At 35.8% G+C, this 72,089-nt stretch overlaps 2 pseudogenes; both read right to left on the minus strand.

Moving 5' to 3' along the window:
- Positions 1–18,554: 18,554 nt before the first annotated feature.
- Positions 18,555–19,358, minus strand: LOC132298712 (uncharacterized; annotated as a pseudogene).
- A 13,752-nt stretch (positions 19,359–33,110) lies between these two features.
- LOC132301330 (transcription factor bHLH113-like) lies at positions 33,111–37,515 on the minus strand (annotated as a pseudogene).
- Positions 37,516–72,089: the final 34,574 nt, after the last annotated feature.

Here is a 72,089-nt window from a genome sequence, read left to right on the forward strand (position 1 = left end):
TATTTCTTCTTCCCTCCCTTATTTTCAGTAACCCAAATCCGCCATTTTTTTCTCTCCCAAAATATTGATTTTGATTTCTTTCCAAAATCCCATCATTTCAACAACCCAGATTTTGATTTCTTTCCGAAATATTTCAGTAACCCAGATTTTGCAGTTTGCGTGGAGATTTGGAACGCGAGAAGGACCATTGATGATATTTCAATCAACCCAAATCCCACCTTGCTTAGATTTGCCCAAAGGTTTTAGAGAGGTTTCAGAAAGAGAAAGTTAGAGAGAAAAAGTGATCGTTTTTTTACTTATTTTCTTCTTCTTCTTTCAAATATTGATAATTCTCTTTGATTTATTTCCAAAACGAATCACAAACAAAGCACACATCTATTTCTCAATTCATTTGTTTCCATAAATTTCTCAGATCTATTTCTTCATTCATTTGTTTCCATAAATTTTTACTTCCCTTTCTGTGCATACTATGTCATTTTATTCCAAATTAACATAACAATATTAAAACAGAGTAACATCTGGATTGACATGATTTTTTTGTTTAATTATTTGTGTACTGCATAACATCCCAAAAAGTTTGTAATTTAAGTCAATATAAGTTGCACGCAACATCCCAACATAATATATCCTAATAGATTATTTGTACATAACATCCCAACAGTTTGTAATTTAAGTCAGTATAAGTTGTATGTAACATCCCAACATAATCCTACTTAACATCCCAAGCAATCCAACAGTTTATAATTTAAGTCAGTATAAGTTGTGCGTAACATCCCAACATAATCCTACTTAACATCCCAAGCAATACGTATTTTGTATCCCAATCAGTGCTAACTATATTTCATGCTTATTTTATACGTAAAATCCCAACAAAATTCTACTAAAAAGAGTGTGACCAATGATGTTTGTGCTCTTTAATCAGATAAGAAAAAATAGACCAAAAATTAAGATTTACATGAATAAAACTTAGATCTATGGATGATACTCTGGAGTTTCTGCATAATACTCCAGTAAAATTACATGGGTTTTTAGAGTGTGTGCTCCGGTGAAATTACATAGGTTTTTGGACTGTGTTTGGGTTTTGAAGTGAAACTTTGAAGTTCAAAAGTTACTGTGAGTCCTTAGAAAGTCCATTAATGGAAGCTGATGAAGCTTTTGGAGAGAGAAATAAAGAATACGATATATTTTGGAAGAAGACAGGCGTATTTTGGAAACAATATTTAAATGTGTTTATATATATGAAATACAATATTTAAAGCTTTTATATATAAAATACAAGGATGGTGAAAATTTAGTTACCCAAAATTTTTAATTGATGTGGCCAATTCTCCTCCACTTATTCTAAAATGATGGAAATGGCCTACTATTTCACTACAGGTGATTTTCACCCCATAAGAAAAATGTCAAATTGACACAAATTGCAGAGGTATTATAGGCTTCAGATTGCATTGGGTAGTGTGATTTGGAAAAGCCTAAAAACACCTACAGATTCAAACTATGCCAATTAAGCCAAACAACCCCCAAAAGGCAAAAAATACTTACTACATACAAGTATCACATCCTTCCAAATAGAAGAAAAAGTTCTAAGACACTTTTCACCGTCTTTTACTCTTATCCCCTCTATTTACACCCAAAAAAAATAAAATAAAATAAAATAAAAAATAGAGAAAAAGGCAAAAACACCCCTTGTATGTCAATGCACATTTCCATCTTTTAGTACATTAATGGATGGCCATGCACTGTATTATAACATATGCATCAGCCATTCATTCATGTACAGTGCATGGCCATTGATTTTTGTTACAAAAAGATGGAAATGATTCAGTGCTTCTGCAGAGGCTTATCCAAGGCAGGAGCCCAGAAATCAGCCCCATTGTCGTTTGCCAAGTGTGCAGCTTGATCCACCGGGACCAAACACAAGCCTTTGCTCCTCATATCCTTTAACTTTGACAATGCAACCATAAAAGTTTCTTGGCTTAGACCAACTCATATATATTGTTATGAAAATAAGGATCGAATAGAAGTTTATGAGAACAAGAGAAAAAATAAATGACGAGAAAATAAAATAGCGCACACACAAACGAGACAATGATTTACGGGATTCGACTGTGCCTACGTCCACAGGGAGAAGAGAGAACAATATTTCACTATAGAAATAAAAAGATACAAGGCTAAGTGGCTCACATCCAAAACCCAATTACACCCAAAACTCTCACACACTTTGCTTTGCTTGATATTAAGTAAACACTCAAATTTTTGGATGATTAAAACACCATGAAAGCAAGGCTATTTATAGCCAAAATGTCATAACTCTTTATGAACTTGGAGACCAAGCATAGGCTAGCTTGCTGATCATAATTCTTGGAGGCCAAGTTAATGATGAAATGGGTGATGCACTTGCTGATGTCATGGGTGATGATTGAGCCACAATATTCAACAAATCTCTACCTTGGCGAAAATTCAAATGAGCCACTATATCTCTGCTAAACCAAACTGTCTTCTCCACTAAACCCCTAAGGGCAATTTCAACATTTGAGAATACCAACTAAGTCCAAGCAATGCTTGAACTTGAGAGTTGGAATGGACTTTGTCATCATATCCGCCGGATTTTCAGCTGTGCCAATTTTCTTCAAAGTATTAATTCTTTCTGATATGACATCCCGAATAAAATGATATTTGATATCAACGTGTTTGGTTCTCTCATGATACATTTGATTTTTGGTCAAATATATCGCACTCTGACTGTCACAATAAATAACAATTGAGCTCTGCTGCAAACCCAAAACACTAACCAAACCTCTCAACCAAATGGCTTCCTTCACTGCTTCAGTGGCCGCCATATATTCTGCTTTTGTAGTAGAGAGAGCAACTGTAGATTGCAAAGTTGCTTTCCAACTAACTGCACAACCTGAGAGAGTAAAGACATATCATGTCAGAGATCTTCTTTTGTCTAGATCACTAGTGCAATCAGAGTCTACAAAACCAACAACACTACCAAAATTATCACTGCTCTTCTAATAAACTGAGCCAATATTTGCAGTACCTTTCAAATACCGAAGAATCCACTTCACGGCTAGCCAATGCTCTTTTCCTAGATTATCCATATATCTACTAACTACGTTGACTGCATGTGAAATATCAAGGCGGGTGCAAACCATTGCATACATCAAGTTACCAACTGCACTAGCATAAAGAACACATGACATGTGCTCCTTTTCCTCTTCGGATTGAGGTGATAAAGCTGTAGAAAGATGAAAATGAGCAACAAGTGGTGTGCTCACAGGCTTTGAATTCTGCATGTTGAACTGCTCAAGCACTTTCTCAATATAACTCTTTTGTAATAAACTCAACCTGCCAGCTTAGCGATCCCTCTGAATTTCCACACCCAAAATCTTCTTCGCTGCACCGAGATCTTTCATCTCAAATTCAATATTCAATTGAGATTTTAACTTATTGATTTCTGACATGTCTTTTGCAGCAATAAGCATATCGTCAACATATAACAACAAGTATACAAAAGAACCATCTAAGAGCTTCCGATAGTAGATATAACTGTCATAGCTACTTCTCAAATAGCCATGTCCAACCATAAAAGTGTCGAACCTTTTGTACCACTGCCTTGGAGATTGCTTCAATCCATATAAGGATTTCTTCAACAAACAAACGTGGTCTTCCTTTTCCTGAACAACAAACCCCTCTGGCTGATGCATATAAATTTCTTCTTCAAGCTCACCATGTAGAAAAGTTGTTTTGACATCAAGTTGCTCAAGTTCTAAGTCAAATAGAGCAACCATGGCAAACAACACTCGAATACAAGTGTGTTTCACAACTGATGAGAATACTTCATTAAAATCCACACATTCTCTTTGACTAAAACCCTTTGCTACCAAACGTGCTTTGTACCTTGCATCTTCAACACCTGGAGTTCCTTCAATTTTCTTGAAGACCCATTTCCAACCAACAATCTTCTAGCCTTTAGGAGGTTTCACTGACTCCTATGTCTGATTCTTATGAAGAGATTCAATCTCCTTAGTCATAGCAACAGTCCACTTGGCAAATTCATTTCCTGTAACAGCTTCTTGGTAGGTGGAAAACTCTTTATCTTCAATATTTTCTGCCACAGACAAAGCATAAACAACTAAATCTGCATAAGCATACCTCTTAGGAGGTTTAATCTGCCTTTCTTGTCTCCCTGTAGCAATACTGTACTGTTACTCATCTGGTACTTAACCATCCTGCACCTCTTCAACGTCGGGCTGAACTGGAATGTTGACTTGTTTCTCTGGAGCTTCAAAGTCATGCTCCACCTGCTGCTTAACACCCTGAGATTCACCTGTAACAAAAGACTCTTTTCTCGGGTAAAGTAAAGCAAACTCATCAAAAGTAACATCTCTGCTGGTTATTTAGGTGACTTAGGATCAAGACACCATATCCTGTATCCTTTCACCCCGGATACATGGCCAATAAAAATACATTTTTTGGCTCTAGGCTCAAGTTTTCCTTCATTAACATGAGCATAAGCAGGACATCCAAAAACTCTTAAATTAGAATAATCAGCAGGAGTACCAGACCATACCTCTTCAGGTGTTTTGCACTCAATAGCAGTCGACGGTGACCTGTTCACCAAATAGCAAGCTATATTAACTGTTTCAACCCAAAATCCATTAGACAACCTAGCATTGAAAAGCATACAACGAGCTCTTTCCAAAAGAGTTTTATTCATGCGTTTTGCTACACCATTCTGTTGTGGAGTCTTTCAAACTGTATGGTGTCTAACAATGCCTTTATTACTCCAGAATTCGTTAAACTCTCTTGAGCAAAATTCTAAACCATTATCTGTTCTGAGACGCTTGATCTTCTTTTCGGTCTGCTTTTCAATAATGGCCTTTCATTGTTTAAATTTAAGGAACACTTCATGTTTTTGCTTCAAGCTATATATCCAGACTTTCCTAGAGAAGTCATCAATGAAAGTCAACATATATCGAGAACCACCAAGAGAGGGAACTCTAGAAAGACCCCAAAGGTCTTGTAATCAATAGTGCCCTTGGTCCTGTGAATAGCTGTACTGAACTTGAGTCTTTTCTGCTTGCCAAAGATACAATGCTCGTAAAATTCCAACTTTCCCGTCTTCTGTTCACCTAGCAAACCTCGTTTGCTCAATTCTATTAAACCCCTCTCACTCATATGCCCTAAACGTATATGCCATAGATGGGTAGTTTCTGAATCTTGATCAACTAAAGAAGATACTGAAACAGCGCCTGTCACAGTACTGCCTTGCAAAAAATAGAGACCTTTTCTCTGTTTTCCCTTAAGCATAGTAAGAGCACCTTTAGAAACTCTCAAAACTCCACCTTCAGCTGAAAACTTGTAACCAATAGAGTCAAGAGTACCAAGAGAAATCAAATTCTTTTTCAAATCTGGAACATGCTGAACATCAGTTAAAGTTCTAACAATACCATCATGAATCTTAATTTGTATTGTGCCTATGCCAACAGTCTTACGGGGATTGTCGTTTCCCATTAAGACAGTACCACCATCAACAGAATGGTAAGTAAAAAACTGTGATACCCCTCGATTATAGAGCCACGGGTAATCAAGTCCGAACACAGATCCGAGGTATACCAAACAATTAATATTTAAATGAACACAGAATACAAAAGAATTTAATGAATAAATAATAAAGCTGAAAGAATTCTAAATAATAAATCCTCAAATTTAAATAATTATAATAATCCGACAATCTAAAACCTCCAAGATAACAACTCGGGAATCCATCTAGTGGACCCCTAAATAAGAATCCCAACTCGAACTAAATAACTGAAGATAAAATCCAAATCTAAAACATAAAGGGAAATCCTACATAAACGGAGGAATAAGTGACTGTCTCTGCTCAGCACGATCAAGCTTTAAGGCTGGAACTGTCGAACACCTGAAAAAAATAATAGTAGGTCAGGTCCACGAACAAATTCTATCCTAACTACAATCCAAACAGAGACCCGATACGCAGATACAACCTAGATAACTCAACAATATCTAATATAGTCCATACATATATATATCCATACTAAGGGACTCTCACTAGACTACAAAAGGGGTCTCAACATGAATAGAAGGTAACATGCAAAATGTAATACCCCTAATTTTAAAAGGATAGTCCTGGTATTTATTTTATTGTTTAAATTGCATTTTTAGTTGCTAAAGTGCTTCTGTGTTAATTTAATTGATTTAATGGTAGTTAGTTATTTAATTGTTTTCATTGTTTTTGATTTAATTGAATTTAATTATTTAATTGTTTTAATGTAATTGATTTAATTGTAGTTAGTTATTTAATTATTGTGTGCATTGAATTTAGTTAAGATTTTATTTACTGGAATTTAGTTAATTTAATTTAATTTGTTTTTAACGTGACAGTAGGGTTGGTGGCACATATTGTATACACAGTTCATAGCCGACATAGTTTTAACCTAGGTTGTTCTATGGGTCGAGTAAATCAAATTAGGGTTTAATTGAGCCTAGGATTAGTGTAATCTATAAATATTCACCTAAGGTGTCTGCTTAGGGTTTTAGAATCATATTATGGCATAGTAAGACAGAGAACAGTTTGGAGAAATCTGGGAAGCAATAAAGGGAAGAAACAGAGAGTTGGCCGGAGACCTTAGGACGACGTCGGTGTAAAGCAAGTTCTATTCCTAACTCTATCCCTAGGACTTGTGTTCTTTGCATCTCTAATACAATTCCAGGAGTAAATAAATGTTAAGATTAAACTGGTCCACATGTCTGAATTGTTCTAAGCAGTATGTCTGTATGAACTGTTAGTTTCTTGTGTTAATGTTTCTTGCATTCTTCTTGTTCTAATTGAAGTTAATTATTGAGGAATGGTTTTTAAGACTCTCTGGAACACTAGAACCTAATTTCAAATCAGTAGAAATCTTGACGATGGAGGACGGAAGTGATGGAAACCGCCGGAGATCAAACCGGTGAAGGAAGAAGAGAGAACTGGGCAAACTGGAGGTGGAGGCGGTTCCCCACAAGGGTGGAGCCGGCTCTAAGGGCTGTGGAGGCGGGTCCACATGGGTTGGAGCCAGCTCCACACAAGGGGGAGGCAGCTCCCTATGTGGGGGAGGCGGCTCCACCCTCTTTTGATGCTAGCTCGGTGTATTTTTGCTTCTGGGTTCCATTTTTGAACTTTCTGGAGTATTTAGGGACTGTACATGAGAGATTAAATGAGTTATGTGATCATATTAAGGATCCAGAGGGTGTGGGAATGGATAATAAACCACTTAGAGTTTATAGGTTGAACAGTACACAATTCTTAACAAAGTTGCAAACTGTTAGCGGAATGCGAATAATTTGAATTGCTTACGTTGTTCCAGCAATTTTCTGTAAATGATTATTAGATTCTAATAATATATTAGTGGTATAAAATAAGCATTGTTAAAATCTATATATTTTTGCTATGCTTGTTAAGGGATTATTGATGTTTAGACTTCGGCAGTTATCAAATCAAGTGTTGGACTGGAAATATAAGCGTGATAGTTGGCCAAGGTTTATTATGCTTGCTGTGGAGTTAATTGATATAGACTTTTAATCATGTTCTCTCAATTATATGGATTCTGGGGATAAGTTAATATCTGTATATACTGTTGTATTGTCAATTGTAGGATTGTTAGTTGGGTAGTGTAAAATCAGTATGTTAAAAGATGTTAATTTATTATGCTCACTTATGGAACAATTGATGTTTAAATTTAATGTTTTTATTCTCAATTGTTGGATTTATGGATTTGAATGATATTTACATGCTTGTTCTGTATTATCATTTGCTGGATGGACGGATTGTATGTACCAGTATGGGACGGTGACATACTAAGGGGATTGGCTCGAAAATCGCTAAGTCCTACCTACTCTAAAAATTAATGAATGGATTTAACTAAAAACAAATCCTATTGATTTGTAGTGTCAAGGAAACGCACAGTTGAGCGGCACTACTATGGATTCTGGATGGATTTTAAATATATTGTTATGATACCTCGATATGAGCTTGAGTCTCAGGATCGACGGTTAGGGTGTGTATATGCATTGGGATGCATAGCTGGCTACGACGGTTGGAAATGTACCCTGTTTAGGCTTAGGTACATATGCCCACCTCATGTGCGTTTTGCATGTTACCTCTATTCAGGTAGAAACCGGCCTGTAGTCCAGTGAGAGTCCTTTAGTGTGAATATATATATATATATATATATATATATATATATATATATATATTTACGAATTATATAGTTATTTTTGAGTTGGTTAGGATGTACATGCGTATCGAGTCTCTACTTGGATTGTAGTAGGATAGAACTTGTTCGTGGGCCTGACCCACTTCTATTTTTCAGGTACTCGTCAGTTCTAGACTTAGACCTGATCGTGCCGAGTAGAGATTACTACTCACTCTTACGACGACGTAGGACATCTCTCCATGGTTTACTTTGGATGTTCTTTTAGTAGTTTCATTTCAGTTTGGATTTTTATTAGGGGTCCACTAAAGATGGATTCCCGAGTTGTTTAATCTATTGGAGGTTTTGGATTTCTGGATTTTCTACGCATTAAAGTTTAAAGGATTTTATTTTTAGAATTCATTCAGCTTTTATTTATTTCTTATTTCGTTTTGTATTCCGTGTTCGTTTTAAAATATTAATTGTTTGATATTCCCTCGGGTTTGGGCCTAGGCCTGGGCCTGATCAACCCATGTCTCGGATCCGAGGGATATCACACGAAACGCACCAGAGATGGGCATGTGTACCTAGACCTAACAGGGTATACCTCTACCGTCATAGCAGTTATGTATCCCAATGCATATACGCTCCCTAACCATCGATCTTAAAACTCAAGCCCATATTGTGGCACCATAATCATATATATATAAATCTTATCCTATCCATCCATAAGAAATTCAGTTAGTCATTCAACTTGTTCGGCTGATCTGACTTAAACATAAGTAGCAAGTAATCCAATTAGTCATTCAGCTTGTGCATCTGATCTGACTTAAATGTAAGTAGGATTTAATTTTTTTATAATCCATTCCCTTACTCCAGAGTAGGTAGGACTTAGTATTTTAAACTAATCCGTCCCTAGTATGTCACCGTCCCATACCGGTGCATACAATCCATAACATCCACGTAATTGACAAAGCAAAATTTAATGGTTCATCAATTAAAACCCAAAATAAGCATAATAAAATCTAATAAGTAGATGACCCTATTATGCACCCAATACAGATTTAAAAATCATATTACAGTCCATTAAATTGCTAAAATAAAGTGAAACAATTTAAATCCTTTATATCCATTAACAGCATGTAAACTTGTTTAACCTCTTATACTGCTCAAACTATTAGCATAAAATTGAAAATCATGCATTCTATGGTTTTAATACACCATGAAAATAATATTTAGAACCCCCATTAATATTTCAAACCAGTTCGGGAAACCAAAATCATCCAAACAGTGCCCAAACCACCTCCAGTATATATCAAACAAAAGAGCCTGCTCTCAAAACTGGAGACCAGGCTCAACCCAACCATGGAGCCGGCTCCCTAGGCCTTGGGGCCAGCTCTAAACAAGGGGGAATTGGCTCCCCATCACCTGGAGCCGGCTCTTCAGTTGAGGGAGCTGGCTCCCACTTCCACGGAGCCAGCTCTCTCCCCTCTAAGAGTCCTGAACCCGTTTTACTCTTCTGCCTTGTCTCCGGCCACTTCCAACTCTTCTGTTCTTCATTAATATTGAACCTAAGAGTCTAAACTATATCCAGTAGAATCCCAATAATTTGTATAAATAGTTTGCATTAATAACAACGACGAGAACAATTAACGATTCTATATGCTTCAAGATCAGACAACTGTAATATAAATTCGCAAGAATTATTCCAGATCAAATTAAATACATATAGAAGATTAATTCAACATTTAAATAAACTCCTGGAGACTACCTAGGCATGCACAGAACACAAGTCAAAGAGAAGGAACAAGAAATAGAACTTGCCTTTGAGATTTCAGATTAAAAATCTCGGCGTCATCTTGCTAGTTTTTCCAGCAATCCTTCACTGCTCTAACTCCTCTGTTGCCCCTTGGTTCAACCCATGAGCAACACTCCTTCCTTCTCTCCTTGATTCAGCCTTAGTCTCAGTCAAACCCTAATTCTCCCTTTCTGTTTTCCTTTCAAACTTCTTTGTATAACTTGTCGCTTCCATTGTTACGTGATTAGGGTTCTAAAACCCTTGGTAGACTTATACCAGTATATTTATAGGCGTCTATAAAAACCTAAGTCCAATTATAATCAGAGATGGAAAACTAAACTAAATACTAGTCGGCCAACACGTGATTTCATAAAAGATTAAAAAACCCTAATTTAACATTATTAAAATTTAAAATTAAATTTAATCTTATAACCTAACTAAACAATTAATGGAAACAAATAATTGTATTAAATTATACATTAAAGAAAACATATAATTAAACTAAATTATTAAACAATTAGAACAAATAATTCAATTAAATAAAAATAATCAAAACAATTAGGTAAACAATCAAACAATCAAATAAATATGCAATAAAACAATTAATTAAAATGTCGAGACTATCCTTTTAAAATTAGGGGTATTACAAAAACCAGTCCCTATTGGGACACATATGATAGGAACAACCAGAATCAAGAACCCATTCACTACTAGAGTGACAATCACTGACAGAAACTGAAAGAACATTTTCGATATCCGAGGAACTTTCCTCAGCAATCCCAGCAATAACAGAAGAATTACTAGTGGATTTATCCTTAGACTCCTTTTTATTCTTTTTATCTTTCTTTTTATTTTTCAATTTTGGACAATTCCACTTAATATGCCCTTTTTGGTGACAATAATAACTTTTAGTATCTTTATGAGACCTAGATTTAGATCTCGATTTGCCCCTACTACCAGAACCCTTTTTCTCACTTTTTCTCCTCACAACCAGACCCTCTGCCTATTCATCTCCATTATTTCTAAACACTTTTTTCTTAACTCTTGAGAGTTCAGTGAGGATTTAACATCCTTTATACTAATGGTGTCTTTTCCATAGAGCAATATAGTAAAAAAAATGCTCATAGGAAAGAGGCAAAGAACATAACAAAATAAGGGCTTGATCTTCTTCATCAATTTTAATATCAGTATTTTTCAAATCAATAATAATAGAATTGAAATTATCAACATGTTCCTTACGAGGCATACCTTCCTTCATACGAAGGGTGTAGAGTCTCTGTTTCAGGTAAAGTCTATTGGTGAGAGACTTCGTCATGTACAGACTCTTCAATTTCAGCCACAACTTTGCCGCTGTGTCTTCATCAATAACTTCAGGCAACACCTCATCTGCTAGATTTAGGAGAATCGCACTGCGCGTCTTTTCATCGACCTCATCCTTGTCTTCATTGGACATAGTTTCTGACAACTTGTCCTTCCCAAATAGCACCTTCTTTAGACCTTACTGAGTCAGCAGGCCTGCATCTTGATGCGCCAAAGACTGAAACTAATCTTGCCATCAAATTTCTCAATCTCGTATCTGGTTAACATCTTAAAAACTCCCCAAAAAATTTCTCGGTGAATAATAACGTATTTGTGAACAGTTGCCGAATAGTATATGTGAACAGTACCGTATATGATAATAATATCTGTACACAATACACGAACCGAGCTCTGATACCAGTTTGTTATGAAAATAAGGATCGAATAGAAGTTTATGAGAATAAGGGAAAAAAATAAATGATAAGAAAATAAAATAACGCACATACAAACGAGACAAGGATTTACGTGGTTCGGCTGTGCCTACGTCCACGGGGAGAAGACAGAACAATATTTCACTATGGAAATAAAGAGATACAAGGCTAAGTGGCTCACACCCAAAACTCAATTACACCCAAAACTCTCACACACTTTACTTTTCTTGATACTAAATAAACGCTCAAAATTTTGGATGATTAAAACACCATGGGAGTAAGGCTATTTATAGCCAAAATTGTTGGAGTTATGTGTTTCAAATTTATTGTTATTAATTATTAAAACTCCAACTGATTCTTAAAGAAGTTTTAGTAAAGATTTTAAACTTTTCTACACTGGCGTATTAAAATAGTCTAGTTAATATGTTATTTATGAACATATTAAGTATAGGTCCATTAATGTTAGGTTAACTACATCCCTTCTTCTACTAGTATAAATAGGAGACCTATGAAGCCTACAAAAATACACACTCTCAATACAAGTAAGAGAGAAAAAGAGATTTGAAAAAAAAAAAAAAATGTTTTCAAACTGTTGAGTTTGAGTGTGTGAGTTCATATTTTCTGTTGATCGGACGGAGATAAATACACAGGTTCATGAAGAAGAAGTGCAACCTTCATGAACATACAGTTTTGATATCTGGGCTTAGTTGAATCCCGGAGATAGTGCTACCATTTGTCTTCCGTTACACGTGGGAGAGGCTTCAACTATCTTCAAGAAGCGATTACGCTCCTCTAAGCCTCGATATTCCCCGTTTTAATATATTGGTTCCAACAATTTGAAGATAGTTTTCTCTCCAATGGCTTCATCTTCGCTGTTGTCCAACGCTATTTCTTCAGTTTTTCAACCCAATATCAAGGCTTTTGATGGTAAAAATTACTTTCATTGGAAAGGAAAAATGGAATTTTTCCTTCGACAATTGAAAATTGCTTATGTCTTGACTGAGCCATGTCCAACTCCTCCAGGAGACAAGATGCCGTCTAATCAAGTTAGTTCGATCAACGAGAAGATCTCAAGGTGGAATGACGATGATTACTTTTGTCATAATCATATCCTTAGTGGTATGGTCAACACCTTTTATGATCAATACTCGAAGAAATGCAAAACCGCTAAAGAGTTGTGGGACATCCTCAAATTAGTCTACACAACTGAGGAGGCCTGCACCAAAAAGTTCTTGGCTTCTAATTATGTGGGCTTGAAGATTGAAGATGGAAGGTCAATCTTTGAGTAAGCACAAAAATTTCAACTCATAGCAAATGATATTATTGCTACTGGAATGTTTCTTGATGAGAACTTCCATGTAGGGGTTATTATTACAAAACTCCCTCTATCTTGGAAGGATTTTCAGAATAAGCTCATGCATAAAAAGGAAGATATTACTCTAGAGCAATTAATGCAACACATCTTCATTGAAGAAGAAACCAGAAATCGTGATGTCAAGCAAGATCCTAAAGAAACAATAGTAAAAGCTCATGTTGTTGAGGAAAGGTCTCATAACAAAACCGTCAAGAAGAATCATAAGAAGAATGATTTGAAAGCCAAATCTTCTGAAAGCTTCAAAACACGTTTTGGCTCCGGTGCAAATGCAAAAGACAAAGGGTGTTTCTATTGTCATAAGATCGGCCATTTTGCTAAAGATTGTCGAAAATGCAAGGCTGATCTCATGAACCAGAAAAAGCTTAAAAAATACACTAAGGAAGATCTAACTGCTGTAATCACTGAGGCTTTTGTCATTGGAACCTCAATGGAGTGGTGGATTGATACTGGAGCAACTCGCCATATTGCAATGAATCTTAACTCTTTCAAAACCTACGAAATAGTGGGGGATGGAATGTCAATGTTCATGGGAAATTCTTCCTCTTCCAAGGTTGTGGGTAAAGGAAGCGTGGGCTTAAAGTTTACTTCCGGAAAAGTGATTACTCTGAAAAAAGTGCTACATGTTCCAGATATTCGTAAGAATTTGGTGTCTGGTGCCCTCCTCTCCAAGCATGGATTCAAGATGGTTTTCGAATCTGATAATTTCATTCTGTCTAAGAATGGTGTGTTAGTCAGGAAAGGCTATGCTGCAAATGGTATGTTTAAACTTAATGTTGAAAATGAAATAATTTCTGCTTATATTGCTGAGTCAATTGATTTATAGCATGGTAGATTAGGCCACGTGAATTTTAAGTCCATTAATCAAATGGTTAATGAGGGGCTAATCACAGTTTGTGATAAAACATATATGGATCAATGTGTGACTTGTAGTAAATGCAAAATTACTAAGAAAACCTTCTATTCGATAGAGAGGATATTTATTGATGATAATTCTAGATATACCTATGTCTATACTTTACGATCTAAAGATGAAGCTTTAGACAAGTTTAAGGCATATAAAGCAGAAGTTGAAAAGCAGCTGAATTCAAGCATCAAAGTTATTCGATCAAATAGAGGAGGAGAATACATCAAGTCCGAGTTTCAACATCTATGTGAAGATGAAGGAATCAAAAAACAACTGAAAGCCTCTTATACTCCTCAACAAAATGGAGTAGTTGAAAGAAAGAACAGAACTTTGACAGAAATGGTGAACTCAATGCTTACCAGTTCGGGCTTACCTAAAAATATGTGGGTAGAAGCTTTGTTATCTGCTTGCCACATTCTCAACGGAGTCCCACATAAGAAAGTCAATATGACTCCATATGAAGTGTGGAGATGAAGAAAGCCGAATGTTAATTATTTCAGAGTCTGGGGTTGCTTAGCTCATGTTAGACTACCATATCAGCAGACATCAAAGATTGGTCATAGAGGCATTGATTGTGTATTTATTGGTTATTCAACAACCAGTAAAGCCTACAGATTCTTAAATTTGGAGTCTCCTTCGCCTCATACAATCATCGATTCAGTTCATGCAAATTTCTTCGAGAATATTTTTCCGTAGAGAAAAGGCAAAAATGAACATGATATTCCTTCAGATTCTAATACAAGGAAGAGAAAATCCTCTGATCCTTCAAAAGAAGTTAAACCAAGGATGCTAAGCTAAAGTCCTTTGGACCAGACTTCTATACTCTCATGATCGAGAATGAGCCTGTAACTTATTCTAAGGCGATGTCCTCACATGATGCTCCGTTCTGGCGAGAAGCAATCGATGATGAAATGCATTCAATTATGTCCAACAATACTTGGATGTTGGTGGATCTTCCTCCTGGTTGCAAGCCAATTGGTTGCAAGTGGTTCTTTAGGAAGAAATTAAAGTCAGATGGAACGCTGGATAAGTACAAGGCTAGATTGGTAGCAAAAGGTTTCAAGCAGAAAAAGGAGATTGACTATTTTGACACTTTTGCTCCTGTTGCAAGAATTTCTTCTATCAGGCTTTTGATTGCCTTAGCTGCTATCAATAATTTGATAATTCATCAGATGGATGTAAAGACTGTTTTCCTCAATGGCGATCTAGCAGAGAAATCTATATGGAGCAACCTGAGGGGTTTGAATTACCTGGACAAGAAAAAAAGGTGTGCAAATTAATCAAATTATTATACGGCTTGAAACAAGCTCCTAAGCAGTGGCATGAGAAATTTAAGAAGGTGATGATACCTGCTGGATTTAAGATTAAGGAGGAGATATATGCATCTTCAGTAGATTTCAAGGAAACTCTGGTGTCATAATCTGCCTATATGTTGATGATATGCTCATTTTTGGGACAGACATAGAAAGTGTCATAGAAACTAAGAAGTATTTGACTTCTAGTTTTGACATGAAAGATCTTGGCAAGGCTGATATGATTCTAGGAATCAAAATCGTGAGGTTCCAAAATGGTCTAGCACTTACACAGTCCAGCTATATCGAGATGATTCTGAAAAAGTTTAATCACTTTTCAGATTATGCAATCTCTACTCCAATTGATCCTAGTGTGAAGTTGGTACGTAATCAAGGTAAAACGATGGATCAACTCGAATATTCTCGGATTATCGGCAGTCTTATGTATGCAATGTACTGCATAAGGCCAGATATAGCCTTTGCAGTGGGTACTTTGAGTAAGTACACGAGCAATCCAGGAAAGGAGCATTGGAATGCTTTGCTGAGAATCATAAAGTACTTGAAAGGTACTATGGATTATGGATTGCACTATGGCAAATTTCCAACTGTAATCGAAGGGTACAACGATGCTACATGGAACTCTGACAGAGAAGACTCATTATCTGTGACTGCCTGGATCTTCACATTTGGTGGAACAGCTATTTCATGGAAATCAAAGAGGCAAACATATATAACTCATTCCTCTATGGAATCGGAGTTTATAGCACTTTCCTCTGCCGAAGAAGCTGAATGGTTAAAAAAAAGCATATTGGAAGATATCCCGATATGGAACAAGCCAATACCACCCTTGATAATATATTGTGACAATATGGCTGCAATGCTTCGAGCTAACAGCGAGTGTTACAATGGAAAATCTAGACAGATGCGATTGAAACACAATCATGTGAGAAGGATCCTAGCTGATGGAATTATTTCTACTTAGTATGTGAAGTCCAAATCAAATTTGGCAGATCCATTGTCAAAGGGCTTGGGTAAGGACTAAGTGTTCGAGACATCGAAAGGGATGGGATTAAAGCCTGTAATTGAATAAGTTGTGTTGTTATGGGAACCCAACCCAGTGATATTTCTCCTAGGTTCAATGGGAAAAACAAGTAACATAACAACTTGTGTGAGCACATCAATGTTCCTTTCCCTATGATGTAATGTGGTGCTCAATCCTGTAACCGAGGAGGTTGAGATTTAGATCTCTTAATGAATCTATAGATCGATTTTCGATTGGAGTGTACAGGATCACTCTTGATAGATTCACCGTATAATCAATGAGGAGGTTGAGACATGGGTCTCTTAATGAATTCTATAGATCAGATTTCCAATTGGGGTGTACACAATCACTCTTGATAGATTCACCGATTTATCTTGCAATGAAGAGGGTGATATTAAATTCTCTTAATGAGTCCATAATCGGTATTCAGTTGGAGTGTGCAAGGTCACTCTTGTTGGACACACCGATGGAAGTAGGCTAGGATCTAGATAGGCTTGATCCTTAACGACACTCAGAAGTATGGATTCCGGACATATGGCCGAAACGTGTCAAGCTTTAGTACTTTATCTCCGAACAAAAATGTGTGTGTAATATTTCTTATTCATCAACGTGGTTCTTGGTTCAAGACATCGTTTACCAAGTTCCTAGATGAAATCAAGGGTACTTACACTAGGTAATGATTCAAGTCCAAAAGATACCATTATTGATGCACATAACTGTACTGATCAACAAAATGAATTTAAAACAAGTGGGGGATTGTTGGAGTTATGTGTTTCAAATTTATTGTTATTAATTACTAAAACTCCAACTGATTCTTAAAGAAGTTTTAGCAAAGATTTTAAACTTTTCTACACTGGCGTATTAAAATAGTCTAGTTAATATGTTATTTATGAACATATTAAGTATAGGTCCATTAATGTTATGTTAACTACATCCCTACTTCTACTAGTATAAATAGGAGACCTACGAAGCCTACAAAAGTACACACTCTCAATACAAGTAAGAGAGAAAAAGAGATTTGAAAAAAAAAAAAATATTTTCAAACTGTTGAGTTTGAGTGTGTGAGTTTCATATTTTCTGTTGATCGGACGGAAATAAATACACAGGTTCATGAAGAAGAAGTGCAACCTTCATGAACATACAGTTTTGATATCTGGGCTTAGTTGAATCCCGGAGATAGTGCTGCCATTTGTCTTCCGTTGCACGTGGGAGAGGCTTCAACTATCTTCAAGAAGCGATTACGCGCCTCTAAGCCTTGATATTCCCCGTTTTAATATATTGGTTCCAACAAAAATGTCATCACTGTTTGTGAACTTGGGGACCAAGCATAGGCTGGCTTGCTGATCACAATTCTTGGAGGCCAAGTTGATGATGAAATGGGTGATGCACTTGCTGATGCCATGGGTGATGATGAGCCACAATATTCAACATATGTGAATGACCCTTGTATGATGAGAAAACACACTCAATCATTTCCATCTTTTAGTACATGAGTGGATGGCCATGCACTGTATTATAACATATGCATCGGCCATTCATTCGTGTACAGTTCATGGCCATTCATTCGTGTAACAAAAAGATGGAAATGATTCAGTACTTCGGCGGAGGCTTATCCAAGGCAGGAGCCCAGAAATCAGCCCCGTTGTTGTTCGCCAAGTGTGCAGCTTGTTCCACTGGGATCAAACACAAGCCTCTGCTCGTCATATCATTTGAACCCCATTTTCTGCTTTGTCACATTGTAATTCAACCGGACCAAGTAATAATTTCTTCCTTTTCAGATACATTCTTTACTTTTAATGGATATATATTGATTTACCGAGCGAGGGGGAAAAAACCAATAATGGTGTTGGATAAGAATTAAGCCATAAAGAAAATAAATTGCAACTAATTAACAAATATTTTTCAACAAGCTAGAGTCGTTTTATTTTGTCTGACTTGTGCTTAAATTTTGAATAGCATTACGCACTACACACAACTCACCTTATTCATTTATATGTAATTAAGCATTAACTATGAAGCTAACCCTAATTAATTGCATACGTTAGATTACAAGTTTAGCTGTCACCTAAATTTCTTGCATATTACATATTATTGTGTATGATTACACCTATCATATTAGGGATGGATTTCAATTATATAACTATAAAATTTTCACTTTGTCCCTTCTAAAATTATAAAAAATATACACTAACTTTATTTTTGTACCCCTCCCACAACTTCCTATATCATATTATCATTTATAAGTTACTTGTCCATCGGTCTTCTACTCACAACGTTATTGTATTATTCATATAATACAAACGCAATTCAATATATAATTTTTTTTTTTTTCATCAGCATACATAGCCTTGTACTCGCTCCACAGCTGATCAACTGTCTTCCCCAACAACTCAACAATGAAGCCATCAGCATAACCGTACCTCAACTTCTTGTTAAGTTCAGCCACAAACCCACTCCTAAGCCCCTCACAATAATCCAAAAATCGAGCCGTCACGTCGTAACCCTCGTCCCACCGGTCACCCTCCCCGTCCTTCTTCCAGTGCACCGGGAGCTAAGTCCGCCTTCAACCTCACAAAATCCGCAATCCCTTCAATCAAACCACCATTTCCGTTACCATTTCCATTCCACTGCCATAAATATCTCATTTCATGACAAACTATCCCACTGAACTCTCTCTTTATGTCACCAGAGAAGCCTTGGATATACTCAGCACTGACAATGATTTGTTGTCATAAGCTAGGGCTGTAGCAGCGGGAGGGAGCAGCTCGTCGATGAAGAGGCTCACGCGCTGCAAGCTCTTCCGGTCAGCCTCGGTGGTTCGCTGGAAGAGGTTCCATATGAAAGCTGTGGCGGATGGTAGTAGTGTCTGCCGAGTGTAGTCGAGGCCGATCTCATCCGTGAAGCGGACACCGCCGGGGGTGGTTGGTACGCCGTTGGTGACTTCGTATTCGACGGCATTAATGGCTCGCAGGGCTGCTAAGGTTAGCAGGGAACAGAGGAGGTGATAAAGGTGAGCCATAGTTCTTTGGGGTCCTTGGACAAGCGAGTTGTGGACTTGTGACTACATTTGTATATATAATTTGGGCGTGTAACGCACACCAAGACTTTGTTAATTGGTACATAAGTCAATTATTTTTACTGACCGACTAGGAAAATACAACATTTTTCAACATTTGACCTTTTCTCCTATGATCTATGTTTTTATCATATGTGATATAAACCTTCAAATAACTGGCTTTTGTTTTGTTTATATATATAAACCTTCAAATAACTGGCTTTTGTTTTGTTTATATATATATATATAAATAACTGGCTTTTGTTTTGTTTATATATATAAACCTTCAAATAACTGGCTTTTGTTTTGTTTATATATATATATATTATTTGAAGGTTTGTGACCATTGCATAAAAATTTTGTTATATCATATGTGATATTAATCCATATTGTAAAAAATCTTGACGAAAAAGCAGTTATATTTATGCATGGCCCAGGCTTTTGTTTTGTTTATATATATATATATATATAAACAAAACAAAAGCCAGTTATTTGAAGGTTTGTGACCATTGCATAAAAATTTTGTTATATCATATGTGATATTAATCCATATTGTAAAAAATCTTGACGAAAAAGCAGTTATATTTATGCATGGCCCAACTAATATCTATAATGACAGATTTAATAAAATTTTTAATTAGGTTTATTTCTTTATTTTTATTTTATATTTAGAGATTTTTTAGTTTTAGGTAATTTTTTTTATATATTTTTTAGTTTACTTAAACAATTAGTTTCTCTTTTGTTATTAGTTTTCCTTATAGTTTTAGGGTTTTATTTATTATAAATACAATGTATTGCGAGAGCAGAATATTCAATCAATTTTATTGCTTTGCAATTTTTATTTAATTTTGTGGATTTAAAGTTACCACCTATTGAATATACATAGTATTTATAATAAATAAAATCCTAAAACTATAAAGAAAATTAATAAAAAAAAGAGAAACTAATTGCTTAAGTAGACTAAAAAATATAAGAAAATTACCTAAAACTAAAAACGCTCTAAATACAAAAAAAATTAAAAAAAATAAACCTAATTAAAACTATTACTAAAATTTGTCCTACATCACTGATTGTCATGAAAATTCAGCGCAATCATAGAGAGGTTGTTAATTTTTCCCAACTGAGTGAGAGACTCCGTATGAATTGGCCATGCAGTCAAACCAAAGAAGGTTGAGGGAGTGTAAAATGGTTACCATAGAGCAAATCATTCCCAAAATTGTGCCCTCAAAATTGATTTGAGGAAGGCTTTTGATTCCATTCACTAGCAATTCATCCTGGACACTCTTCAACTGTTTGGTTTCCCAGTTCTTTTTATCAATTAGATTGCACAATGTATAACTACACCAGCTTTTTCAATCTCGTTGAATGGGGAGCTGTTTGGTTACTTCAAAGGAAGGAGGGGTATCAGGCAAAGGGATCCTCTTTCCCCCATGTTGTTTGTTATTGCAATGGAAGTCTTGACATTATGTATTAACAGACACATTGAAAACAATTCAAGATTCAGGTTTCACTGGAGATGCAAAAAGCTGTCAATCACCCACCTCTCTTTTGCAGATGACATTTTGATGTTCTCACATGCTAGCTTGGACTCAGTTCAGGTGTTAATGGAAGCTCTGTCTTTTTTCTGCAATATTTCTAGAATGCGCAACTGAATAGGGAGAAATCCAAGGTTTTCTTCTCAAGGGTTGACAATGGTTTGAAAGCAGCAATTTTATCACTACGTCAGTTTGAAGCAGGTTCACTTCATGTCATGTACCTTAGGCTGCCACTCTCTTCATCCACAATTAAAACAAGGGATTGTCAAACACTCATTGAAAGGATCACAACAAGAATTGGAAGCTGGACATCAAGATTTTTATCATATGCAGGAAGAGTTGTTTTGGTTAAATCAGTTCTTTGTTCCATCCAATCATTTTGGTCACAGGCTTTCATACTTCCCAAAAAGGTACTTGAGCAAATCAACCAACTGCTTAGAAGCTTCTTCTGGTCTGGGGTTGACTTAAAACATAAGGGAGCAAAGGTGGCTTAGCAAGCTGTGTGCAGACCTAAGTGTAATGGTGGACTTGGTTTTCCAGATTTGGAGTTGTCTAATAGGGTTGCTAATCTGAAACACATTTGAAAATTTTGTTCAAGAAAGGAGAGCCTGTGGGTTGCATGGACAAAAGAATACCTTGTAAAACCAAAGAGCTTTTAGGCACTAAAAACTTCATATCTGAGTTCAGCGTTTTGGAGGACTAGGACTGAGAACAATGGCAAGAGGACTCCTAAGGCATAGGGTGGGGACAGGAAAAGATACTAGCTTATGGATAGACTATTAGCTGCCAAATGGTTCTATTGTACAACAATTGGGTCCTATTGGTTTGGAAATTCTTCTACTAGATAACAACATCTTAATTGATAGGCTAATTTTCAACAATCAATAGACCAATCCAACCACTATCTAGCTTCACCAATTCTTCCAATCCAGAAGTTTCATATCCCAATTACATGAATTACCTTTACCCTCCTCCAATCCAGATTCAGTCGAATGGTCACCTTGTCCAAACAAAGATTTCTCAATGGCTCACACATTGAAATACTTCGGCCCCCCATCACCAATCTTCACTTGGCACAAAGTGGTATGGTTTAAGTATCACATCCCTAAGCATAGTCTCATCCTTTGGCTGGCTGTAAGAAGAAGACTCTACACACTTGATGCCAAACCTGTCCGGTACAAACATTACACAAATAAGTGTTACCTCTGTAAGGCAGACTGGGAGTCAATTAACCATATTTTCTTCAAGTGTGATTACTCCTCTAACATATGGAAGTTTATTCAAGAAGTGGCTGGGTTCTACATCAGACCTAACAGCTGGAATGACATGATCCAATGGTGCTCCACACACTGGTTATCAGCAGATTGCTTAGTACATAAGTTATTGTGGGCAGCTGCAGTGTACTTTATTCAGATGGAAAGAAATGTAAGAGCCTTTAGTAACCAAGCAACACCCTCCCACATCATCATTGCGCAAGTCAGAAACTATGTGAGAGCCAGACTAGCAACACTCAAGTTAAAATCCAGCCCTGACGTGATGATAATTAACTCTCCTTCTCAGCTACAAACTCTCTTTTAGCATGGATGTTCCACAGCATGTGGACAAGCCTTGCTCCTACCCTGAGCTATGCTGTTGAGAAAGCTTTAATGGAATGCTGCCGTAAGGCTATAGTAGTCATTATTTGTTGTTACTGAGAAGGTTGTAGTTGAATGGATGGTTTGGCTTTTGTAATACCCCTAATTTTAGAATGATAGTCTCGGTATTTATTTATTTATTTTAATTGCATTTTTTATTAATTAGTTGATTATTTGGCTATTTGTTATTTGGTTAATTGAATTAATTGTTTAATTGTAAGTGTGTATTTAAGTGGTTTATTTGAATTAATTGTTGTATGAAATTATTTGTTATATGATGATATGTTTGTTTAATTGTATTTTATTTGGTAGATTAAATGTGTATTTTATTTTATTTTTATTTTAAAAGGATAGATATGGATAGTAGTAATGGACCAACCATTTGGGTCGCATGGACTACTTGGATAGGAGTCGAAATGGGCATGGGTAATTACCCATGGATGGTTGTACATATATATATATGGGTATATATGTATATACGACTATTATAATAATAATTATTATTATTTATAGTTAATAATAATAATTTACATAATTTATAATGTATATTATTATAAGTTATATATATATCTCTATATCACGGTAGTTTTATATAGAGTATATTATTACTATAACAATAGATATTATATATTATATATATTCTTTTTGTAGCAGACTTATTTATGGACTAGGATTAGGGTTATTGGATTAGCCTATATATATTCATTATAAGTCTGTGGAGGGGGCTATGATATATTATCTACGTGATATGTTATATACATTGAGAGAGTTTTAAGAGGAAAACATGAGAAGAGAAAGGAAGGGCTCGACCAAGGATTAAGGCTGGACCAAGGAGGAAAGAAGAGAGGATGGCTTGTGGGTTGAACAAGGAGCAGCGGAGGGGTCTTGACGGCAATCATGGAGTCGTCGAAATAAGATGAAGAAGGTGGTTTAAGGTTTCAATCCGAAATCCTTAAAGGCAAGTTCTTCTTCTACTCTCTCCCTTTGATTTGTGTTTCTATACATGCCTAAGAGATTCCAAGATACTTAAACAATATAGTTAAACAAGTATGCATGTTTGAATCGGATTAGAACAGATGATTTCACAGTTGTATTGACATATTCTTGTTTTGTTTATTATTGGATTTATGTTGCATAATTTGTTATTTAAGTTTGATCCTTACATGTTAAGGACATCTAAAATAAATTATTATGGGAGTATGAGAGTATGGGACTTAGATCAAATGTTGGAATTCTTATTAATGGAGGTTGAACGGAAAAACAGAGGAGTTACAAGAAGAAGTAGTCGACTATATTGAAGGGCATAGTAAACTACGCGTAGTCGACTATATTGAAGGGCACATAGTCAACTATGTATAGTAGACTATCTTAAAGGCACAGAAGACTACGTATAGTCGACTATGTCAAGAGTACAGTCGACTATGTTGAAGGTGGTTTTAGTTGTGATTTGGGTTTCTTAGTTATTTTGCCCATAATGCGCATTGTTCCATTTTAATTGTTTTAAATGATTTAAATGGATATATTAAATACCAGAAAGCATAATTCACATTAATATGCTAAGGATTGGAAAAATATGAAATTTTAATTAAATTTGCATATTGTTAAAGGTTAAGAATTGTTAAGAATGATTTATATAGTAGTATATGATTTTAATCATGCATTGGCAGTATAATATAATCATGTACTGTTTCTGATTTTATTATGCTAGGGATTAATCAGTATGAAATTCTAATTGAATTTGCATGTTGATAATGGAGGATTTAATTACTTAAAATTATTCTAGCAATTTAAATGGAGATTATATGATTTTAATCATATGTTGGTTGCATAATTTGATTCTTTATATCTGATTATTATTATGCTTATTCCTGTAATTTATTGATGTATTGTTTTATTTCTTGCATCAATAATTGGATTGTATGAATGTAATGCACCGGTATGGGACGGTGGCATTGTAGGGACGAATTAACCAAAGAAATTAAGTCCTGCCTATTTTGTATAAGGGAATAGATTAAATAAAAATGTTAAATCCTACTTATATTCGTTTCAGCTCAACTAAACAAGTTAAATGACCTATCTGGATTATTTATGGATGGATAGGATGAATTTTATATACATATAGTTATGGTGCCATGATATGAGCTTGAGTCTCAGGATCATGGTTAGGGTGCGTATATTGCCTAGGATGGATAATTAGATATAGCAGACATTTGGGTGCCCTGGTAGGTCTAGGTACTCATGCCCACTTTATGTGTGATTTATATGTTACCTTCTATTCAGTTTGAGATAGACTTATAATCTAGTGAGCATCTTATAGTGTGTGTGTATATATATATATATATATATATGGACTACTAGTTATTGTTGGATTGACTATGATGTATACGTGTATCGGATCTCTGCTTGGACTGTAATAGAGTAGAACTTGTTTGTGGGCCTGACCTACCATTATTTTTCAGGTATTCGTCAGAAGCAGGGATTGTTCGTGTAGAGCAGGGATCATCTACTTCATTCTTCCGGATTATCTACATAGGAGTTTCTTTTATGATTCAGTATTCAGATGTAGACAGTTATTACTGTTTTTTATTCAGTTTTAGATTTTCTAGGAGTCCACACGGTATGAATTCCCAAGTTGTATTATTTGGGGGGATATTTTATCAGAATAATTTTATTTATTAATGGAATTTTATTCTGAGGATTTATTGGATTAACTTCTAGTTTTCATTCAGCAATTTATTTATTCTTAATTATAATATTTGTATTCCGTGTTCAATTATTACCAATTCGTTTTGATATCCTCAGGTATTCGGGCGTGGGCCTGGCCAACCCGCATTCGGAAATTCGGGGGTATCACAGCTTTTGAGTTTTTTTTTGTTCGTAGCAGTTATAAAATTATTTTTGGTTGTAATTTCTTTGATGTTGGTCTTCCCCATCTAGGGCTCATTGTAAATTCTTCAACCTTATATACAGGCTTACCTTTAACAAAAAAAAAAAAAAAACATGGTCTAAGCCGAGCTCGTATAATGTTTGGTGTAAGAAAATTCTGAGCCTCAGTTAAAGCTTGTTGTTTCCTTTTTGTAAACTTCAAACAATGAATGTGACGGCCCAAGTTTTTCAACCCGGTGCGTCAGTGATGACCCGAAAGTTGACTCGATAACAGATCCGAAATGCAGAAACAAAAGATGAAACCATAGTCCTTTGAGGTATAAACCATCTCTAAGACATCAATGTGACATTCAATTAGGTCACGGAAGTTAAAGAAAAGCGAATGGGCAAACGAGAGTCAAAACAACCTAAATCCATCAATGAAGGGCAAAATGGTCAATTCACAAATAAAAAAGAGGAAATTGACTTTAAACAAGTCAAACAAGGTGAATACAACCTAATCTAATCATTTCACAACATTACAAGAGGTTCCAAGAACTTTGGATAAGAATCCCACAAAATGCCCTTTCACGATTTAAGCGAAAACTGATACTACCTCACTAAAATATTAATATCTCTCAATCTGAGGATGGGATTGGTACCATTGGAAAGCTGACTCAAAATCCTTGAATTTAGGCTCAAGAATCACTCCATTTGGGTTAGAAATGAAGAAGTTATGGCCTTTTGAAGTTGGACCATCAGTGTTGAAACCTAACTGGAAGCTGTGTGCGAGTTCAAGCTATTTCGGTCGACCGAAATAGAGTTTCGGTCGATCGAACTGGATGGAAACTTTGCTGAAATTCCATTTTTAAGGTGAGGTTAGTTCGGTAAACCGAAATGAACCATCGGTCGACCGAAATAGGCCATCGGTCTACCGAAATGGTCCTGAACAGTAAAAATGGCTACTGGAATTGAAGGTTTACTATGCATTGATGATTCCAATTGCCATCGGTCAACCGAAATGAAGTGTTGGTCGACCGAAACACCTCGAAAACCTGCTGAAAGACCTGCTATGTGCCAAGTGTGTAAAGGTTCAACCCATGCTTCAAATCCCCCCATGTAATGGACCAAAAATGAAAGTTTAAAATTGATTTTCATGGAGAAATGAATGTGTGGACATGTCAACAAGTGTAATATGAATATGTGAATGTAAAACAATGGCTCATTGCCTTTTTCATGTTAATTACAAGGATTTCATATGCCAAAACCCCAAGGTTGGTAAAAACACATTCTTAAGTGAAAGTTTGATACCAAATGAATACAAGTACCAAAACAACATGCTTGGCCCTTGGTCTCATTACATGCATGCTTATAATATCAAAAGTAAGTGCTTAAGTATCATTACACATTAAGAAAGCCACATTAGCTTTTAAAATACCATACACCCATGGTATGCAAAAATATAACATCCAAAAGTAAAGCATGCTAAACATTTGTATGTCAATATACAAAAATGTTCCAATTTGCTCATTGGCCTCTAAGGATGATGAGCATCCAAGAACATAGTCTCCTTACCTAAAAAATAACCCGAACCACTAGGGTGAGTAATCAAGTTACTCGGAGGAAGAAGCACATGCGTATACCCTAAAGTTTCAATATTATTGTAAGATCAATATAGACGAATACAATGGAGCATTCCACTTAACGTCTATATTCAAGGTGTTCTAAGGGATCATCTTAAGCTAACTTAAATATCTCTTAGCAACACATATCAATATCGATGTACTTAACAACATCAATTCGCCAATAATAAAAATCACAAGTTACAATTAAGCATTGGTTGTCAACTTGGAATTTAATGCGAAATCAACTAGTGGAATATTTGGACATCAAATCTTGGATAAAGCCAAGACCTAAATGGTTATTCCGGGCATTAACTCGCTGAGAATATCACCCTAAGTGCGCACTATAAATGGGGAGAACTCATACCTCCCGCACTAGAGCCAAACTCTAGGCATATCACTTATAACAACAAAGTCCCAAGATAATCCAAAATAAACCAAATAAATTCACAACTTATACATAATTTATATAATGCACGAAATCACCTTCCATGCACAAATAGGTTGAACCCACACAATCCATGTCTTAGGGCTTCCAAGTCTAGAATGACATGATAAATGACAAGTACTCATCTTGATAAAATGTGCAAAACAATATCACCAACTTATTAATTTAAATCATGCTTCAATAATGAGCTTCATATACTATATTACAATATTATAGTATTAAGCTTCTAAAATAATTACAATTACCAATAGTAATTCACTAGAATGTAAGATTGACATCACAATAGTATAGTAATTCAAATCAAAAAGAGTTATATACAACATTAATAATCCTACTCAAGATACATATACAATATACATACTTAATTCATTAAATCATAAGTCAATCTTAAGGATTTCCTATAGTATGCAATACTATAATTCTAAAAGTATGTACACAATATATATCATGTACACAATATATATTAAATCCCAAAAGATTTTAAAACACTTAAAATATAAACATACTACCACTCCTACCTCAATAGAGAATTGAATCTCTATAATCCAAGCTACCAAGCTCAAAATAGAAAACAAGTTTAGGGTTAATGAAAAGGAGAGTAAGGGAAAACTTTTGTGTTTCAAGATTTTAAGTCTAGGGTGAATGGAAGGAAGCCAAAAATGAAGTCAAAATAATGAACCAAGCTTTTCCCCAATGGTGGCTAGGTTAGGGTTCTTAAAGAACAAGTGAAAATGAAAGGGATAAAGTGAAAATGGTGAGTGGAGGATCTAGTATTCCTCCACTCACTATGTGCTCTTACACTACCTCTCTCACACACACAATGCAAGACTTAATTGTGATCCTACACTTGTCACAAATTCAAGGCTCCTCCCTAGGTTTAATCCTAAGCCTACACTTGTCAACCATCTAAACCAACAAGTGAATAAATCTCCACCCTCCAAATGTCAAGAGATCATGTCCCTAAGTCACTCTACCCCAATGCCAACAAGTGACTCCATGAGAATGTGACACTTGTCACATTTTTCAAAATTTTCAAAAAGGTCTTTTTTTAAAATATCTTCCAAAATAAATTACAAAATGGTCCCTAAGACGAAAAATAATTACTTTATGTAATTACACAAAAACCTCAAAAATAAGAAATGATTACAAGAAAGTATGCATCCATGCTCTTTATGAAAAAGTAAGCAACTAGAATGTATTTTCTACAAAAGTAAAAATGCATATGTCATGGAAATTAAATATCATGAATGCATGTAAAACCGGAATCAAATCCTAGCACAACAAATGAGGTTATGCGAGGAAAAAATGATAAACGGGAAAAAGACGAAATAGGGAAAATACAAAATAGGAAAAAGACGAAAAAAGAAAATCACCGAAAAAGGAAAAGGAGGAAAAAGAAATCGGGTCATTACAATGAAGGTCGCAGATGCTTCGATAGCCTAGTGAGTTAGTGTCTCTGATGAATTTTGAAGTGTCAGATTTCGACTCTCTGTATCTACTAATATAACTTCTAACTCTTCTTACCTTGTAAAAAAAAAATAATAATGAAAGTCGATATTTATGGGAGTTACACTTGTACTCAAACTATCCACATGGTGAACCATGGTCTGTTAACATTATGTGAGTCTCACAAACCATCTAGTAAAATAGAGTTGCTGATCTTATGGGACCTGCATAATTCAACTATTAAAAGTTACATCTAAATTTTGATCTGCCAATTGAGATCCATAACCATCAAAAAGAATAATGTTATTTAGATCTATTTTTACAGGTCGAAGTGTGTAGTTGAAGAGGTTTTTATGATTTTATCCTTTGATGCAGTAAACTCAAAGGGATAAAAGAAAATTAAAAATCCCACACGCTAAATACATGAATTTGCAAAATCAGTTAGGGTATGTTTGGTTAAACAGAAATGAATGATGGAAAGTGAAAGAAATGAAAATCAAGTTTCTAATATGCATTTGGTTAGTAGGGAATTTTTTCATGAAAGTTGTGGAAAAATATTAGTTTGTTAGTTTGGATAGCATGAAAGAGAAAAGATAATAATTTACTTACCAAAACTACCCTCATGATTTCAAATACTTAAAAATAAATTAATTTTGAGTTAGGTGAATCCTCTTTATACCTAATTATTTATATTATTTTTTAACAAATAAATAGTAAAATGATGGATTATTAATAATTATTATTATTATTTATATTCATATTTAAATTAGAACAAACTAAGGAGGACTAGATTTTAGTTATCATATTCTTTTTATTTTGTGTTTTAAATAATAATTATTTATATTCATATGTAAAATGTAATTCATTTATCATAGCATACTCATGTTTTTATTGGAATATTAAATATATCTTTTTTGCAAGCCCCTCGAAGAAACACTAAATGGCAATACTACTCTAGGATAAATATGGTCATGCAAAAGTAAAATATTTTATAGTTAATGCATCATAATTTTTTAGTTCATGCATAATTTACCAGTCCACTTTCATATTTTATAAATATGAACCATGCAAATTTTTTTATACAAAAATCACATATGTTTCTAGTATAAAACTCTATTCAGTTCCAAAGCTATATAAATAATAAAAAATAAATATTATATTGATTTTCATTCATGTGAGATGGTTATGTCATATAGATAATGTGATGACTCCGAGATATTGGTAAAAATTAAAAGTAATATAATTCTATTATTCAATCAGTAAATAGATGTAGCATAACTTAATAAGTGAAAAAATAAATTGGAGAAACAATTCAGTTGGGGCATAATAGGAAATTTGGAAATAAAATGACGGTTTTGAGCGAGAAAGTAAACTTTCTTGTATTTTATGTGGGGAAATATTTTAGGAAAATTTATCCAATACGGTAATCCACTTTCCCCAAAATTTTCTCTTTCTAGGTAACCAAACTCCAAAAAAAATTTTAAAAAAAATTCCTTTCTTTTCCTTTCTACCTACTTCACGCTAACTAAACAAACCCTTATTAGAATATATTTTTAGAATATAATTGTTCTTAGGTAAAAATAAAAAATAAAAATAAAATGAATGATTAAACGCTAATATGATTAACCTAGTCAGACACTCTAAATAGGAAATGGTGTGGCGGATTTGATTACTTCAGTTATTAGGGCTAAGGCCCAATTCTTTTTGATCAAGCCCAATTTAGTGCCCATTTCACTTTGCGTCTCAAATGTTTATAACGCGTTCTAAATTTGTAAAACCTACTCCTTTGTGTACAATGACCAAATACTTTTTTTCCTTTTTTTTTTTTTTTTTTTCTATTTATTTATTTGTTTTTAATAAGATACAAGGCAAATTTGCATTCACTCCATAAATGTGTATATTAATAAGATACATCTTCCAAGTTAATAAACTTCGATTAAATTCATATATAGATCATATTAATAAATACGCTTCTTACAATTCAGTATGTACGACATTAATTGATTCACCATTTTTACTAAATTTATTGATGATTCTAAAAGTCAAGTGTGAACATATATAAATGCTTCATGTAAATGTGCGTAGATAAGATCACCTTACTTCCATTTGATAGTTGAAAAGTTAATTAATTTATTTATATGTATATAATGAAATTAATTTTCAAAAACATACTTAACAATATTGTCATTATATTATACTTCAAAATTTCCCACCATGGTGAAACTTTACCTCATCAACTTTTTCAATATGAAGGAATTTTATAAAGGTATGTCTTAATTACCAAATTGTCCTTCCTCTCTTTTCACCTACTATTTGGTCCATTTCTCTCCCTTCATCTCTAATTTGGGAAAACAATTCCTCCTTGTCCTTTTTCGTCACCAGCGCTGCCAGTTTAGAGCTTCGTCAATTCCAGTTGATGGTGTAATTTGGCTAGGATCTTAATGGGAGAAGCAGGTTTGTAAATGTGCCGAAGACCGGTGCTTCAGTGAATGTGGGTGTGTGCCTACATAAATCAGAAGGTGCAACTATATTGTGAGAAACTGGTTCAATTACCTTTACAAAAGATATATATACATATATATGTGTGTATATATACACAAGTTATTGAAATATTATGTTGGATACCAATCTAATACAATTAATTGAATGTTTGCATATATTATATATATACGGACACAATTGGGTCTTTAAGGAAGGCAACATCAATCAAATTTTATTACTTATACAAAATATATACATATGTGTATGCTTATATGTGTGCATATGTTATTTATATTTATAATCTTTTGCAATGGTGGTTGGAGACCATGGTGGAGAAAAGAGAGAATCGTAGAGAGGGAAAATGGCAGAGAAAGCAATGGCGTAGAGATAGAGGAAGAAGAGAGAGAGTTGTGGTGGCGGTTGTGGCAGTGGAGTGACAACAGCATTGCTGGTATATATATATATACCTTGATAAAATCATGGGCAATTTGGGAATAAAAGAATAATATACAAAAAAAATTCCATTTCTTGGTCACACATTGATAAAAATTCTTTCATTTTGACATAAGGCCTCCATAATTCCATTTTGTAGGAGTTATCCCAAGATATATTTCACCATCTAATTTAATAATTAAAGAGGACATGTCCATTTATTATTAGTCCACGTTAAGACCTGAAATGTATTGTCCAAACATAAAATGTGCAAGTTCTTAATTATTCAAAGGGTAAATTGCAATGACAGCTCAGTCAATGTCACTTAGATGCGGGTTAACAATTTTTTTAATAATGACATCCCTTATGGTTTCAAATGTCATATTTACCCCTTATTGTTTAATTAAATTAATTTACAAAATATCAGCCCTGTTAATTAACGAAACTACCATCATCATTAAGCCTCTTTCTCTACCCTAATCTCTCTAACTTTTTTTTTTTTTTTCCTGTTCATTTTAGTACCTAGCAACTGACACTCCCTCTCTTTTCCCCGATCTCTCTCAATCCCCTCTTCTTACTATGTTATTTTTTTGTGGTAAATTTTACCCCGGCCTCATCATTTTTCTTGCCGATGGAGGAGCTACCGGCGACCGATGGAGGGAAATGTAACTAGCAGTGGAAGAGATAGCAGCTAGGACAAGTTAATTCGCATAATTTGGGAAAAAAATGTTTCAGTGTGGTAGTGTTGGATTTGTGATTGAGATGAGTAAGGGAAGAAAGTGGGTGTAATAGGAGGAAAAGAATGAGTGAGAATAGTGACATAAAAATAACCATTGCTGTTTTTATTTTTTTTTTTCCGTTCTATTGTGGTGGTGCCCAATGGTGGTGGTGGTGGTGTTTGGGTTAGACATGACTGTTTTTTTTTTTTTTTTTTTTTTTTTTTTTTTTTTTTTTTTTTTTTTTTTTTAACTTTTGTGGTGTTATTTGGGTGTGATTGTGGTGGTTAAAATGGTGTTTGGGTATGATTGGGGTGGTTACGGTGATGTACAGATATTTGACAATAAAAATATATCTTATTTTATTTTTTATTGTGGTGGTGGTGGCCAATTTCTTGGTCTATATGTACAGGAGAGATGAAAAGGTTAATTTGGTTCGTTAAAATTAGTTAAAAGATAAATTTATAATTTCATGATTCAAATAAAGTTATTGACAAGTTAAATGGTTGAAAAATAATTTCATATGGTCTCAATTTTCACAGACAGAGAGAGAGAGAGAGAGAGTGAATGCACATTTTTAAAACCTCAAAAAGGTGATAATGTTAAAAAAAAATTATTAATCGTCGAGGCGTTGGACCAAAATCTCATGTGCCAGTGCAATTTACCCATATTCAAAAGATCTAATAATGTGAAAAAAAAAGTTATCCGTATAACTCGATAGAAATCTGTCAAATCGACACAAATTGTTCAGAGGGATTATAGGCGTCGTCAGATTGCATTGGGTGGTGTGATATGAAAAAGCCTAAAAACACATAAAGATTCAAACCATGCCAATTAAGCCAAACAACCCCCAAAAGGCAAAAACTACTTACATACATGTATCGCATCCTTCCAAACAGAAGAAAAAGTTCTGAGACACTTTTTACCCTCTTTTACCCTTATCCCCTCTATTTACACCAAAACAAACCAAAAAATAAAAGAGGAGGCAAAAACACCCCTTGTATGATGAGAAAACATTGAATCATTTCCATCTTTTTGTACATGAATGGATCGCCATGCACTGTATTACAACATATGCATCAACCATTCATTCATGTACAGTGCAGCATGGCCATTCCCTTTTTTTTTAGCTAGCATGGCCATTCATTCATGTAACAAAAAGATGGAAATGATTCAGTGCTTCGGCGGAGGCTTATCCAAGGCAGGAGCCCAGAAATCAGCCCCGTTGTCGTTCGCCAAGTGCGCAGCTTGTTCCACCGGGACCAAACACAAGCCTCTGCTCCTCAGATCCTGTATCGGCTCACCTTCTCCATTTTCTTCGCCCTGTCCAAACAGTAGAAAAACCAAATTTACACACATTTGTTGTGGCATGGTTGATCACATTATTCAAGTACCATTGATATGTAGTGCATGTTTAGTGCAAGCACAAGGTCAATGGTGTGACATGATATCACATAGAACTGTATGATCTTACTATTTGCCTTGGCCGCAAGAATAATAGTAACAACAATATGTTCTAGACAGTGTGGTGTGTGGGTTGCCTTTTCTGCATACATACATGCTGGTGTGTGTGTGTGAAAAAATTTAATAAGTAATGCAAAAGTTTAGGTCCGTCTTGGAACAAAATAAAAGCAATCACACATGACAGTATTCACTAATTGTAGTAAGAAATTTACCTTCATAAGACAAATATGACGTTCAAATTAGGGGTATAATTGTCTTTTTTGTGTAACAAGCATTCCACAAAAATGTCTTCACAACAACAACAAAACAATAATAATAATAAATAAATTGTTGCATTAGCGTCGACCAGCTCTGCTGGTTGGTAAAATTAACACCAAGACTTGTTTTATTACGCACATGTAACAAGAAGGGAAATGTAGATGTCTCGATAGTTTAGTGGGTTAGTGCATCCGATGAACTTTAGAATGTTAGGTTTTGACTCTCTGTATCTACTAATCTAACTTCTAACACTTGTTACACTTTTTGCCATGAAAAAAAAAAAAGAAAAAAGAAAAAAAAGACATAAGTATAATAATTCAGAAAAAATAAAAAAGGCAAGGAAGGGGAGTGCTAAGGGAAAGATAAGCGTAATTTACCCTAATTATAATTACCCTTAATGCAACAAATTATGTGATGCATATATGTAATAAATAGCATATCATTACCATCTCTCTTGAATATATCATTATCATTAAGTAGTTTTATATGGCCTAATGTGATCAATGTGCAGTAATTAAAATTGAAGTGTACCATAGAAAGGCTTATGTTATGCATCAAATTATTTGAAGCATATGTGTAATAAATTGTACTGTCTAAAATAATTGTGAGAACTTTACTTTTCAAAATGGGTAATTATTTTGGAACAAATAAATGTCATAAGTTTTAAAATGAATAATTATTTTGAGACGGAAAAAATAATACGGCATATATCATTACAATCTTTTGTGAATTGACAAGACTCATTAAGTACCTTATGAGTCTAAGAATGGTCAATGTCGAGTAAAAATTAAAAGTGTACCATAGAAAGGACTATTGAACGCTTTGTGCAAGCAGTAAAAAAATTAACAATAAAGAAAGAAAAGCTAGAAGCCATACATGGTAAAAATGGAAAAACGACAAAAGGGGGTAAAATTGAATTCAGAAGATTTTTCACAGAAGTTGAAAATTGATCTGACAAGTCCTTACATGCATGTGGGCTGTGGACGAAGGCTGCATATATGGAGAACTCAAGACCTGAACTTGTTCCTGAAGAAACTTGATATATCCCATCGTTTCGTGAAGCACCGAAGCTGTATCAGACTGCATATTACACCAAAATTTACCATACATATCCATGTGTCAATAATCTATACACACAATCACACGGTTTCATATGTTGTTGACACGTAACAATAATAAGACCCACGTAAAATAAATTCAATATTACAAGATTATATAATTGGATATTGGACTAATGATAAGGATATTATATAGGAATTATTACATATTAACCGTGTTTTTTCAGGTCTATTTACTCACACAAAAGTAACATTTTTAGGTTTTTAATTATATAGGTATCACTTTTTGTACTCGCAAGTACCACTTTTTGTACTCGCAAGTACCACTTTTATTTTGGACATAGAAATATCACTTTTATTAACATATGTACCATTTTTTCTGCTTTATGTACCACTTTTTTGTACAGTACAAAAAGTAGTACCTGATGACAAAAAGTGTTACTTGCATGCACAAAAAGTGTTACCTATGTGCCTAAATGTGGTATCTCTGTGAGGGTAAATAGTATTTTTTCATGTCTTCATTTTTTTGAAAGACTTTGACTCCATCACATGATAAATATGAGTCATTAGCACTATTTATATGTAATAATTCTTATTATAAATGCAAAAACAACAATTTCATATCTATATAATTTCTCTCGGGTACTTATCATTTGTTCACTTCTATAGAATTCTAGCATACATTCATTCAATGTAAGGCTGCAACTCGGGCGGAAATTTGTGTGTTAAAAATAAATCAATTAATACTGTACCCATGACTTGAACCTGAAATCTTAAGCGTAAATCCCAAGCACAGTACTAACTTCGCTACTATACTCTCGTGACTTAAGTATAATTATAAATATATATAATATTTTTAGGCTCGGGTTAGACTTTGGGCTTCATCCATATCAACCAAAACCTAGCCCAAATTAAATTCGGGCTCAAAATATATATCCCAGCCCAAACCGAAATTCGAAAAACATTGTCTAAACCCACAAAAGTTTGGGCTGAACTCAGGTTATTTCTTGTAGGCCCGCCTGACTTGTAACCCTAATTCAATGTATCCATACTTCAGAAGAATAAGTTTTCACGCAAACAAATATTTTAAAAAAACAATTAAGAAAAGATAATAAATATATTTACCACATTATAATTATTTATTTTATTTTATTTTTGATTATTCAAAGTGGGATGTTCGAAAAATGGACAAATAATATATTTTAAAATTCAATTAAAAAATATAATTAATCTATTTACAACATTATAATTATTTTTAATTTTATCATTATTCAAAGTGGGATGCCTGAAAAATGGACAAATAGGCATATATACTAATAAAAGAAAAAGGAACTGTTGCAGAGGCAGTATTTTTATGGCAAAAATGGAAATTTATAATTAAAAAAATTAATTAATTAATTAATTATCAATACAATTTTACAACAAATTTTAATTGGATCTTATCAAATTAATTTCAATTAATCAATCAAAAATTACCTTGCCATAGGGTGACACAATTTGTTGCAATGCTGCAATTCGTTCCCCAATATTCTGTTTCTTCCCCTATATCAACAAAATTAAAATTAACAATTCAACCATTTTCCAAATCAAATTCACTTATATATATATATATATATATATATATATATATAAATTGAGACATGCAATTTCTCTAGAGTCAGATTTATCAAGTTCTGACCTTTGCATGTCCGGTCACGGTTGAGTTCTCCGATTTGTTCTTCTTACAGTTTCTCTGTCTCTTGGCCGGAGCTCCGGCGCCGGCGTCCAAGCTCTGAACCAGTTTATCGCCGGACTCAATTTCTTTTCTCTGCTCAAAACACAAAATAACAGAGCAACCACAACATCAGTGTAACAGAGTTTGTCTCATCAATTGACCAACATTTTTGTTTTAATTTCTTGCTAAAAATGAAACTAACTTTGGATTTAGAAAAAGCATCGATGTTGTCATTGTCAATTGGTGAAGCTGAGGACGAATCACTGATTGTGAGTGCTCCAAAGTCGGATTCATTCGGGTAATTTCCTCCGAAACAGAGCATTTTAGAGGAGGCAGAGTTGAAGTAATTCTCTGTTTCGAGACCCAGAATGTCGTCGGCGGCAAAGAGAAGCTGAGAGAAGCTCCCTCCGTCAAGTGGGTCTCCGGCGAAACCTTCATTGCCAGCCATTGATGTATCAAAATCAAACCAAAAAACAACAGTTTGTGTAGAGAGAGAGGGAGATTGGAAGTGGGTTTTATAGGAGCAAACAACGGAAGGTTCTGTAGGAGTTAAAGAGGGGATGTGACAGAGCTACTATCTGTACTTTCTTGTTGCATTGTGGTTTCTCTCTCTACTTTCTCTCTCTATATCTATCTCACTTTGGCGTTACGACCTCTACTTGGCATTTCAAGGGCGCGTTGGTTTTGGTTTTGTCGTCTAAGTCAGTCAAAGGCCACATCTTTGCCCGAGAAAACCGTGTTTAGCCATCCAAAGCAAAACAAAATCCGGTTCTGAACTTGACCCAGCGGAAAATTAAAATTAAAAAAAGAAGAAAAAGGGTAATCGAATTATAGGATTTGGTCTAGTTCTATATATTGGAATGGTTTGATTTTTTTTTTTCAAAAATTAAAGAAACGTTGATTAGAGTTTGATTCGTATATATATATAATTAATGGTTAATACGCATATATATATATATTATATTGTATAATAAACTTATTTAATTTTAGGGTAAAATACATTAAACTCCTCTGGACTTCCTTCTCTCTTTCACAAAACCCCCTAAACTTGCAATGACCCAACTCCTCATGGATCTTTGATTCGTATATATATATAATTAATGGTTAATACGCATATATATATATATATATATATATATATATATATATATTATATTGTATAATAAACTTATTTAATTTTAGGATAAAGTACATTAAACTCCTCTGAACTTCCTTCTCTCTTTCACAAAACCCCTTAAACTTGTAACGTCCCAACTCCTCATGGATCCGGATCCATGAGGAGCTGGGTCGTTACAGAATGGTATCAGAGCGTGGCTTCGAAAACCTTTGGGACGACGGGTAGAGGCCTACATAGAGTTGCATGGGGTGTTGTTTGCATTGTTTACGTGATTCCTTACTACGTATTTATTTATTTGAACAAGTATGTTTAATTGTCTATGTGCTTATGTGCCTAAATGTTTACGTTAAATGTTTCTTACATAGTTGCGCATGTTAAGTGTTGGTACGTCATCATTTTATGTTAAGTCGTCCACGGTGGACTTTAGCATCATGTTTTTGAACCGTTCTCTCGTTTTATAGCACGATGTCACGACGTGAAGAGTTAAGGGAAGTTGGCCCTAGGCCAACAAGGGGTGACGTTGGCGAGAGCTCTAGCTCCAATCCGGCGGAGCTAAATGATGAGGACATGCTTCTTAGGGACTTGATTCCCCCAAGAGTTGTCCCCACAAGGAGGGATAATGTTGAAGCACTCGTCGAAGTGGGTGAAGGTTCTGTGGCACATGAGTTGAATCGTTTGTTGCAAAATGTCGTGAGGGCAACGATTGCTGCTCAGTCGCAGTCGACACCACAACCTACAGTTCAAGTTGAAGAGACGCCAGCTCAGAAGCGTCTCAAGATTATTAAAGGTTTTTCTCAGTTGATGCCAGTTATGTTCGAAGGCAGTGCGGATCCAATGGTAGCAGATAACTACCTGGATCAGGTTGAGACTCAGTTGACCTCAATGGATGTGACGGAGGATCATTTGAAGATCATCCTAGCTACTTACAAGTTTGCTAAAGATGCCAAGGTTTGGTGGAAGTCAGTTACCAATCAGTATAAGGTGGAGGAGATGAGTTGGGACAGGTTCAAGGAACTGTTCTATGAGAAGTATTTTCCGCTTTCTAAAAGATGGGAGTTACAAGACCAGTTTCACAACCTTATTCAAGGGAGCATGTCAGTGGCGGAATATGAGAACAAGTTTACTTCACTCTCCCGTTTTGCTCCAGAAATGGTGAGAGATGAAGCTTACAAGACTCGAAAAGTTGTTTCTGGTCTTAATGATCGGATGAGGCCGTTGGTCACGGCGCAGTTCATTAAAGTTTACTCGGAAGCAGTAGAAAGGGCATTATGTTGGAGGCCGATAATAAAGAGAATGATGCAAGAAGAGAGCAGTTGAAGCAAAAGAGAGGTGTAGGGCCATCATCGGAGGGATCTCCTTAGAAAAGGAGCAAGAGTGGTTCATTTCAGTTTCAAGGGCAACAGTCTGCACGATCTGCTCCTACCACTCCTATGCCAGCTGGATCTGACAGGAGTGGAGTTGTTTGTTATCAATGTCAGCAACCTGGGCACTACAAGTCTAGTTATCCCATTATATCATCTTCAGTTTCTTCAACTCCAAGGACTTGTTATGGGTGTGGCCAGTAGGGTCACTTGATTTGGGACTGTCCTAGTCAGGGAGCAGGTACTGGTAGTGGCAGAGGGTCACGACAGAGGCCGTCATAGTCGGTTACAGTTCAGTCAGGTTTCAGACCACCGCCACCACTACAACCTGCCTTGTCTTCTCGGGGTTTACGACCAACTAGGAGGGATACTCCTACTATGTCGGCACAATAGTCTGGTGTTCAGATTGGTGGTTCTCAAGCACAGACACAGCAGGGACGTGTCTTTGCCCTTGCATCGACTGATGCATCTCCTGGATCTTCAGTTCTCCGAGGTATATTTCCAGTGTTTGGTTCTTGAGCCCGTATTTTGTTTGATTCTGGTGCATCTTATTCTTTCATTTCATCATCATTTGCACTTGCATCGGGGTTAGAGGTCAGTTTTATGGATCGGGCGTTATGTGTTGATACGCCAGTTGGAGTTTCAGTGTCTTTAAGCCGAGTTGTGAGGGACTGTTCCATTGTGATAGCCGGGCGGACTTTTGTGTTTGACCTTATCCTCTTGGAGATGACTAGCTTTGATGTCATTCTCGGGATGGATTGGTTAGCTTCCTTTCATGCCACAATTGATTGTTTCAGAGGAAGAGTCACGGTTTGCACTCCTGAGGGAGATTGTTTCTTTTTCATGGGAGATCGGAGTGATTCCCAGCCTTCATCATTGTATGAAATTTGTGGACAGAGTCGTGGTGATTACTTCTTGGCTAGTCTTCTAGCCGAAGAGGAAGATGTTGTCGAAGAAGATTATCCTGTAGTTGTTCGTAAGTTTCTAGATGTGTTTCCGGAGGATTTGACAGAGTTACCTCCACACTGGAAAGTGGAGTTCACTATTGATTTGATGCCAGGTACCGCACCGATTTCTATAGCACCGTATCGTATGGCCCTAGTCAAATTGGAAGAATTGAAGAGGTAGCTTGATGATTTGAAGATGAAAGGTTTCATCCGACCGAATGTATCACCATGGGCGCATCGGTCTTGTTTGCTAAGAAAAAAGATGGTTCTTTGAGGTTGTGCATTGATTACCGGAAGTTAAATCATGCCACCATCAAGAACAAGTATCCTTTGCCAAGGATAGACGATTTGTTTGATCAGTTGAAAGGAGCCAGTTGTTTCTCGAAGATTGATTTAAGATCTGGCTACTATCAGTTGCGGGTCAGGGATGAGGATATCCCGAAAACAACATTTCGTACACGGTATGGACACTATGAGTTTCTTGTTATGCCTTTTGGCTTGACTAATGCGCCAGCGGCATTCATGGACTCGATGAATCGCGTCTTTCACGATTACTTGGACCAGTTTGTGGTAGTCTTCGTGGATGACATTTTTGTGTATTCACGGACTCGGGAAGAGCATGAGGTCCATTTGAGTATTGTTTTGCAGATTTTGCGGGAGCATCGATTGTATGCCAAATATGAGAAGTGTGAGTTTTGGCTACAAGAGGTAAAGTTCTTGGGGCTCGTTGTTTCAGAAGATGGGGTGTCCGTTGATTCATTGAAGATTGAAGCAGTTTTGACTTAGGAGTAACCCAAGAATGTGTTTGAGATCCACAATTTTCTTGGTCTAGCGGGTTACTACCGGAGATTTGTGAAAGATTTCTCTCGTTTGGCAGCATCTATGACCCGTTTAACCTGGAAAGGGATCAAGTTTACGTGGAATGAAGCTTGTGAGTCATCTTTTCAAGAGTTGAAGACAAGATTAACTACAGCTCCAGTGTTGGTGATACCTGAGCGTGGCTTAGGTTGTGTGATTTATTGTGATGCTTCACGCGATGGCTTGGGATGTGTGTTGATGCAAGATGGCAGAGTAGTGGTTTATGGGTCTCAGCAGTTAGAGACTCATGAGTACAACTACCCTACTCATGATTTAGAGTTGGAGGCAGTGGTGTTTGCTTTGAAGTGTTGGAGACATTACTTGTATGGTGAACGATTTGAGGTGTTTTCGGATCACAAGAGCCTCAAGTACCTTTTCTCCCAAAAGGACTTGAACAATAGACAGAGACGATGGGTCGAATACTTGGAAGATTATAACTTTGATTTGTAGTATCATCCAGGCAAGGCAAATGTTGTAGCTGATGCCTTAAGCCAGAAATCTCGAGGCACTTTAGCCGGTTTGGCTATTCGGAAGTGGAAGATGCTTGAAAGTTTGGCGGAGATGGGATTGTGTTGTTTAGATGAGGATGATTGCAATGGGTCGGCATTCTTGTTTAGTCTTGTGGCTCAACCTACTCTTGTCGGACGAGTGATTGAGTCACAGAGACAGGATCCAGATTTGGATACCATTCACGCTTTGATCTCCAGTGGTGAGACAGTGAAGGATTGGACCTTACATGCAGATGGGGGTCTACGGTTTAAAGATTTGTTGGTTGTCCCAACGGTTTGTCATGAAGATGTTCTTCGGGAGTTTCACACTTCCCGTTTTGCAGTTCATCCAGGTGGTACAAAAATGTATCACAATTTGAGATGTCAGTATTGGTGGAACGGGATGAAGAAGGACGTTGCGAAGTTTGTGGCTAAGTGCCTTACCTGTCAACAAGTGAAGGCCGAGCATCAGAGACCGGCAGGGTTGTTGCAACCATTGCCTGTAGCACAATGGAAATAGGAACAGATTGTGATGGATTTTGTGACAGGTCTTCCAAGGTCACGAAGGGGCAATGAGGCCGTATGGGTCATCATTAACAGATTGACCAAGACGGCTCACTTTTTGCCTATTAAGGCAACAGATGATGCAGAGAAGCTTGGTGTTCTTTATGTGAATGAGATTGTAAGGTTACATGGAGTTCCAGTAACCATTGTTTCGGACAGGGATGCTAAGTTCACTTCGAAGTTCTGGAAAGGACTTCAAACAGCGTTTGGTTCAGCGTTAAATCTTAGCACAGCATTCCATCCACAGACAGACGGCCAGTCGGAGCGTACTATCCAGATCTTGGAGGATATGCTCCGGACATGTGTGCTTGACTTGGGTGGTAGTTGGGAAGATCATCTACCGCTCATTGAGTTTGCCTACAACAACAGTTATCAGGCGAGCATAGAGATGGCTCCATTTGAGGCATTGTATGGCAGACCTTGTAAGTCTCCAGTTTGTTGGACTGAGGTGGGTGAGACAGCTGCCTTAGGACCCGACATTGTACTCGAGACTACCGAGAAGATCAAATTGATCAAACAGAGGTTACTCACAGCTCAGAGTCGACAGAAGAACTATGCAGACAAACGGAGACGACCGCTAGCTTTTGAAGTGGGAGACCATGTTTTTCTGAGGGTTTCTCCACGGAAGGGTTTGATGAGGTTTGGGAAAAGTGGCAAGTTGTCGCCACGATTCATTGGACCATTTGAGATCTTGGACCGTGTAGGAGAGGTTGCTTACAGACTTGCTTTACCACCGCAGATGGACAAGGTTCATAATGTTTTTCATGTGTCGATGCTATGGAAGTATGAACCGGATCCATCTCACATTTTGGATTGGGTCGATATGGACATTGATGAAGATATCTCCTATGAAGAGGGACCAGTGCAGATTCTTGACACACGGCAGAATGTGTTAAGGGGTAAAACGATGCAGTTAGTGAAAGTTCTTTGGAAGCACCACGGAGTCGAGGAGATTACTTGGGTGCTTGAACAGGAGGTTCGCTCCAAGTATCCAGAGTTGTTCTCTTCCCCAGGTACGGCTTGATTTCGAGGACAAAATCCTTTTCAGTTGGGGAGATTGTGATGTTTCTGTTTTTTTCAGCATTTTCATTTTTCCAATAATTCGTGGAGATAAGGGTATTTCTGTCTTTTCGCATGTTGTGTTCGGGATTGTGGTTGGGTCCATTTGCATTGTGTACATTTTAAATTATGTGGATTAAGTAGTATTTGCATGTGGTTCACTTGTGTGTGTATGTGATGTAAAATTGAAGTAAAAGAAAAAGGGAAAAGAAAAGAAAATCAGGTGGGACCTACCAATACCTCAAATATGGTCTTGAGACCACATCTTTGCTCTCTCATTTTTCATTCTCCCGTAAGTTCTCTCTCTCCCTCTTGCTCCTAGCTTTTCTTTTCATTTTTAGCTTCAAATCTTTAAATCTTCATAACTTCTTCACTTCTTAGTGAAATTGAGAGCCGTTTGAGGCAAAACATCGAGCACATTGAGCTCTACGCATCCATACCTAAAATTCCAGATTTGGTGCCCTCCTTGGAGTTTGAATTTGAGGACTTATTTCACGGGTTTTGTCCATTTTCCAGGTAGGGGCCCTTAATCCACTTCTTTCTTGTTCCATTGTGAGTTATATCTCCTTTGTGTGATAAACATGCTTAAATTGAGAGTTAATTGTTTCAATGTTGTGTAATTGATGTCTAAAGAAATTCATGATTTTGATTATGATTTGTTCTATGTGAAAAGCATGTTGTGGTGAGAGTTTTGTTGTGTTTAATATGTTGATGACTCAATTGATGATGTTGAATATGATATATGCTTAGTTGTGAAGTAATTATGAAATGTAAAATTTCTACATGCCATAATATTGTAAGCTTGAGACACATATACATGTACATGCCATTGGGTTGCATGAAATGGGAGAAATCAGTTTTTGAAATGAAAACGGGAATTTTGGGAGAAGAGTTTTTGTGAAATTGAGTTTTTGAATCTTCATAACTTCTTCACTTCTTAGTGAAATTGAGAGTCGTTTGAGGCAAAACGTCGAGCACATCGAGCTCTATGCATCCATACCTAAAATTCCAGATTTGGTGCCCTCCTTGGAGTTTGAATTTGAGGACCTATTTCACGGGTTTTGTCCATTTTCCAGGTAGGGGCCCTTAATCCACTTCCTTCTTGTTCCATTGTGAGTTATATCTCCTTTGTGTGATAAACATGCTTAAATTGAGAGTTAATTGTTTCAATGTTGTGTAATTGATGTCTAAAGAAATTCATGATTTTGATTATGATTTGTTCTATGTGAAAAGCATGTTGTGGTGAGAGTTTTGTTGTGTTTAATATGTTGATGACTCAATTGATAATGTTGAATATGATATATGCTTAGTTGTGAAGTAATTATGAAATGTAAAATTTCTACATGCCATAATATTGTAAGCTTGAGACACATATACATGTACATGCCATTGGGTTGCATGAAATGGGAGAAATCAGTTTTTGAAATGAAAACGGGAATTTTGGGAGAAGAGTTTTTGTGAAATTGAGTTTTTGAATCTTCATAACTTCTTCACTTCTTAGTGAAATTGAGAGCCGTTTGAGGCAAAACGTCGAGCACATCGAGCTCTATGCATCCATACCTAAAATTCCAGATTTGGTGCCCTCCTTGGAGTTTGAATTTGAGGACCTATTTCACCGGTTTTGTCCATTTTCCAGGTAGGGGCCCTTAATCCACTTCCTTCTTGTTCCATTGTGAGTTATATCTCCTTTGTGTGATAAACATGCTTAAATTGAGAGTTAATTGTTTCAATGTTGTGTAATTGATGTCTAAAGAAATTCATGATTTTGATTATGATTTGTTCTATGTGAAAAGCATGTTGTGGTGAGAGTTTTGTAGTGTTTAATATGTTGATGACTCAATTGATGATGTTGAATATGATATATGCTTAGTTGTGAAGTAATTATGAAATGTAAAATTTCTACATGCCATAATATTATAAGCTTGAGACACATATACATGTACATGCCATTGGGTTGCATGAAATGGGAGAAATCAGTTTTTGAAATGAAAACGGGAATTTTGGGATAAGAGTTTTTGTGAAATGGTTTTGATAAACCTGGTCACTGCGGGGTTACCAACGGGCCGGAGGTTAATATAGCCTAGAGGGGACTAGGGAGTCTCCCTAGCGTGGTTGAGCTAGCTGGGTCCCATAATGACGTCGCGGGGTTACCAAGGGTCAGGGACACCAGCCAATCCTCCTCTCGTGTCGCGGCAGGGTTACCAAAGGGCGGGCTGTATTAACAGTTAGAAAGTATGGTTTTGAGAAATGAAAAATGGGGAGTAACATATCATGCATTGCATTGTTTACACTTGGAATTGACATTGAAGTTATTTTAACCCTACATTGCATGATCCCCATTTCCCATTGGCCTATGCTTTGATTGGATTCACAAGGACATAAGATGTGTGTCTTAAGTGTCACCTACTGAGCATATAGCTCACCCTGCTATATATTAATTTTTTTCAGGTCTTGAAAAAGAACCGGCGGATGCTAATCTACCTCAAAATTGAAAGTTGTTAGAAGATGATTTTTGCTATCTTGTATTTAGCTATTTCATGTGTAATTATAGTTTTGGGAATGTAATTAAGTATTACTCACTCAAAATCAGTTTTGTGTATTCTAAGTAACGTGTTGTAAATTACGTTACCAACGTGGTGGTTGTTATTACAATTTGATGTTGAAGCATATCTTATTTTGTACGTGAATGTAGTGGCGGGGTGGTTAATTACCAAGTGTTGGTGTAAGTGAGTTATCACTGGACAGTGGGAAGTGGGAGTGCAATTATGTCGACCAGTATCTTAGCAGAATGGTCATCATGGCATACGTCCCAAACCAGTCGACCGGTATCCCAAACCAGTCGACCGGTATCCATAGTAACTTATGTTCAGAACCAATCGACTGGCATCCCAAACCAGTCGACCGGTATCTTAGCAGTGGGTTTTCCCACTGTTCATATCCCAAACCAGTCGACGTATAAGGAGTATACGTCGACCGGTTCTGCCTTTTCATGTAATTACCAATTTAAGTTCTTAAAAATTACACTTTGGCATCATTTGAAGTTGAAATTAATTATTTTTATGACCCAATTAAATGCCATAATTATATTTTTGCCCTAAAAGGACTATTTTACCCCGGACCTCATTTTAATTATTGTGTGATGCACGTAAATGACTATGACGTCCTTTGGGTCTTAATTTATTAAAATATGGCAAATTACAATCTTGCCCTTTTTGGAACTCAACATTTTAATTTTACGTGAAATTACCGTTTCACCCTTGCATGTTTTTGGGTCAGGTTAGGACCCGTTTAATGATCCGGATCTATGAGGAGCTAGGTCGTTACAAAACTATGACAAAGACACTTTGTGATGACTGACGACCCTAGTTTTACAAACTCGATGCGTCCTGTGATGACCCGAAAGTTGACCCGATAACAGATTCATAATGCAGAAGCAAAAAGAACATGGTGTTCGGAGATGTACATCATCCCTAAGACACAACAGTGACCTCCCATGAAGTCACCAAACCCAAAAGAAATCAAACGCTGAAACTAGGGTTTAAAACGATAATTTGCAACACCGAGGGTAAAATGGTCTTTTCACGAAGGAATGAGTGCTACCACGCACACCATTGGAAAGATAACGAAAAATTAACAAAATTAGACTCAAGAATTGCCTGATTCGGAGTTCGGATGAACAAGATGTGGAACCTCGAAGTTTTGAAACAAAAACTCTAAATTTTCAAAGCATTAGGACCTCGGCGATCAATCGCAGGATTCGGCGATCAATCGCTAAATCCTATGAAGGATTTGACTGAGAACATGCAAATTTTGGGAAAAGAGAACAGTGCCAGTGTGATCGATCACCAACCTGGCGAAGGATCCCCTAGGACCAAAAATGAAATGTGCCTGGCGATCGATTGCTGGGTTTGGCGAACGATTTCCACAATCAGCGATCAATCGCCGACTGCTGGCTGCACCAGAAAATCCAGACCAGAGACTAATTTTCGACACCAAAACGTGGTTTTTTGGAAAAACTTTGTGAAGAAAGCCCCCTTAAAATCATGTTTTCCATATGACCATGTCGGAACTAAAACTTAAAATGGTCTTTTCACATAGGAATGAGTGCTACCGCGCACACCATTAGAAAGACAACGAAAAATTAACAAAGTCAAACTCAAAAATTGCCTGATTCGAGGTCCGGATGAACAAGATGTGGAACCTCGAAGTTTTGAAACAAAAACTCTGAATTTTCAAAGCATCAGGACCTCAGCGATCGATCGCCAAATCTTACGAAGGATTTGACCGAGAGCATACAAATTTTGAGAAAAAAGAACAGTGCCAATGTGATCAATCGCCAACTTCGGTGACCGATCGCTAACCTGGCGAAGGATCCCCTGGGACCAAAAACCAACACTAAAAAAATGAAATGTGCCTGGTGATCGGTCACCGGGTTTAGCGAATGATCGCCGACTGCTGGCTGCACCAGAAAATCGAGAACAGAAACTGATTTTTGACACCAAAACGTTGTTTTTTTGGAAAAACTTTGGAAGAAACCCCCCTTAAAATCATGTTTTCTATACAACCATGTCAGAACTAAAACTTATTTTTCAACTAAAATCCTCAAAATGCCCTTATACGTGTATTTTGCAAAATGGCTAAAATGCATGATACCACAAGTGTTCATTTCATAAAAATGTGATGTTGTGTGCAAGAGTGAACATACACGCAAACATAAAATGCATTTTAACACATGTTACAATGGTCTACGACCTCAATACATGCCGATTACAAAATACCACATATCAAACCTCCAATTTCGTAAAATTTCATTAAGTAAAACATGAAAATAAATAGCATACATGTGAACCAAAGAAGTTTGGCCCTTGGCCAAATATCATACATATAAAAAAAGTCTCAAAAGAGTGTACTTAAGTACACATTACATATTCCAAAGTAAGACAACATGTTGAAACCAAGCTAACTATTACAATTCCATAAGAAGGCAAAACATGCTAACACTTGCATGTGAGTCAAATTATGCAAAAATAAATCAAGCTACCACGTAAACCTAGGGATGTTGCGCATCCCAAAATAAGGTCTCCTTACCTAAAAAATATCCCCAACAACGAGGGTGAGTAAACAAGTTACTCGTAGGAAAGTAGTGCATGCGTATACCCTAAGATTTCAAATGCCATGCAAGTCCAATATAAATCAATACAAGGGATCATTGTAATGACCCGATCATTTTCTTCCTTTTCCCTTTTTCCTCAAATTTTGCGGATAAATTTTTTCCGTTGTCTTTTCTTTTCTGTGGATGGTTTTTCGTCGCTTAGTGTCATCTCGGGTGCTCAGAATTGGTTTCTGAGACTCTTTCATGTGAATTGACAATTTCCTTTGAGGACCGAGTCATTTTTGCATTTTTCGTTTTTGGACACTATGCGCTATTTCGTCTTTTCCCTATTTCATCTTATCTCCATTTGTCAATTTTTGGCACAACCTCACTTCTTGTGCTCAGAGTTGGTTTTTGACTTCACGTATCCTTATCGTGAGTGGTTTCCACAAAATACGTATCTTTACTTTGCAAGAAAGTACTCTGGTTACTCTTGGTGCCCATAGAGGCATGGATGCATAAATCTTTGAAATTAATTTCATTTCTTGGGGTATTTTTCATAAATATCTTTTGAAGATATTTTATTTCAGGGGCATCTAAGAAAATATCTTTTGGAAGATATCTTTTGGAAGATATTTTCATTCTGGGGCAATTTCGCAGTTAACCCTTTTTGTAAGGGCCATTGTGTAATTAACGAAAGTTATTGCAAAATGTCTCGTCTAGAGCCTGGATCCTCGTACGGGATTCATTTTCACTTTTTGTTAACTTGTAAATTCATATAATTCCGTTTTGGTAGTTTTTTTCCAGTTTCAGAGTTTCTGGACCCGGTTGCCGCCGAACTTGTTCGGGGCATAAATTTATGCTCGGGACTCAGTTTTTGACACCATTTCTTCCGTTATTCATATTTTCTCATTTTAAATCTTTTTCGTTCACGGAGTTTTACCGTTTGAGCGCGTTTGTTCAAAATTCATTTTTCCGGACCCGGCGGGGCCCTTTCGGGGCACTTTTTGTGATTTACTTTAAATATGTGCCTTAAAGAAGAAAAATCATATTTTCTTCTTCTCCCTCCTCTCCTTGCATGACCAAAGGCAGCCATGGATGCCCATGGAGCTGCCATCTTCTCTCTCCTCCTTTAACCTACTTTTCCTAAGTGAAAATCCTTCGGCCTTTGCATTTGTTGCTCGCCTCGTCGTGCTCTACCATTATCCTTTATTAGAAACCATTTTTTGCCAAATTTTGAGTTTGGGATTTAGGCCAAGTTTGGATTTTCATGGTGCTTCTTGGAGATTCATATAGATCGTATTGTCCCCGACAAAACCTAGGAGTTTCGTCGGATTCGGAGCCGTTTCGTTTTGATGGCTTTTGAGACTTTCATCTCAAATTGAGGTAGGGGGTGTCTTAGGATTATATTGGTGTTGTATTGATGATTATATATTCTTATACAACTTGTATGCATGTTTTGTATAATCTTGGAATTTAATTTTAATTAATTTCTTTGTAAAGGATTTAATGCTCAAGGATATGTATGACTTGGAATTGAATTGTAACATGCTAAGAAATTATGCTTGAATATGTTGGTTAACATATATTAAATTTGGCTCATTTGATTAAGAATTACAACTTTTATTTAATATTTATCTTTAGTGAAAGTTTAATTCACATGGTTGTATCAAGCAGAAAATCAAGTTGTAATGTGGTATTTAAATAGGCCTTGGCATTTTCTCTAACATAGATTAAATTGAGGGCATTTGGAATTATTAAAAAATCTAGAGAAAATTAATTAATTAGCTTGATTAATTTTGTTTTAAGTGTTTTAATCACTTAAATTGTTATTTGATATTATATATGTGATGACCATGACATATCCTTCAATATATATTAAATTGGGGCTATTTGGGATTAACTTGGAATTTAGAGAATTTAACTATTTATGTCTAATTAAATTCTATTTTATTACTCCATGAATTTAATTGCATTTTGGAAGTTGTTTTTATATTTAAATCATGGATTTGGATTTGGTGTATGTTCACTTGATTACTTTTGAGTATTGGATAACATAGTTGTTACTTTTATATTCATGAGAATATGTTTTTCCTTATTGAATATATTGTTGCTATGTGTAAGGAATTACACATTTTGTATTTGACATCTTTCATGCCATAGTAGTTGTAGACTTTGAGCATGTATTTTATATGTTTCCAAAATTTGGGTTATGTTTAGTAAATGGTTGATATCTTGTATATACATGTTGATATATATACGTTGTTGCACAATTTGTTGATTTCGAAAACTTGGGGATGTCGTTGTTGGTTACGGCTAGGACTTGGTTCTAGTACGGAAAATTGTCCCTCTATATAGTCTAGTGCGCACATAGGGAGGTTACCCAAGGGCTAGTAACCCTAAAGTAACTATGTTGTCGGTCTGATCTGGCGTGACGTCCGAGTATCCACTTTGTTTGATTTCGTATTTCATTTCAAGTTGATAACTAGATGATATCGTAACTTGTGGTTCCTTATTTGATTTCCTATTTTGAGTTTAAGATGTAACTTTGTGAAAGCATGCTTTGTGCGTTGTATTGGAAGTTCCATTGTCGGTTAAATTGCATTGATATCATAAATTGTATTTTGATGTTCAAATGTAGTTTATGAATGATCCTATAAATTCATTTTGAACATAGACGTTAGGTGGCATGACCCACTCTTGTTGTTTTCGTATTTTGGATTTCAAGTTGAAGACTTTGAGAATCTATATCTAGTTGGTTTGTATAATATGTTTCCATGTTGTTTGAATTGCATGAACAATGTGACTATGCTAGAAATGATCTAGGTAGCTTAGGATGATCCCTAAGTCTCACTTGACATAGACGTTAGGTGGCATGAGCCCCTTTAACATGTTTCACCCTAAGGTGATAAAACTGTAAAACGCTAGGTCGATGCATGCTCATTTCCTACGAGTAACTTTATATTACTCACCCCTACGTTACTGGGGTATATTTCAGGTACAGGACTCAAGACTTGAAGATTTCATTGCCTTGGATCATTTGGTAGCTTTATGTATCAAACTTGTATTCTTTGATTCTACGTATGTAAAGTGTACATAAGTACACTCCTTTTAATGCATTTTATATGTATGACATGAGGCCAAGGGCCATTAACTTGAAAGGTTACAAGTATGTTTCCTCTAAAACTCAAGTATTGCCATTGTAACTTATTTGTGAGAAATGGAGGCTTTGTATGCTAAAACTTGTTAATGGAATGTAAAGAGGCTTTAGGCCATGTTGGTACATCTGTTTTATCATATTGCATGCACTTGTATACTCACTTTGGCAAACAACACCATCCTTGATGAAACAAAAACTCTAAGTAGCATTTTTAGGGAGTTTTACCCTATTCTGTTCCAGGACCATTTCGGGTATTTCACAATGCATTTTTTTTCCTCGTGATTCACATAGAAAACTCAATTTTGAGGGGGGTTTCTTCTTTATGTTTTTCCAGAAAATGCCATCTTGACCCTCAAAAATCCATATTTGTCCGAAAAATCCTTGCTGCCAGGTTTTGCAGATTTTTAGTGCAAATGTACTTGGTACTATTCATCGACTTTTTTTTGAAAAGTGTGACGACCGATCCAAAACTTCCGGGGGTCTTGTGGGTGTATTTTAAGATTGTATTTTCAATTTAGGCAATTTAAAAACCTCCCGAAGCCCTATTTCCTTTCTTTGGGCAGCAGCTCAGAGAAATTTTTACCCCCTTGACCATATTTTCTTGGGGGCATTCTGGACATTTTACAATGCATTTTTTTTTGTTTCCGTTCGCGGTGGGGGTAGGAAACTCGATTTTAGGGGGGGTTTTTTCTTTGATTTTTTCCAGAAAAGTCCATTTAGATGCCCGTTTTTACTCTCAGTTGCAGCAGTAGTGGGTTGTCCTCGTCGGGCCGCCACAATATCATTTTTGTTTTTAACTTTTCTCCTTCGTCCGGACTCCGAATAATGAAAGTCTTGAGTCCATTATGTTTAATTTTTCATTGTCTTCCCAACGGTGTGCTCGATAGCACTTGAATCCACTTTTGCAAAATGACCATTTTGCCCCTAAGTTTCTTTTTGTCCGTTTTGAAACGACACCTCCGCATTTGTTTTCCTTTGGGTCCCATGACCTCATTGTAGGTCATATTGGTGTCTTAGAGATGCATTGTATCTCTAGAGACCGTTGTTTCACCTTTCGCTTCCGCATTTCGGATCCGTTATCGGGTCATCTTTTGGTCATCACTGACGCACCAGGTTTACAAAACTTGGGCCGTCATAAGTGGTATCAGAGCTCCCAGGTTTGAATACTTTGGGACGACTGGTTTTGGGTGCATATCACATTTCTGTTGCTTTGTTTTACGTGCTTATATGCTTCATGATAACATGTTTTGGTTTAATAACATATTTAGGTGCTTATGTGCTATACGTGGTATGCTATCTGTTTAACTTGTTTTGATTCCAATATATAGAGCACGACATATGATGTATGCTAGATTAGATTCGCATATACATAACTGTGTTACATATTTGGCATGACACGGGATTGGTCATTGAAGCACGAGTTGAGGTTGATGGTGATTGTAGTCATGGTTGTATTGTAGTTTAGGTTGTTATTGACCTAGAGTTGGTTTTGAGGTAGGTGGAGAGACACCTTTTGTTTAGGCTCTGGTGGAGTGAGCCATTAGGCACAACCGTAATACTGGATTTGTTGATTTTAGGCCATGGTTGGGTTTTGGACCTTTTGGGATCCTTGGTTGTTTTGGAAGGTTCCTCTGAGATTGCAATTTTCGTGGGCGGGTACGTTGTAGGCGGGTGCATGGCACTGTCATGCTACCGTACTGGCAAGCTACGAGTGCAATTCGGATAGAATCAGCGTTGTGTTTTGTTCCAACAGGTGTAGTCCTTTTGATCTATAATGATGATGGTTGTTTTGGGGATCAGTCATAGTGATCGATTTGGTTATCTGATTGTATGGCTAGAGTAACCATTTCATTTAAGTTCTCTTTGCGTGATAACGCTTTTGGGATCAAGTCGATTGATTGATGTTTTGGGTAGAGAGAGCATTGCATTGTTAGTATCACTTGTGGTGTCACCTTTAGATTCAGAGATGGATTGTGTAATACCCCCAGATTTCCGGATGCGGGTTGGCCAGGCCCACGCCCGATTACCCGAGGACATCAAACAAATTAGCAATTAACGAACACATAGTACAATTTTAAAGTAAATAAGAATAAATAAAATTTGCTGAATAGAAAACTAAAATGATAATCTATTGAATGAAATCCCGAAATAAAATTTCATTAGTAAACAACCTTTATGATACAACTGATCCTCCACATACAACTCGAGAATCCATCTAGTGGACCCCTATTCAAATCCCAACTGTATTCAGAAGAACTCGAAATAAAACTCAATTCAACCACATGAAATACAATCCTATGCCAACGGTGGAGTGAATGACTGTATCTGCTCAGCACGATCCAGCTCTATGACTGGAGCTAACGAACACCTGAAAAAAAATAATAGAAGGGTGGGTCAGGCCCACGAGCAAGTTCTAATCTAACTACAATTCATACAGTGACCCGATACGCAGATACACCCTAGATATCTCAACAATAGCTAGAGTAGTCCATATATGTATATAGTACACACTATAGGACGCTCGCTAGTCCAGTAGGTCTGTCTCAGCCTGAATAGAAGGCAACATGCAAATACGCACCCTAAGGTGGGCATGACTACCTAGACCTACCAGGGAACAACACTTATGTCCAGTTATCCATCCCAGGCGATATACGCTCCCTAACCATGGTCCTGAGACTTAAGCTCATACCATGGCACGTATATTATATATGTAAAGTCCATACTCCTCCTAATACAAAATATCAACCATATATATAGGGGTCTGATATATGTATAACAAATCCATCCTGAAACCAAATAGGTCATTCAGTTCTAAATTGATATGACACAAATAGATGATGGACTTAACCATTAGGGTTAATCCATACCTTAATCCAATTTGGGTAGGACATAGTGTTTTGAACTAATCCATTCCCAATATAGGTAGGTCTTAGTGTTTTGAACTAAGCCATCCCTAATATGACACCGTCCCATACCAGTTCATATACATCCATTTAAGTAGGACTTAACCTTTGTATGGTTAATCCAACTCATACCAAATTAGGTAGGATTAGTGTTTTAACTAATCCATACCCAGTATGTCACCGTCCCATACTGGTACATACAATCCTCCATATCCATGTAAATTACCACATATATATAATAAGCAAGTAATTTAAATCCAAAACCAAAGCCAAGTAATTGCAGCATCGTTTATACAATATTATAGTAATTTCAGTTCAAAACCCTAATCCAGTTGATTGCAGAATAATATATAAGATTTCACAATTGGCATCCAAACCAAGTAAATTACAACACCTAAATTAAAGTTTAGCAATTTACAGTCCAAACCAATATCCAAACCATTATAAGAAACTGTTTAAAGTTTCAGTAATCTAAATCCAAACAGTTAACCATATAGTTGCTGGAGATGATTTAATAAATCAACAACTAACATCCAGAGCATGCATAGATCACATCTAACACACCAATAACCCTATAATATATTTAAACCCATTTTATAAATATACTAAATCCCACTGGAATGCCTAAAAAATAAGCTTAAGCATTTAAAACTTCATTCATCCACTATCCGTATACAATTGTACATAAGTGTTATACAGTTTGATCCGTTAATTTAGAATTAACCTTAAATCAATTTAGGGTCTTAATAACCCCCAAAATTAACTATTTAATCCCCCCCGTGAAGTCTTATTAAATTTCTAAAATTTAATCAAGCCATTTAGTTCCTTTCTCTGTTAGTAGCATACACCGTTGTATATTTTTACACTGCTTCATCCTTTGTCTTAGAGACTTAAACCATACAACAATAAGTTTAATATCACTTAAAATTAACTACTTAGATCCTCTGTTAAGTCCCTACAGTTCATTAGCATCACTCAAAAGCTCAAACAGTGCTCAAAATACCAAACAGAGCCCTAGAAAACACTTTCTGGACGTAAAACAAATTGGAACCGGCTCTTGGAATGGAAGAGCCGGCTCTTCCCCTATTGGAGCTGGCTCCAATTCCCTAGGAGCCGGCTCTTGCTGAAGGGGAGCCGGCTCTTGACTTTCTAGAGACGGCTCTCTCCCTCTTGAGAGCCTCCAGTTCATCTCTGCTCCGTTTCCGTCAATCTGCTCCTTCTCCGATCAATTCCTACCCCTCTGCTTGTTTCTTAAACTGATCTAAAGGATCTAACACCCTCCTGATAGCATCCCCAAGGTTTGATTATAGCAATTTAAATCAATTACAAAGCTTAAGTTTGCTACCCAACTTAACATGCTGTTAGTATGAACACTGGAACCATATGCAAATTGAAGCGGAACGGATTACAACACGTGTTTAAAATAGAATAATAGCATCCCTATAAGCTTTGTATAACCCCAGTAGTGTTCCTATATTGTGTTTACAAAAGTTGCAATCAAATACAGAGACTAAATTTACAACAGAATCAATATACTTAACGTATAGAATACTGAAACAAATATACACGAACTGTAAATATATTGGATTTTAAAACAAACAGACTATCACCCAAGCATATAATAAACATGTAGGTTTCAATCATTGATTAATTATTCCCTAGAGATCATCTAGGTGTACAGAACACGGCCAAAAGGGAAAGAGGAAGATAGAACTTGCCTTTACAGTTTTGGATTCAAAACCATGTCGCCGTCTCCTAAGCTTTCCGACGATGTCCGAGTATTGTCAACTCCACCCTCTACTGCTCAGCCTTCCCTTCCCCTAAGTTCAAACCCTAAACCGCAACCAAAACCCTCACCTAGGTTACTCTGTTTTCCTCAAACCCTCTCTCTGTTTGCATTCTACAACTCTCTGTATTTTCACTGTACGTGAATAGGGTTTGAAAATAGGGTTTGTGTTTATTTTTCCAAAAACCCTAAGAAAATATAATGATGTATTTATAGAGGTTTAAGGAAAACCTAAATAGAATTCTGAAATTCTAAAAGAAGCCGGAAAAACTCGTGAGAATAAAACAAAACCCTAAAACTATAATACATATTAAATTAGGATTGATAACACCAGTTTAATTATTAATAAATACTAACAATTAAACTAACCCTATATACAGATATACTCAAATATACATGTATATACTTCTATGGGTAATACTGCACCCATCCCCCTCTTATCCGAATAATCCATGAGACCCAAACGGTTGGTCCATCACTACTATCCAAACCCAACTTCCATTAATCAATAAAACTTAAATTTACAAATAATTCAATTAACATTAATCCAAATAAAAACATATATAAATACATATTCAATTTAAAACAATTTAAACATTAAACAAACAATTAAACATTAATTCAAATAAAAACATATATAAATACATATTCAATTTAAAACAATTTAAACATTAAACAAATAAAACACACATAACTACAATTAAATCAATTAACAAAGTAAAACAATTACACACTTAAATAACTAGTCACATAAAAAAAAAAATGTAATAAAAATAATTGAAATTCTAATTTTATCCAATTTTATCCTTTTTAAAATTAGGGGTATTACAGATTGTTAGAGTCTTACCATTGTGGTAAGGGCTCACGTCTGTTTTGAGAAAGGTTGTTGTTGCGTTGGTTTTTGGAGACAGTTATGGCTAGGGCCAATCATTCCTTCTACCTAGACACTCGAGACACTCTAGGACACGATGTCTATAGGGTTCATTGTTGCATCACTTTTGTTTTCTACAGTTTCATTTACTACCATGTTAGTAGTATGATTTATGTTATTGCGATGCATGAGTAGGTGGAGGTCTATCCATATATGTTTTCTTGTTATGTGGCTTTAGCATTGCTTCTTTATATGCTTAAAGATGCCATGTTGTTACTGTATTTTTGTGACATGACTTTTGTGCTTATGTGGAGACGTGCCGCATGTACCTTTGGTTTTATCTATGTGAGTAGATTTATTTATTTGGTAATTGCATTCCTTGTCATATGCATGACTTCCGTGTTTGATTTTCCTTTCTGTTTCCCTTAGTCGTACGTAGTGTGTCCGATTTTGTTGTGAGATTCCTTGTAGAGGAGTTGTCACATTTGTTTGGTCTTGAGCTGTCCATTTCTTTAAGGTGGGAAGTGGGAAAATGGGATTCTTCCTCTTTCTTGGTTCGTGGTTGGGACTTCACAAGGAGTGAGTCTCTTCTCTTCGTCGCCTTGTGCGCAGTTTTGGGGTTGGTTGGTCCGTGAGGATCATCGTTGTCATTTTGAGTCTTTACCAAGGATTTGATGGATTTTGGTCAACTTACTTTCATGTAGGGGGTGAAGTCTTTGACCTTGTTGTCATTCATTTCAGAGGTGGAGTCGTGGTGTTATCCTTCTTAAGACTGGTGGTTTCCTTTCCTTCGTGTCTTTCTTTTGGGAGTTTTGCCATGGTTGTTAAAGGAGTTGTGGTGCTTATAGTGAGTTGATTGGTGTGAGATCATTTTTCGAGGACTTGTGTTCAATTGATTGAGGATTTATTAAATTCGTGGGGTGAACTCGCTACTCTTTTGAGAATGTCCTTTGGAGACTTGTTTTGGTTTTTGGAGACCTAGATGTGGTTGACTCTTAGGAGAAGTTTTGGAAGATCGCCATTGGATTTGGCTTGTTTATGGAGTTTTCTTGTCCTAGCTATGGCTAGACATAGTTTTGAGGAATTGTAGTTCCAGTGATTGATTGTGAATTAAAATTAAAGGATTTTGATTTAGCTTGGTGATGCCAAGCACAGTTTTGAGAGATTCGTTTTGTGACTTTGGTTGTCAGGACTTGATGTGTGAACCACTTAGTGGACTTGTATTTCGAGGATTTGATCATCCGTAGTAGGGATTTTGATCCGATGTTTGATTTTGGTGTGGTTTTATGGTTGATCTGTTTCTGGGAGATATATAGGACTTTCGATGAAGAGTCTTGTAGTGAGGTTCGTTTTGATTTTTTTTGAGGTGTTGACTTGTTTGTTAGGCTTTGGATTCGTAATTTAGGTTGTTAACAGGAGTATTTTGAGGCGTTGGAGTTGTTGGTTTTGTTGTATTGAGGACTTAGGACCTTAAGCTTAGCGGTGCCTATGACATCATTGTCAGAGTTTTAGGATTAGCTACCCCAACTCTCACAAGATGCCTGGTTCCCGTAGTGCTTTTGGTAATGATGATTCACGACATTGATGTCATTTGTATCAAGAGGTTTCATGGGTAGACCTAGTGGGGGGCAGGTTATGAATTAGTGCCTTATACTGTCATGCTACCTTACTGACGAGTAAGTGTGGGCGGGTTCTGGTCGCTATTCGTACTGCCACGTTGTCCTTGTTTTGTACTTTGATTTGATCTGTGATGATCTTGGAGTTCTTTTTGGGTTATTTTTGGATCGGTATGATGGTTCATCAGGAGAAATGCTTACAGTTGTTGTCTTTCGTTCCTTTGTCTGGCGTTGGGTTCTGTGAGTGACGTTTGACTTGTCATGTGGCCGTGCGGTCATTTTTCTTTTGAGAGGTTGTCCAGTCATAAGCACGTGGGTGGAAATGTCACTGGCTTGAGCGTTGTTTTTCAGCCTTGGGGTTGTTTTCGTTGCATGTTGTTTGGGGTACTCGGAGATGTACTCTGTAGTTATCCTAGTTTTGCCTTTCGTTTTGTTAAGGCTGGATTTTGGGAACGAAATCCCTTTAAGGTTGGAAGGTTGTAATGACCCGGTCATTTTCTTCCTTTTCCCTTTTTTCTCAAATTTTGCGGATAAATTTTTTCCGTTGTCTTTTCTCTTTTTTGGATGGTTTTTCATCGGTTAGTGTCATCTCGGGTGCTCAGAATTGGTTTCTGAGACTCTTTCATGTGAATTGACAACTTCCTTTGAGGACCGAGTCATTTTTGCATTTTTCGTTTTTGGACACTATGCGCTATTTCATCTTTTCCCTATTTCGTCTTATCTCCGTTTGTCAGTTTTTGGCACAACCTCACTTTTTGCGCTCAGAGTTGGTTTTTGACTTCACGTATCCTTATCGTGAGTGGTTTCCACGAAATACGTATCTTTACTTTTGCAGAAAGTACTCTAGTTACTCCTGGTGCCCATAGGGGCATGGATGTAAAAATCTTTGGAATTAATTTCATTTTTCGGGGTGTTTTTTATAAATATATTTTGAAGATATTTTATTTCAAGGGCATCTAAGAAAATATCTTTTGAAAGATATTTTCATTCTGTGGCAGTTTCGCAGTTAACCCTTTTTGTAGGGGCCATTGTGCAATTAACGAAAGTTATTGCAAAATATCTCGTCTGGAGCCTGGATCCTTGTATAGGATTCATTTTCACTTTTTGTCGACTTGTAAATTCATAGAACTCCGTTCTGGTCATTTTTCTCCAGTTTCAGAGTTTCTGGACCCAGTTACTACCGAACTTGTTCGGGGCATAGCTTTCTGCTCGGGACTCAGTTTTTGACGCTGTTTCTTCCGTTGTTTATATTTTCTCATTTTGAATCTTTTTCATTCATAGAGTTTTGCCGTTTGAGCACGTTTGCTCAAAATTCACTTTTACGGACCCGGCAGGGCCCTTTCGGGGCAGTTTTTGTGATTTACTATAAATAGGTGCCTTAAAGAAGAAAAATCCGATTTTCTTCTTCTTCCTCCTCTCCTTGCACGACCAAAGGCAGCCATGGATGCCCATGGAGCTGCCATCTTCTCTCTCCTCCTTTAACCTACTTTTCCTAAGTGAAAATCCTTCGGCCTTTGCATTTGTTGTTCGCTTCGTCGTGCTCTACCATTACCCCTTATTAGAAACCATTTCTGACCAAATTTTGAGCTTGGGATTTAGGCCAAGTTTGGATTTTCATGGGGCTTCTTGGAGATTCATATAGATCGTGTTGTCCCCGACAAAACCTAGGAGTTTCGTCGGATTCGGAGCCGTTTCGTTTTGATGACTTTTGAGATTTCATCTCAAATTGAGGTAGGGGGTGTCTTAGGATTATATTTGTGTTGTATTGATGATTATATATGCTTATACAACTTGTATGCATGTTTTGTATAAATCTTGGAATTTAATTTAATTAATTTCTTTGTAAAGGATTTAATGCTCAAGGATATGTATGACTTGGAATTGAATTGTAACATGCTAGGAAATTATGCTTGGATATGTTGGTTAACATATATTAAATTTGGCTCATTTGATTAAGAATTACAACTTTTATTTAATATTTATTTTTAATGAAAGTTTAATTCACATGGTTGTATCAAGCAGGAAATCAAGTTGTAATGTGGTATTGAAATAGGTCTTGGCATGTTCTCTAACATAGATTAAATTGAGGGCATTTGGAATTGTTTAAAAATCTAGAGGAAATTAATTAATTAGCTTGATTAATTTTATTTTAAGTGTTTTAATCACTTAAATAGTCATTTGATGTTATATATGTGATGACAATGACATGTCCTTCAATATATATTAAATTGAGGTTATTTGGGGTTAACTTGGAATTTAGAGAATTTAACTATTTATGTCTAATTAAATTCTATTTTATTACTCCATGGATTTAATTGCATTTTGGAAGTTGTTTTTATATTTAAATCATGGATTTGGATTTGGTGTATGTTCACTTGATTACTTTTGAGTATTGGATAACATAGTTGTTACTTTTATATTCATGAGAATATGTTTTTCCTTATTGAATATATTGTTGCTATGTGTAAGGAATTGCACACTTTGTATTTGACATCTTTCATGCCATAGTAATTGTAGACTTTGAGCATGTATTTTATATGTTTCCAAAATTTGGGTTGTGCTTAGTAAATGATTGATATCTTGTATATACATGTTGATATATATACGTTGTTGCACAATTTGGTGATTTTAAAAACTTGGGGATGTCGTTGTTGGTTACGGCTAGGACTTGGTTCTAGTACGGGAAATTGTCCCTTTATATAGTCTAGTGCGCACATAGGGAGGTTACCCATGGGCTAGTAACCCTAAAGTAACTATGTTGTCGGTCTGATCCGGCGTGACGTCCGAGTATCCACTTTGTTTGATTTCGTATTTCATTTCAAGTTAATAACTAGATGATATCGTAACTTGTGATTCCTTATTTGATTTCCTATTTTGAGCTTAAGATGTAACTTTGTGAAAGCATGCTTTGTGCGTTGTATTGGAAGTTCCATTGTCGATTAAATTGCATTGATATCATAAATTGTATTTTGATGTTCAAATGTAGTTTATGAATGATCCTATAGATTCATTTTGAATATAGACGTTAGGTGGCATGACCCATTCTTGTTGTTTTCATATTTTGGATTTCAAGTTGAAGACTTTGAGAATCTATATCTAGTTGCTTTGTATAACATGTTTCCATGTTGTTTGAATTGCATGAACAATATGACTATGCTAGAAATGATCTAGGTAGCTTAGGATGATCCCTGAGTCTCACTTGACATAGACGTTAGGTGGCATGAGCCCCTTTAACATGTTTCACCCTAAGGTGATAAAACTGTAAAACGCTAGGTCGATGCATGCTCATCTCCTACGAGTAGCTTTATGTTACTGACTCCTACGTTACTGGGGTATATTTCAGGTACAGGACTCAAGACTTGAAGATTTCATTACCTTGGATCGTTTGGTAGCTTTATGTATCAAACTTGTATTCTTTGATTCTACGTATGTAAAGTGTACATAAGTACACTCCTTTTAATGCATTTTACATGTATGACATGAGGTCAAGGGCCATTAACTTGAAAGGTTACAAGTATGTTTCCTCTAAAACTCAAGTATTGCCATTGTAACTTATTTATGAGAAATGGAGGCTTTGTATGCTAAAACTTGTTAATGGAATGTAAAGAGGCTTTAGGCCATGTTGGTACATCTGTCTTATCATATTGCATGCACTTGCTTACTCACTTTGGCAAACAACACCATCATTGATGAAACAAAAACTCTAAGTAGCATTTTTAGGGAGTTTTACCCTATTCTGTTCCAGGACCATTTCGGGTATTTCACAATGCATTTTTTTTCCTCGTGATTCACATAGAAAACTCAATTTTGAGGGGGGTTTCTTCTTTATGTTTTTCCAGAAAATGCCATCTTGACCCTCAAAAATCCATATTTGTCCGAAAAATCCTTACTGCCAGGTTTTGCAGATTTTTAGTGCAAATGTAATTGGTACTATTCATCGACTTTTTTTTGAAAAGTGTGACGACCGATCCGAAACTTCCGTGGGTCTTGTAGGTGTATTTGAAGATTGCATTTTCAATTTAGGCAATTTAAAAACCTCCTGAAACTCTATTTCCTTTCTTTGGGCAGCAGCTCGGAGAAATTTTTATCCCCTTGACCAGATTTTCTTGGGGGCATTCTAGGCATTTTACAATGCATTTTTTTTTGTTTCCGTTTGTGATCGAGGTAGGAAACTCGATTTTAGGGGGGGTTTCTTCTTTGAGTTTTTTCAGAAAAGTCCGTTTAGATACCTGTTTTTACTCTCAGTTGCAGCAGAAGTGGGCTGTCCTCGTCGGGCTGCCACGACATCATTTTTGTTTTTGACCTTTCTCCTTCGTCCGGACTCCGAATAATGAAATTCTTGAGTCCATTATGTTTAATTTTTCATTGTCTTCCCAATGGTGTGCTCAATAGCACTTGAATCCATTTTTACAAAATGACCATTTTGCCCCTAGGTTCCTTTTTTGTCCGTTTTGAAACGACACTTCCGCATTTGTTTTCCTTTGGGTTCCATGACCTCATTGAGGGTCACATTGGTGTCTTAGAGACGCATTGTATCTCTAGAGACCGTTGTTTCACCTTTCGTTTCCGCATTTCGGATCCGTTATCGAGTTATCTTTTGGTCATCACTGACACACCGGGTTTACAAAACTTGGGCCGTCACAATCATTCTACCTAGCGTCTATGTTACAAGGTGTACTAAAGTATCATCTAAAGCTATACAAGTAATTGAATGATAAAATACAATGCACAAGCATACAAGGTACAAGTATATTAAACGTAATTGAAACTTTTAACACCAAATCACAAGTTATAAGTAATCCATGATTAACAACTTGGAATTGAATGCGAAATCAAGTGTAAGAAAAACTAGGACATGTGATCTCGGTTTTAATCAAGACCTTAACAAGTTATTCCGGGCCATTACAACCCACAAGGAACTACCTAGTGCCCATTATATGTAGGGAGAGCTTTTATCTCCCGTACTAGAACCAAACCCTAGCCGTCACATAACCACGTCCTTCCAAACTTTCCAAAATCAACAAGTTTACAACTCATACTCAAATACAATACATAAAACCACCTTTCATGCATAAGTAGGGTGAAACTACACAAACCATGCCCTAGGGTTTCATGTCTACAATGGCATACACCATGTCGAATATTCAATGTGCGATTCGTTACACATACCACTACACTAAATGTTAAGCCTCCAATGTGCGGCTTGTTACACATACAAGTATACTATAAATCAACTAAACTAAGTTACCATTACACAAGCTATAAATATTAAGTATACAATAACATAATATTAAGCCTCCAAGGTAAATACAATTAACATTCTACAAGAATACATCATTTCACAAGATAATCCTAGAGAAATTAATATGCCACTAAACACAATATATATATTTCTACACAATATATAACATGCTAAACATACTTTGAATTATAAAGCCCTAAGTCATGTATATAGAACTTCCACTAATATACAACACATCAATTCAAAAGCATGTAATCAACATATATTAAACCCCAACAACACTAAAACATTTAAAGTATAAACATACAACAATCCCCTACCTCACTAGAGAATAGAATCTCTAGAATCCAAGGCAACCAAAGGTAAAATGAAAAACCGAGCAACGGTGTTCTAAAGAAGGAAGAGGGGAAGCTTTTGTATTCTAAAAGCTTAGCCAAAAGATGAGGGGAAATGGTTCAAAACCAATGTTCAAGGTCTAGGTCAAAGGTTACAACAATGGTGGCTTAGAGAGGGAAGAAGATGAAGACTTTTTTTTTTTTTCCTAGTTGGGACTCACACACACTGCCTCCACTGAGGTTCGAACCCCTGACCTCCCTTTGGAAAGTAGGAGCCTTGTACCGCTAGGCCACAGGCCTGTTGGTGAAGAAGATGAAGACTTAGCTAAAAAAAAAATGTGTATTCTTCCACTCACATTTGTTGGTCAAGGACACACACTCAAACACTACCTCAGGTCTCCAAAACCCAAAGGTTACACAAAAAAAATAAAAAATACCGGAAAAAGGAAATAAAGAAAAATGACCAGCTCATTACACACTTAACCCCCTAAACTATTCCATTTGTTGCAAATGTTAACTCACTGTTATAAATTTAACAGAAATGAGAACACTTATGTCACGTGAGGGGTCAAAAAATTTAAAAGGACAAAATTAGCCCTCATGACACAATTAAGAGATAAAAGTAAAACCATTACCCTCGCCGGAGGGAAATTCTCCCTCAAGCTGTGCTAATCCTCGTTGGTGAAGACGTGTTGGATTGCTGAGCTCTGGCACGGACCAACGGCAAAGACTCAAATTTTGGCCGCCGCCGAAGGATTTTGCTTGCTAAATGCAATCCAATAACACACAAACGAAAACCACCCTTCAACCCTCAGATGACGACGACGGTGACGGTAATCAAAAACCCAAAAAAAAACCCTTTTTTAGGAAATTCAAGAAATTTCACAATACACCTTAACACTGTAATTGTATTTTGCATTTAGAGCTATAACATTTTAATCTATTTTACATATTCAAAGTGTGGAGAGTGTGTTTTTGTGTTGTTGTTATAATGGTGGCTATGAATACTTCAACAACCCAACCAGTGGAGTCATCTCCGATGTCGCTTTTACCGGACGAGCTTGCAACGGCTGCGTTGGTGGAGGGGATCTGAGACCTGGGGAGGCAATCGGGCTCGCTCTCCATCATCTCGAATAGCGGCAATGACCTCTCCTTCCTCGAAGCTATCAAGAGATCCCAGAACACCATCAATTCCGGCGATTGGGTTAAGTGAATCAGTCACGATCGCAACGGTTGTTGAAATATAATCTATATGTGTGTATATGAATGTGTTTTAACGAAATGTGAACTAAACGTGTGTCGTGTGGTGTGTGAAGGCTTCACGGGTGATGGAAATTGCAGGCACCAGCAACAAAAGACCAGACCGCCACACCCAATCCCCCCACCTTCGCTTGAATGTTAACCGCCGAGCTCAGTTTCGTCGCCGCCCTTAACCACAGTTGTCCTACCCCTGCAACTACCATATATTCAACCTAACCCATGAACCTCCTTTGTAATTCCTTCAAATTTAATCGAACAGAGACAAAGTTGAGGACTCGAAGTAACGATCAAATTTACGTTTGGTGCAAACCCAAATACACTTGATGGAATTAAAATGAATGGTGAAAGGGTTGTTATACATCAGAGAGCTATGTGGCTAGGATGGTGTTGTTAATTAATGAAATTAGGGTTTGTGATTGAAGAGTTGGAAAAATAGTTGAACCACAAACTAATGGAAATTGCTCCTCCTTCTCCTCATCCCTTCTCTCTATATATAATTTTTCCTTTTTGGCCTCCAACTTTGGCTATAACTTTGAAGAGGTGGAAAATCATTCAACAGGGGTAAAGGCTAAATGGTAATTTCATTTTTCAGTTAACAGTTACTTGACGATTGGCGAATGAATGCAACAAAATGATAGTTTAGGGGGTTTTACGTACTTCAAAGAGGTTTCTTGCAATTGGGTCATAGTACAGGGGGGTTTAGTGCACTTAACCCTTAATTTTATTTGATAGATAATATAATTTAGGGTCAAGTGCATAAAACACCCCTGAAGTATGCCTACAGTGCATATCACACCCCTCACGTGCAAAAACACCCCTCAAGTTTCAATTTGGTGCAATTAGGTCCCCCTAACACATTTAAAATCTAAATTGGCCAAATTACCCTTATTGAATAATTTTATAAAATATATAAAAATAATTTTTTTTTGTAAAAAGACCGAAAAAGGCATTACTTTAGTGACGTCAAGCCAATCCCCCATGTTTCCTGATGAACGCAAACCTATTTGAACTCCCTATAACAAACCCACAAAAAAATAACTCAAACCTAAAAACCATATGCATATATGTGTAGGGTGTGTATATGTGTATGGTAGGCGACTATTAGAGTGAGAAAGGGGGAAAAGAGAGAAAGAGGTGGCCGAATTGGAAAAATAAAAAGATGGACCAGTCGCCGCAAGTGACTAGTCCCGATGAACCCATCTGAGCGAGAAGGGATAATGTTGTGCGTGAATAACACTGTTGATTCCTTGGGCCCCTACTCTTCCTCCAGACGACGTCGAGCCACGATGCCGATGACGAGCCAAAACTGATGATAAAACCTACAATGCGGAGCCAAAATTGAGAAATTGGTGATTGAGAGAGAGATTTGAGAACTACAAGATGAACGTCTTCAAAAAAATTATATATGTATATATATATATATATATATATATTATTTGTTGGTCATTTTATTGATGAATAATAATTAAATGAATATATAATATAATAATAGAATGAGTAAAAACTATAAGAAGCTATCATACAATTATTTTTTTTTAGATTTGCCGTATTGCCGAAAGCATGGCAACGACACGATACCGATATTGCGATACGTCAAATCTAAAAAAAAAAAAAAAAGAAAAAGAAAAAAAAAATTAAGTTGACATGGATATGTCAAAAAAATAATATAATATGTTATTATATATATAATATTTTTTGTCATTTTATCCAAGAATGAAAAATATTTGAAGATAATGAGTAAAAATATTTGGTTATTACAATTTATTATTATTATATATAGTGATTTCATTCATGATTATATGAATAGAATGACTTGATATTATTATTATTATATATAACAATATATTATATTATTATTATTTTATGTATTCACATCATATCAATGTCTTATTTTTTTTAGATTTGTAATATCGCCGAAAGCATGGGTACACAATATGGACACGACAATACTCCAAATCTAAAAAAAAAAATAGGAGATGAATTTGGCATGGATACATCAAACAAATAATATAATATGTTATTTAGAATAGAATGAGTTGAAATTAGTATTTATATATATATATATATAACAATATATTATATACATATATTTTTTAAGTATATATATTATATACATATGTCCTTGACTTATTTTTTTTAAATTTGTCATATCGCCGAAAGTATGGGTACAACACAATACGAACCGACGATACATCAAATCTCAAAAAAATAGAAGACGAATTTGGCATTGATACATCAAAAAAATAATATATTATATTATTATATATATAAATAATATTTTTTGGTCATTTTATACATGAATGGAAATTATAAAATTAAATAAAATATATATGAATAAAATGGGTAAAAATACTTGGTTATTACTATTTTCATGGTTATTTATAAATTTCATTCATGATTATATCAATATAATGTGTACAGATTATTATTTACAAATTTATAACAAGATATAATATTATTATTTTTTTATGTATCCATGTCGTATTCACGTCTTATTTTTTTGAGATTTGCTATATCGCCAAAAACACAAATAATGGTATAACACGATACACGCACGACAATAACATAAATCTCAAAAAAATAGGGCATAAATTTGGCATGAATACGTCAAAAAAATAATATGATATATATATATATATATGTATATATATATATATATATATATATATGTATAATATTTTTTGGTTATTTTATCCACGAATAAAAATTAAATGAATATATGATATATTAATAGAATGAGTAAAAATTATTATTTATAAATATATAACAAGCTATTATATTATTATATTTTGATATATCCATGTCGTATCCTTGTCTTATTATTTTAGATTTGTCGTATCACCGGATACACGGTTCGACACAATATCGACTTGGCGATACACCAAATCTCAAAAAAATAGGAGATAAATTTGGCAAGAATATGTCAAAAAATAATATAATATGCTATTATTTTTATATAAAAATAATATTTTTTGGTCATTTTATCCATGAATGAAAATTATATTAATATAAGATATATTAATAAAATGAGTAAAAAAAATATTTGGTATGGTAATTATAATTTCGGGTTATTATATATAACAATTTCATTAATGATTATATGAATAGAAAGAGTTAAAATTATTATTTATAAATATATTACAAAAATATTATATTATTATTTTTTGATGTATCCATATCATGTCCATAACTTATTTTTTTGAGATTTGTCGTATCGCCAAAAGAACAAGTAAGGCATGATACGAATATGGCGATACAGCAAATCTAAAAAAAATAGGAGACAAATTTGGCATGGATACGTCAAAAGGATAATATAATATAATATAATATGTTATGTTATATATATATATATATATATATATATATATATATATATATATATATATATTTGGTTATTTGAGTTCAAATTATTATTTATAAATATACAATAAGATATTAAATTATTAAATTTTGAGTTAAATGTTTGTTATTTTTGTTTCTTAAATTTTATATTATTCTTTCTAAATAAGCCCATAATATATTTTAAATTGAATTGAATCCTATTTTATTTTAAATAATAATTACAAAATCACCTCTTTCTTTCATGCAAGTTTCTTGCAACCAGAAAATAAACTAGTCAAATTGCATGATACTTCTAGCCCTTTTCGACATGTGACTGAGCCATGTTAAACACATGTCCCAGCCCCAGCCAATAGATACTAACTATTTCTCTTGATAATAAAAAACAACTATTTATCATTGGTCGAGAGTACTACATTGTCACTACATGTGGTATTCAATATTTTCTCGACCAATAAACTTAGGGATGGAAATTGGGCGAGTATGGAATAGATGTCCCAAAACCCTACCTCGCGTCGTGTAATAATTTCACAACTCATCCCTGTCTAGAACCTGGAACAGGTTCTGATTCTCGATGTCATCCCCGCTTATTATTCGAGGACTTAGTTTCGATCCCACCTCATTTAGCCTCGGACATCATGTGGGATGAAGAAGAAAACATGTTAAAGTATATATCAGTGAGAACATAAAAAAATTCACATATGAAAGCATGTCAACAAGCCATAATTAATTTTTACCAAAAAATGAAACAATCCATAATATATCATCGAATAACCGAAAAAACCCTACATAGATAGAATATGAAATATATGTTACTTACCTTATAGAACACATCAAAGTAAAGGCAGCAAAGAGGAAGCAAAATAAACATTCGGCGAAAATGAGAATAGATCTCCGGAGGGTTTAATCGGTGGAAATATAGAAAAGCGATAAGAAGGTGGAGAGAAAAAGAAAGAGAAAACTCATAGAGTACTTTAAAATCCATCTAGAGAGGGCTCAACCAAAAGAGACAGTTTAACCCTATTCACTCTGACAAAGAAAGAAAGGAGTTAAAACCCGAGTTCCGCTCCTGTGGCCATGGAAACCTTAGATTGGGATTCTCCCTTATCTATATAACATGTATAAATAAATAGTATTTTCACTGTTTCAAAATCATGATTTGATTAAATATACTAGCAAGAGGGTCAATGATTTGCTAGGGAGAGTCAAGAGAGGAAATGGGGAGGGAGCAGCTAGTGGAATAGAGTACCCTAAAAGTAAGATATGTGTCTATACACACACACACACACACACACACACACACACACATACATACACACACACACACACACACACACATAAAAGGGTATTTAAGGAGTACTTAGTAAATGTAAGGATATAAATGTCATTTCTTATAAAATTGCGGTGGGTGCGAGTTACTTAATATGCCTCTCCCCTCCCTCCATGAATCTAATTTGGATTACATATCGTATTCCTATATATAAACCTCATTAATTGTCGGTTTCAAGTCGAATTGCCTCAACGGGTTGCTCTGAGTTTGGATTATCATATGAGCATATTTTTTATTCCTTCGTTTTGTGATAAGTGTCACAATTTGGAACCTATCTTTTTAGGACCACATGTATTTAATACATTGTCTTCCTTAAAAATTATATAATTTAAATATTCACTTTATTGATTTGAATTTTTAAAAAAACATAACAATAATTTGGAACATTAAATTTGGACCATTAAAAAAAGGAAAGTAAAAGCTTATTTTGCAACATTACAATAAAAGTAGACTACTTTTTATTTCAAGGACGGAGAGAGTAATAATATCTCCCAATTGAGGGCCACATTTTCGTTAACCTTGACAAATCCAAACTCATATAGGACGAGTTGAGCGACTAATTTGTTCATGATCTTTTTTCTTTCTTTCTTAATACTCACACACACATGCCTCCACCGAGGTTCGAACCCCTGATCTCCCTTTGGGAAGTAGGAGCTTGGTACCACTAGGCCACTAACCTGTTGGTAATTTGTTCATGATCTTAATCCAAGACAAAAAATAATTCACATTTGTTGCACAAGTAATGACCCAAGAGGGGGTGAATTGTGTTTTTGGCGAACTTTAAAACTATTTTGATAACATGATTTATGCAAGTGATAAGTAATGTAAGACAAAAAGATATAAGTAATGTGACGACCCTGGATTTTTCAACCCAGTGTGTCCTGTGATGACCCGAAGCGGATCCAGAATGCGGAAGCAAAATCAAACCAAGTCCTTAGAGATGTACATCATCCCTAAGACACAAGAATGGCCCTTTAAGAAATTTTGAGACTCAACAGAAGCAAAATGAAGACAAGGGTATCAAAACCCTACCAAAAGAAGGACCAAGGGTAAAATGGTCATTTTACCCTAAGAGGAAGGAATTTGAATCCCAACAAGTCAAATGAGATCAAAAACATCCTTTGGTAACTTCACATGAATGTCTCAAGGCCAAAAGAAATGAAATCCCAGAAGAACCCTATCCCGGTTCAAACCAAATCCGACACCCTCTCACTAAAATGAGAATATCATGAGCTAGGAAAAAAAATCTGAAACTTAAATTCATACCTTTGGAAAGCTTATTTCGACATGGTCAGTTTAGACTCAAGAACGGACCAATTCGGAGTTAAATCGAAGAAGTTACATCAGTTTGAAGTTGGAAGTCCAAAACTGAAAACTCTGGAAGACTTGAACCGGTTCAAGAAATGTTGAACCGGTTCAACATTGGCAGTACGCCCAAGCTAAACCAAAATGACACCTTGAACCGGTTCAACTATGCTTGAACCTGTTCAACTTGAACAGAACACCCAAAATGTAGCAGAAACAGTGTTTTAGCAGAAAAATGAGTTTGTGACACGGTTTTCGAGGTTAAAATGACATTTTTCGGAAAAATGTCGTGAAGAAACACCCCCTAAAATCACATATTCTATGCGACGGAATCAAGAACGGAATTTGTTTCCCAAAAGAAATTCCCAAAATACCCTTAAGCTGAATTT

The sequence above is a fragment of the Cornus florida genome, unplaced genomic scaffold, assembly GCF_030987335.1.
Source record: "Cornus florida cultivar Cherokee Brave unplaced genomic scaffold, ASM3098733v1 CherokeeBrave_3.0.0_Hap2_Chr03, whole genome shotgun sequence".
NCBI classification, from domain to species: domain Eukaryota; kingdom Viridiplantae; phylum Streptophyta; class Magnoliopsida; order Cornales; family Cornaceae; genus Cornus; species Cornus florida.